At 47.0% G+C, this 72089-nt stretch overlaps 1 protein-coding gene across 1 annotated transcript; it reads left to right on the top strand.

Annotated features, from left to right (window-relative positions):
- The first annotated feature begins 17357 nt into the window (after positions 1 to 17357).
- Positions 17358 to 60947, top strand: LOC135887693 (butyrophilin subfamily 1 member A1-like). The gene is made up of 14 exons (XM_065415419.1): positions 17358 to 17426; positions 17933 to 18043; positions 27216 to 27563; positions 44212 to 44380; positions 46827 to 46834; positions 47753 to 47857; positions 48737 to 48853; positions 50446 to 50466; positions 50982 to 51002; positions 56191 to 56211; positions 56603 to 56623; positions 56729 to 56755; positions 59874 to 59941; positions 60486 to 60947. Exons 2-14 carry the CDS (start codon positions 17938 to 17940, stop codon positions 60945 to 60947), a joined length of 1494 nt encoding a protein of 497 aa, XP_065271491.1. The 5' UTR covers positions 17358 to 17426; positions 17933 to 17937.
- The last annotated feature ends 11142 nt before the right edge of the window (positions 60948 to 72089 follow it).

Here is a 72089-nt window from a genome sequence, read left to right as displayed (position 1 = left end):
ATTCTAGGTTCCATAACCCTGACCCATGGTCTCCCTCCGCTGACAGGCTCTTAAGAAGCCCTGCCCAGAGACATGGATGCCGTGCTGAAGAGCTTGCTGATAGCGACCCCCAGCACAGACAATCTCCAGCACATCTTGGAGGTGAGCATAATGGTCAGGGGGAGCAGGAATTTTACCTTAGCCCTGGGGAGGCCTGGAAATGAGAGACTGGATGATCCACGTTTCCATTGTGTCCTGCTACCTGAGAGCCATCCGTGGTCAGGGAAGTGAGTGCAGGGCAGTGTTGGGGCCCTTCCACCTTCTGGGATAGAGGGAAGGTGCTGGTGCTCAACAACAGGGCTCTGCCTGGTTCTGTTGAGCACTAACTCCAAGGCCCCAGGCAGGCTTGTGGATTGAGAGCATCAGACCCCTGTGAGGTCCAGGAGAAGGCCCTCTGAGAAGAGCACTGGCTCCTTCCTAGGAAGCTGCTGAGATTCTCAAGGAGGGATTCATCCCTTCTCTCCCATGGACACAGAGGATTGTAAGGAGCAGGGCGTTGTCCTTTATCCAACAGAGACCTGTCCTAGCTCTCACCCACAAACCTGGGAGAGAGCTGGGCACTTGACCGGATCCTACCCCTGCACTTTCCCTGGTACGCTTTCTTCTCCCCTCCTGCCTTGGCTATTAGGCTATGGCTCTATGAACATGAAACAAACAGGAACTTCTTCTCTATCTCTAAGCCAAACTGGTTTATCAAGTCTGACCCCTCAACATATTTCAGGGGGCGTATTTGCAGTACATGTATAGAACTCATTATGCGCCACTCAGACCTGGTCACGTGGATTCGGCGGCGTTTCTGCGGGCGATCTGACGGTCCCGTGCCTTCGACATACCTGCCGCCGAATTGCCACCGAAGACTGTCTGCGCTTGCTGCGCTGGTGCCTGGAGCCGCCCCTGCAGGGCAGGCAGCCCTATGAAGTAGTGCAGCAACTGGCATAAGTTCCAGATGTATTTTTCTTTCCTTTTGTTCTTAATAAAATTTACCTTTTTTTAAGACCAGGATTGGATGTTTGTGTCCCTAAGAGGTTGTGCGTATGTTGTTTAATTAGCTGGTGGCAACAGCTGATTTCCTTTTTTCCCCCCTCAGATCTTCCCTGGGGAGGGGGGGGCGGTGAAAGGGCCTGAGGGTACCCCACCGGAAGGAATTCCCAAGTGTGCCTTTCTGGACTCTCAGAAGGGGGTTTTGTTGCATTTGGGTGGTGGCAGCATCTACCCATCCAAGTTCAGAGAGAAGCTGTAACCTTGGGAGTTTAATACAAGTTTGGCGTGACCAGTATTAATTTTTAGAATCCTCACGGGCCCCCACCTTCTGCACTTGAAGTGCCAGAGTGGGGAATCAGCCTTGACATGGTGGCAGAGCGGTGGGATCATTTTGAACCAGAAGCACAGACCTCAGGATTTTAAAAGGACACATTTTTTCTTTTGGCAGCCTGCAAAGCCAGGGAGGTTTCTTTTCTTTTCTTTTCTTTTCTTTTCTTTTCTTTTCTTTTCTTTTCTTTTCTGCCTGAGGGAGAACAGGCACGAAAAGGGTTCAGCCTGCAAAGCCAGGGAGTCCAACATGCATTTTTTTTTCTAGCTTCGTGGCAACAAAATAGCCAGGCTAGAGTAGGGCAGCCCTGTGCATGAGGTTGAGGTTGGGCACCAAAACTCTAGAGCAACCAGTCTTCCCAAAGCGGCACGCCATGGAGAAGACAGACCCAGACCAAGCCCAGACATCCAGCTCCATGATGGAAATTCAGGGAGGGGATGGGGGAATGGAGAATTCCCAACCGAGATCCTGGTGCCAGGATGGAGGGATGCAATGAGGGGGGAGGGGCAATGGCAGAAACCCATCCCAAGGTGGCTCCTTGGGAGGAAGAGGAGCCAAAAGGGTCAGCAGAGAGGCCAGGGCTGGGAATACATGAACGGACCCCTCAGATCGCCTCCTGTTGCAGCAAGCAGGGGTCACTGCACAGATCTGCCCTGATGTCACCTCACCTACTGCCATGGATCCATACAATTGGTGCTACACTCTGGCTTTGGAACAGTCTCTCAGGAAGCCCTTTGATGTGCCAGACCCCCTAGAGGTCTCACTCTTCCTGCAGGGTAAGACACATGGCTTCACTGCCTCCTGTGACTGGACCTCTGGGCCTTCAGCACTCCTGCTTCACACCAGGAGCAGTGTTCAGCGAATCCAGCTGAGATAGACTCCTGATGGAGACTTGTGTACACTTCAGGGATTAAGGCACCTCACCAAGCATTTGCAGTGACATTCAGAGCATTGACTAATTAACCAGGGTGACGGCCTGTCCCAAATTGGGCGGGACAGTCCCGAAATGCAGAGTTCAAGTCCCGGTCCCGGGCTGAATGACTCCAGGACAGCATCTCCCTCTGGGTCATTTGTTGCTAGTTGTCAATGCCCGGGCAATTGGGTTTGCCATCTTCAGTTCAGCAGGGGTGCAGGGTGCGGCAGGGGGCTTAGGGCAGGGGGTTGGGCTGCAAGAGGGGTGCAGGGTGCGGCAGGGGGCTCAGGGCAGGGGGTTGGGATGCAGGAGGGGTGCGGCAGGGGGCTCAGGGCAGGGGGGCGGGTTGCAGGGTGTGGCAGGGGGTCGGGTGAAGGAGGGGTGTGGGGTGCAGGAGGGGTGCGGGGTGCAGCAGGGGCTCAGGGCAGGGGGTCGGTGTACAGGAGGGGTGCACGGTGTGGTGGGGGTTCAGGGCAGGGGGTTGGGATGCAAAAGGGATTCAGGGGGCGGGCTCTAGCCCAGTGCGTACCGGGGGCAGGGCAGGCTCCCTGCCGCACCGCGCTGCTCCGGAAGCAGCCGGAACCTGGGGGAGGCGGGGCACAAGGGTCTGTGTGTTGCTGTTGCTTCAGGCACCGTCCCCAGCAGCCCCATTGGCCAGGAACGGGGAACTGCGGCCAATGGGAGCTGCAGGGGTCACTGCCTGAAGCAAGAGCAACACACAGACCCCTGTGCCCCCCCTTCCCCAGTTCTGGCCACTTCCCGGGGTGGCGCGGGGGCAGGGCAGGCAGGCAGGGAGCCTGCCCTTCCCCCGGTGCGCGTCAGGCCGGAGACGCTCTAGGTAAACGTTGGGGGAGGGTGGGGGGGCCACGAGGACCTTGCGGGCCACAGAAAATACCCGGCCCACGGGCCACGTGTTTGAGACCCCTGGATTACAGCATGACGGTGCAAAATTCATTGGTCCCAATGAAGGAAAATCACTGCATAAACAGGGTGTCTTGACATGAAACTTTGGGTTTGTCCTGCCAAGACTTCCCTGGGGCATCATGTCATGACCAACAGAACCTGGCTCCTACCTACCCGTGACCAACCTAGCTGGCCACTAGATTGATCCAGACTCTGGACTGGTAACTATAACATCACCTGGCGGGGGGGGGTGCATGTGTATGTGTGTGTGTGTGTGTGGTGACTAAATACATATGCTAATTGTTGTATCTTTAATAAATGCGTCGTATTGCCTTTTCCCCTGAAACAGATCCCATGTGCTTCTTATAAGCATAACAGGGTGGGGTGCCTTACCCTTAGCAACCCTAATCATAACTCCAAGTGGCCTACCTACAGGAACCCTAATGCTAGGTCAGGGAGCCATACCCATAGGAATACTAAAACTGGGGCAGGGAGCCCTAGCCATAGGAACCCTAACCCTAGGTCAGAGAGTCCGAAACACAAGAACCCTAACACTAGGGAGGGGAGCCCTAGCCAGAGAAACCCTAACCCTAGCCTGGAGAGCCCAAAACGTAGGAACCCTAACACTATAGTGGGGACCCCTACTCACAGGAACCCTAATCCTAGTGTGGGAAGCCATACCCATAGGAACCCTAACCCAAACTCCAAGTGGCCTATCCATAGGAACCCTAACCCTAGGTCAGGATTCTTTTCTGTAGGGATCCCAGTCCTTGGGTTAGGGTTCCTATGGGTACGGTTCCCTAGTTTAGGGTTAGGGTATCTATGGATAGGTCACTTGGAGTTAGGATTACGGTTCCTATAAGTAGGCTACTTGGAGTTAGGGTTAGAGTTCCTATGGGTTGAGCTCCCCTCCGTATGATTAGGGTTGGTATGGGTTGTGCTCCCCGCCTAGAATTAGGGTTCCTGTTGAAAGGGCTCTCCACCCCAGGGTTAGGGTTTATATGGGTAGGACTCCCCACCCTATAGTTAGGTTTCTTGTGGGTAGGGCTCCCTGCCCTAGGGTTAGGGTACCTATGGGTAGGCCACTTGGAGTTAGGGTTCGGGTTCATATGTGTAAGCCACCCCAGAGTTAGGGTAGCGCTGGTGGCATTTTACAATGCTGAGAATGAGGGTCCTATTTTTAATTTCATGGCCTCCTTCGCCACAAAGAAGATCTTTCTTTTCTTTGCAGTGTGGGGTCCCAGAGACAAGCTCAGGCTGGCTCCCCCAGATCCAGAGTAACCTGCGGCCAGCACTCCGTTCACCAGCATGTATTTAGCCCCATCCAGCCCTTGTACCATTCCCCTCCCATCTGAAGAAACAGGGCCAGCAGGTTAGTGCATCGGGGCCACGCAGGACTGAGGAGGGAGAGCATTTTGGGGGGTTGGGGAGCTGCCGGCAGCTCCAGTGCCTCTGATGAACCTGGCATTGCTTGTAGTTAGGAACAGAGGTCCCTACCCTGCTGATGCCAAGCACAGCATCCCAGAGGTTCAGCCATGCCGGTCGCCCTGAGCATATCGCCCTGGTGCTCCCTGCTCTGCACTGGATCCCCCAGAACGCAGTCTGTGCTGACGCTCCCAGGCCCCATGGGACGGGGTCTGGCTCGCTGAGATACACCTCTCCCTCACCCACCTTGGGGTGCCTGCCGCCAGAGCTGTGAAATCACCAACCAGCAATGGGCACTGCTGATCAGTGACCACAGCAGCCAGGCCCAGCCTGGGGAGCTCACCATGGTGAGAGACACGAGACCTCGGATCTTATGGAGCTCAGAATTAAAGCCAGACGCTGCTTCTCTCGGCAATAGACGCACCCGTATTCATATGCTCACACATTCACACACACGCTCACACTGACCTGCCCCCAAACACACACATTAAGGACTGGTCAACATCTAACCGAGTGATTGAGTCCTGCATGCCAGATGAGCGGGGAGTGATATTACTGTGATAAGAACATAAGAACGGCCATACGGGGTCAGACCAATGGTTCATCTAGCCCAGTGTCCTGTCTTCCAACAGTGACTGGTGCCAGATACCTCAGAGGGAATAAACAGAACAGGACAATTATCAAGTGATCCATCCCCTGTCATCCAGTCCCAGTGTGTTGTGCTACCTTAACAGTCTATCAATGTAGGATTTTAATGAATGGTCTGTTTTGGGCGGTTTGTTTGTTTGATTGATTGTTTGTTTTAGTGCCTCAATTCAGTGGGGAGAATTAAATAATTGTCGCAAAACTTGTATGTATCTTTAAAATGAGCTAGTAAGAGACCTAAAGGAGAAGGGAAACTGATCCTTGGTTTAAATGCATGAATCTTAGATTGCAGAGAATAAACATGTTTTTGAAAATTCACTCTGATGATGTCAGGCACTTTTCTAAATATATTATCTAATTCCAGGCTCTATCATGAGTCCGCAAAGGTGTACAAGATGGAGCAATTCTATTGGAAAAAGGCAAATATAGTGCCCATCTTTAAAAAAGGGAAGAAGGAGAATGTGGGAAACTACAGACTGATCAGCCTCACCTCAATCCCTGGAAAAATCATGGAACAGGTCCTCAAGAAATCCATTTTGAAGCACTTGGAGGAGAGGAAGGTGATCAGGAACAGTCAACATGGATTCACCAAGGGAAAGTCATGCCTGACCAACCTGATTGCCTTCTATGCTGAGATAACTGGCTCTGTGGATATGGGGAAAGTGGTGAACGTGATATATCTTGACTTTAGCAAAGCTTTTGATACGATTTCCCACAGTATTCTTGCCAGCAAATTAAAAAAATGTGGATTGGATGAATGGACTATAAGGTGGAAAGAAAGCTGGCTAGATTGTTGGGCTCAACAGGTAGTGATCAATGGCTCGATGTCTAGTTGGCAGCTGGTATCAAGCAGCGTGCCACAGGGGTCAGTCCTGGGGCTGGTCTTGTTCAACATCTTCATTAATGATCTGGATGATCGGATTGATTGCACCCTCAGCAAGTTCGCAGATGACACTAAGCAGGGAGGGAGAGGTGGATATGCCGGAGTGACCTAGACAAATTGGAGGATTGGGCCAAAAGAAATCTGATGAGGTTCAACAAGGACAAGTGCAGAGTCCTGCACTTAGGACGGAAGAATCCCATGCACCGCTACAGGCTGGGGACCAACTGGCTAAGCAGCAGTTCTGCAGAAAAGGACCTGGGAATTACAGTGGACGAGAAGCTGGATATGAGTCAGCAGTGTGCCCTTGTTGCCAAGAAGGTTGGATATTAGGAAACACTCTTTCACTAAGAGGGTGGTGAAGCACTGGAATGGGCTACCTAGGGAGGTGGTGGAATCTCCATCCTTAGAGGTTTTTAAGGCCCGGCTTGACAAAGCCTTGGCTGGCATGATTTAGTTGGGGTTGGTCCTGCTTTGAGCAGGGGGTTGGACTAGATGACCTCCTGAGGTCTCTTCCAATCCTAATCTTCTATGATTCTATAACTATTGCTTTCCCCAGACTTGTGGCCACTTAGCATAGGATTTTGGTTTGCCACAGAAGAAGCATTCAGAGGTGGAGTAAAAGCTCCTGGCAAAGTCATGTTGCACGAGTTGTACCCTGGTATGAAGGCCATTTAACTAGACCTGCCTGTTGAGGTCTTACTAGACAATGTCAACATTCAACTCCAACAAGAAGCTAGTCCTTACTTTTGCAAAAGAATCTTTCGTCTGTTATACAGTTTGTCCTTCCATTCTCCCTCTCCAATTCAAACCATGCCCTGCTAGTTAAAACCCCAGAAAACAGTGTCTCCCATATTTCTGGGTAGGAAGTCTTCATTTCAGGCCCACTGAGAGAATATTGTGGCCTCTCATGATGCTACTAAAGTACTCTTTGAAAGGAGTCATGCCAGTTTTCTGGGAGAGCATGAGTAGTGATAACATCTTGGTGCAGCTGCTCTGTAGGAGATGCAAACAAGCAAACAAACAAAAAAGAATCAAAACAAAAACAAACAAAACCCTGACCTTTCTCATAAAAATAGGGGGTTTCCCGAGTGCCCCAGCTAAAATGTCCCCACCTTTCACTTTTAGGTGAATGAGTGTGTTGGCTGTTGTCTTCCACCCCAGAAGTGGCTGCATTTCAGAGGTACTTTCCTCTTCTTCTAGAAAGGATGGTGTTATACTTTGAATATTGTATGGTAAAGAGCACTTGGATGGGTGTGGCACTCTGTACCCCAAAGCAACACCCTGGAACCCCCATATTCACCAATGTCAGGTAATTATGATAGGTTTCATACAAAGCATGCCATATAAGGTATCATATAAAAAGTCATGATCTGCTGATACCCATTGTTCTGTCCAAATCTGTATATCATTAGTGTGTATAAGTTATAAGATGATAAGATTTTTCTGTATGGTTGTTACCAAAATACGTTACAAGCTGAAGAGTCTCTGCGGCCAGGTGGGTGTTGACCGCCCATTAATCAACTGTGTGATGCAACTACATAACGGAAACTACTCGATCACTGTGATTTGGGGACTGCTTGATCACTGGGACTCAGCAAAGCCCATCAGGACATGCCTGGGCTAGTGTCTGTGAGGCCCGTGGGCCAAGGGTATAAAACAAGGGCAATAGCATAATGTCTTGGCCTTTCTCCCTCCCCCACTTACGCTGGAAGCAATGAAAATGCTGGAACGGCAGAAGACTTGAACTGAAGGAGATTGATCCGCAGTGAAGCTTGTGTATTAAGAACTGTAACATCCAGTTGGGTGAGAAAACTACTTGATCTAAATATTGCCTAGTGTTATAAGGTTTAAGATTTAGATTGTGCACTTACCTTTTATTTTCTTTGGTAACCATCTCTAACTTTTTATGCCTACCACTTATAATTACTTAAAATCTATCTTTCTGTAGTTCTGTTTTCTATTTTACCTAAAACAGTGTATTTTGCTTGAAATGCTTAGGAGTTCTCAGCTGAGTTACACAGGCATATGCATGTCCTCTCCACATTGAGGAAGGAGCGGACTGGGTAGTAAACCTACATTGGTCAGGCTTCTGACCAGGTCTAGACGGTACAGCTCTGGAGTGCAAGGCTGGGGAGAGGAGGGGAGTTGGCTGGTGCCTTTCTGTGATTCATAAGTGTCTCTCTGAGGATTCATGCAATCTAACTGGGTGTGGAACTCCATATACTGGTGGCTGAGTGGGGCAAGGAGGGGTTTGCTGCTTGTCACTAGCAAAGCGTTGTGAGAGACAGATCAGGCTGGAGAGTATCCCAGCTCCAGGCTGTACCCTGGGGATCATGTCACAGTGGGATCCTTTATCAGTGATATTTGGAAGAGAGGCAACAGACAACAACAGTCATTCTGCTGATGCTGCAGTGATTTTGGGGTAATGGGATAGTTTGTCAGCCATGCACCTATTCCTCTGGCTGCCAGGCCAGTAGGCCAGCCATAAAATGCACAGGGTAGGGAGGAAATTATCAGGGGTAGCCGTGTTAGTCTGTATCCACAAAAACAAGGAGTCCGGTGGAACCTTAAAGACTAACAGATTTATTTGGGCATAAGCTTTCGTGGGTAAAAAACCCACTTCTTCAGATGCATGGAGTGAAAATTACAGGGTAGGGAGGAATCTCTTTATCTCTTGATTTATAAAATGGGCTTCCCAAGCAGCTTTCTGGAGCTGGGCAATGTCTGCTTGTATGTCTGGGAAGCACCTAGCACATTGTGGCCTGTAAATAAATAATACTCTGGGTGTATGTGTGAAGATTAAAACATACGCTGCTCACTGTCTGCTGCTTTCTGCAAAATGCTGCTAATTGCTGCCTTCCTCTCGCTCATTGAATAGATGAGCCTTATGCACTTCCTGAAGGTCAGCGGAACAATTCTCCCTAATCTAAGGCACCCTAGCTCTGTGCGCATTTGTAACCAAAGTCCACTTCTGAGGCAAAACGTTCATTGACTCTGTGGGCTCAGTTTAGAACCGATTCCTAATGACTTAGCAGGGAAGACGTCCTGTGGTAGCTGGTAATGAGACTTAAAACTGCTTCTCTGTTTCTGCAGATCTCTGTACTTCAGCTCCCTGATGTTTATATGCAGGGAAAGATCTTCCTGCAACCAGACTCCTTGTGTGCTGATGCCGTCGAGGTGGGCTCCCCATCCCACATCCGACACATCGGAGACCAAGGTCACTGAGGGACACAGGCCTGGGAACGGGATCCCCTCCAACACCGATCGGGGTTCCGTCTTCCACATCAAGGATGCCAGTATGTGTGATGGGTCTGTGACCACCTGGTCCAAGTCGTGCCTGCCTGGCACATAGACCGAAGCCAGCCATACCTGCAGCGGTCTGAGACGCAGACGCGCATGCTGGACACGTAATACATGAACCCCAGACCGTTCACGCAGGCCAGCAGGTGGCTGAGTGGGGCCGGCGGCCAGGACTCTGGCTGGCAGGAGCCGGCAGACAGAAGGTGGCACGTGAGCCGATTTTTTTTTTAATGGCAGACTGTGGGTCCCAGCTGCCGCTGAGCCTGCTGCTGGTCTGGGGTTCCGGCCACCAGCGCCTGCCAGCCAGGGTCCCGGTCGCCGGCCTGCTGCCGGCCCCGCTCAGCCCACTGCCAGCTGAGAGAATGGAACCCCAGGCCAGCAGTGGGCTCAGCGGCAGCTGGGACCCACAGTCTGCTATTAAAAAAAAAATCGGCTCACGTGCCACCTTTGGCACGCATGCTGTAGGTTGAGGACCCCTGTTCTAGTGTATACTGTGTGTACTGTACTTTATGGAAATTTTCACTATACGCGATTTTACTCTTTCGCGCTCACTTTAGAACCTCACCCCTGCGTAAGATGTGACTCCGCTGTAGTGTAAAAAATTTTTTTTAGGCACTGCTTTTTAGCGCCCCCAAATCTTGGCACACTAGGTGGTCGCCTAGTTCGCCTAGTGGTTCCACCGGCCCTGCTGAGCGTGAGCCCTAGTTCCAGTTCTTCTTGCCGAGAGCAATGAGAAGGAGACTTTGTGCTGTTTCTTTTCACCTGTGTTTGCTGAAATGCCGATTTTCTGTGTGTTCTTTTCCCCCCCACTTGTCCTCCATGGACTCTGGTTACAACTCATATGTGTGATGAAGTGGGGAGTTTGCATAAAGTTTTGTATGAATGCTCCATGTGCCCCTCACCAGGGACTCTAAGCAGCTTCTCATTGCTGCCCATTAAAGCCCCTTCCCCTTTAGGTCTCTATGTTCTGGGGCAGCTGCTCTCCTCAGGGACACTGCGCCGGCTTAGGGCAGGTGCATGGCAAGGTGGAGATTGTAACTTCTTCATCACAAATGTAAATAAAATTAATCTGTGACAACCAGCGGCATTGGGCTTGTTTCTTAAAGTGCACAATAACACATGGACACGCACCACCACACGCAGTGAAATGAAGTGCCCCTTGTGACCAGGTTGGGCAGTACATGGTGAATATCTCTCCCATTGGGACAGTGACCCTTGCTGGCCAAGTGGGATAGTGCCCTTTGTGTATCTCCATGTGGTGTCCAGGTGTGGCAGTGTCCTATGTGCATCCCCACCACCCCCACTGCAGGACATGGATCAGCGGGCATGTCACACGCCCCGTGAGTGCCCAGCCCGGGCCGGGGAATCTAATGATCCAACCACCGGACCAAATTCAGTGATGAATCCTGGTCATGTGCCACCTGAGGCAGGTTGCGCATATGCTAAGAACCACAACCACTGTGACAGTGACCCCTGGTGGCCAGGCAAGCAAGTGCCCTGGAGGTGCCTCCCTGTTGGAGCAGTGACCCCTGGTGGCCAGATGGGGCAATGCCCTGTATATATTACCCCCACCCACACCCCACCATTTCTGCAGCGACCCCTGGTGGCCACTGAGGGCAATTACCTGTGTGATCCACCCCCACAATTGTGGCAGTGACCCCTGGTGTCCAGGTGAGGCAGCGTCCTGTGTATATCTCACCCACTGGAGCAGTGCCGTCTGTGTATCCCACCCTCAACTCAGTGGCTCCTGTTGGCCAGGTGGGGTAGTGCCCTAGGTGTATTCCCCAACCCAGCCCAAGGTGGCAGTGATCCTAGGTGGTCAGGTCGGGCAGTACCCTGGGTAATGTGGCAGTGACCCTTGTTCCCAGTGTGTATTACCGCTCCGCAATGGGGACTTGTCCACTGATGCCAAAATGGGGCAGTACCCTGTGTATATGCCCCCAAATGAGGCAGTGACCATTGCTGGCCAGCTGGGACAGGGCACTGTATGTTTCTCCTCCATGTGGGCAGTGACCCCTGGTGGCTAAGTGAGGCAGTGCTCTCCGGTTATTACCCCCCCCCACACAGATAGTGACCTCTGCTGGCCAGCTGGGGCACTGCTCTCTGTGTATCTCCATCAATTGGAGGACTGTCCCCCCAAATGGCACGGTGTGGCAGTGCCCTATATGTATCTGCCCCACACTATTGTGGCAGTGCCACCTAGTGGCCAGGAGAGGCAGAGCCTGCATGTATTCCCACCCTATCATTGCAGTACTGACCCCCTTGGAGCCAGCCAAAACAGTCCATGCTATGTGGCCTCTGGTGGCCACTAAGGGCACTGGCCTGTGTGAACGCCACCACCACCACCGTGGCAGTGCCCTGCATGGATTCGCATCCCACCACTGCATTAGTGACCCCGGTAGATAACATAGTGCATGCTGTGTGACCTCTGGCGCCAGGTAGGGCAGTGGCCTGTGTGAATTACCTCCCCCGACAACTATTGCGGCAGTGCCCCCTGGTGGCCAGGCAAGGCAGTGCCCTGAACATATTCCCCACCACCGCTGCAGTGCTCTCAGGCGGTCAGTTGTGGTAGTCGCCTGTGTGTACCCCACCTGTTGGGCTGTGACATCTGGTGGCCAAATAACACAGTGCACTCTGTGTGACCCCTGGTGGTCATTTAGGGCAGTGGCCTGTGTAAACCCCCACCACTGTGGCAGTGCCCCCTGGTGGCACCACCTCTGGGTTAGGCACTAGGGTTGGTAATACGGGTGCGGATGGGTCCACGCTGTACCCAGAAGCACTGGAATGGCTGGTGTTCTGGGTAGAGGACTCCACCTGGTATTTAGCTGTGACACTCTGAGCACCTTTACCAGCCCTTTAGAAGAGCCCTCCCTGGCTCAAATGCTTGTCTCTCTCCCCAAAAGAATTTATTCCAATAATAGATATTACCTCCCCGCCCTGTCCCTCGGCATTCTGGGAACATGGGAGTGGCCACCTTCACTGCCTTGGTTGCTGCAGCTCTCCAGCCCCCCTCCACCCGCCAATCCTCCCATCTTCCCCTGACCCCAACCTCCCAGGGCACCCCACCCAGGGCCGGCTCTAGGCACCAGCAAAGCAAGCAGTTGCTTGGGGCGGCAAATTTGCAGGGGCGCAAGAATCCAGCATGGGAGCTGAGAACCAACAGGGGGCCCTGGGAGCTGTAGTTCCTTAGTTAGCTCCCTGCCTATAGAGCCAGCCCTGGAGCAGGGAAAGAACTACATTTCCCAGCATTCCCTCAGCTGCAATTAACAGGAAAGGGATGGGGAAGGAGTGTGGAACTGAAACCTCACGCTGCAGCTTGCTGTGAATGGTAGGGGCAGAGCCAGCTCTAGGTTTTTTGCTGCCCCCCGCACCCCCGTGTTGCCCCAGCCCTGGACTCTCCCCCGCCCACACCCCCTGCTGCCCCAGCTCTGGCCCCCATCTGCACCCCCCTGCTGCCCCAGCCCTGGGCTCTCCCCCCACCCGCATCTCCTGCCACCCCAGCCCTGGGCTCTCCCCCGCTGCACCCACACCTCCTGCCGCCCCAGCTCTGGTCCCCACCTGCACCTCCTGCTGCCCCAGCCCTGGGCTCCACCCCCCCCCCCCCCGCACCTCCTGCCACCCCAGCCCTGGGCTCTCCCCCAAAGAAAGAATTGGGTGGACTAAATGGACAGTGCACCTCTCTATCTGAAGCCTAGCAAGGGAGGTACGTGGATCCCACTAGAATTTAAATGGAAAAGTAAGGGAGGGGAGGCTCTACTAGGACCTGGGCAGCTTTAGATACAGTACCAGGCACGTAGGAGGATTTACACTTCTGAGCCATGGAAGCAGAAATTGACTTTTCTTTTCCAGATATAGCTAATATTCAGAAAGGGAATCTAGCACCTGCCTTCCAGATTTGAACACCCTCAAAATTCAGGAGGGCTCAAGCGCAATTTGGGCAGCTGTTACTTCATTTCTCCCAAATCAAATATACTGATCCACCGTAACTTGCTGTAGAAAAAGTAGAATAAATTGAGCAAGAAATGCTTCCCAGTGGTTATTAGGACTGAAATTGCTATTTTCAACAGCCATTGCTTTTTTTTTTTTTAGTTTTAGTTTTATTTCTTTGAAAGGAAGACAGTAATATTGCATTGGCAAATTCCCCATAGAAACAAAGAATGGAACAAAAGAATAATAAAGGCACCTCAACTTTTCCTCATTTTTGTAGGACAGTCTTATAATATGCATCCAGATATCCTCCAATCACACAAGCTGAAAATTGTTCCACTTTACTGCAGTTCTGTAACCATATGGGAACCAATCCTGTCTGTGTTCTGTGAACATCCAAAATTCCTGCTGAATGACCCGCCCTGGGAGCGAGTTACCAGTGACCCAGGGCTGGGGCAGCAGGAGGGTGCAGGGGGGGGGGGAGAGAGAGAGAGAGCTCAGGGCTGGTGGGGTGGGCGGGTTTGGCAGCCAAAATTTTTTTTTCTTGGGGCAGCAAAAAACCTAGAGCCGGCCCTGACCCCACCTGCAAACCCTACAGAGCTTGGGGTTGGGGGGCTCTAGGCACGGGAGGGGAAATCCCAGGGCCATAGCTCAATAACCCTGTGAGGCTACCCCTGCAAGAAGCAGCGGGGTGGGGAGTGAGGCAATGCATCATGGGAGATGTAGTGTCCCCCCTGCCTCCATCTCCCATCAGCCACTGCGGGCCCCATGGCACCATGGGAGATGTAGTGTCTCCCCTGCCTCCATCTCCCATCTGCCACTGCGGACCCCATGGCACCATGGGAGATGTAGTTTCTCCCCTGACTTCATCTCCCATTAGCTGCTGCCAAGCCCGGCCCCGCCTTCCCATTTCTAGAGTGAGGGGCCGGTGGTGCGAGGCCGAAAGCGAAAGCTACTGTGACGCTGGGGAGGGGCCGCCCTTGCTGGGAAGGCCCCCCCGGAGATGTTCTCTCCCTGCCCCGTGCGCCGCTCTGCACCATCCCCAGTGCGCACGGGGGTGCAGGGTCCAGCTTGCTGCACTGCAGCAGGGACCCCCCCACGCCCCAATACCTGCCAGGTGCCCCCCGTCTCAATGCCGCCAGGCCTCCCCCTCTCCACTAGCTCCCAATCCCCCAGGTATGGAAAAGGAGCAACCTCCGCCCACTGTTCCCGTTGGGAATCTGTTAGAGGGGTTACTGGGTGCTGTCACTTCCGGTCACTGTTCCCAGTTGGACTCTAATATTGCGCGCACCGGGGCAACATAACTTCCTGTAACTGTTCCAGGTTAGACTCTAATAGAGGGAGCACCGGGGCAACATATCCTCTAGTTCTTCCTCTCCCCCGCTCCCCCTGCGAGCTCCGTTTGCGACTCTTGGGGGATCGGCGGCGCCCTAGACCCCGCAGCTGCGGCCCGGCAGTGACAGGGAGCCACCCCGTGGGCCCATCTGGCTGTACTGCCTGCGCTGCCCGTTCCCCAGGGGCTGGGCCAGGCCCTGGCCTGGGAACACCCAGCGCCTGTGTGGGGCCCTGCTCGAGTGCACCAGGGCTTGCACCAGCCCGGCCAGACCCTCTAGGGCAGGGGTTCTCAAACTGGGGGTCGGGAGGTTATTATATGGGGGGTTGGAAGCTGTCAGCCTCCACCCCAAACCCTGCTTTGCCTCCAGCATTTATAATAGTGTTAAATGTATACAAACGTTTTTAATTTATAATGGGGGGTCGCACTCAGAGGCTTGTGATGTGAAAGGGGTCACCGGTACAAAAGTTTGAGAACCACTGCTCTATGGGCCCAGTCATGTACAGGCCACGCTGCTGCCCTCTGAGCCCAGAGCCCTTGGGAATCACTCTCCACAAAGTCTGCAGCACAAACAAGTGTCCGGGCGCTGTTCATTAGCAGTTGAGGCTCCTAAGGGCACCAAAACAAGCAGCCATCAAAGCTGTGCGGGGAATTGGGGTCAAGTGTTGGCACCATCAGCATGACCGGTTGAGCCCCTCTGCAGGGCTTTTCCTTCACAGGTTCAAAGGCAGGAGTGTGTTGTCATCCCTGGATTACAAACTGGGAAACCAAGAACTCTTTCTAACAGCCCTTGACTAGCATGTGCTGTGTGTGATGGAGGCTTTACAGAGCAGGAAGCTACTTCACTGCCTCACCCTGTTTGCTTTTCTTTTTCATTAGCCTTCTCCCTAGGGCAAAGCATAGAGGTACTCGATAAAGACAGAAAATGGCTTGTTTCATAGTAAATCTGCAAATATGTGACCAAAAATCCTCCTTATTTAGAATAATATGGAAACTGACCCTTGAAATTAAAATGAAGACACTGGGTTAGATTGTTAATTATTCCTGCCCCCAGTAATAAAACTTTCAGGGAAGCTCCACATTAATCAATTGTTTATAAAGGACACATTTGGGGGTTAGGCATGGGAGAGGCATCTGGAAACCTAGAGGGAGGCAGCAGAGCACATGCATTGAGGCAAAGACTTAGGCACGTAGGGAATTTGTGCTGCAGAAACTTAGGCACTAAGCAGCCAAGTGAGCTAAGGCACCTACAGGGTTGGGCAGCAGCCAAGCAGCAGTTTCGTGGGTCTCAGCAGTGCCTAAAAATGGGACTCAGGCACCCAAGTACCTTTATGAATACCACCCCACGTCCCTATCCTAGGAGGCCAACAAGTACCGTTCTCCCCCTTCTAACAGAGGCGGTAACTGAGGACCAGAGACACTGCTCAAGCTCACTTCTAGCAGAGTTAGGAAGAGAAGGTCAGTCTCTCCTGGGGCAGACTCACGTCACTCCCACTTAGGCTAGGTCTACACTGCAGCGGGGGTCCGACCTAAGATACGCAACTTCAGCTACGTGAATACCGTAGCTGAAGTTGCGTATTTTAGGTCGGCTTACCTAGCGGTGAGGACGCGGGAAAGTCGACCGCTGCCGCGCTGCCGCCGACTCCGCTGCCGCCTCCTGCCGAGGTGGATTTCCGGAGTCGACGGCAGAGCGATCAGGGATCGATTTTACCGCGTCTTCACTAGACGCGGTAAGTCGATCCCCGATAAACCGATTGCTACCCGACGGATCGGCGGGTAGTGAAGACAAAGTCTTAGCCACTGCCTTTTGGAATGACTGTGCCAAATCTATGTGCTTAGCTATGCTGTCTGTGCAATGGAGCTACCCCTGCCCAGCAACGTGAACGAGGCAAGAGGCTGCAGGAAGAGCCGAGCATTGGGCAAGTCTCGTGAAAGCAGAATGTTCAGAGGGCCAGGGATCACATATGTGGGGCAGCCCCATAACCTCTGCTGTAGAGGGGCCAGGGAGCAGAGGGGCCAGGGAGCCATAAGCAAATGGGTGGTTGTGTTTGTTCTTTATGCTTTAAAGCAGCAAAAAAGATTTTTAACTTTGGTGAACTCTCCTTTCCAGGGTGTTATAATTCAGCAACCACTTGTCCAATTCACATCAAATTTGGTAGAAATAGTTTACTTCAGCCCCAGATTTAAGGTTCCAATTTTGAGGCTGATAGGATCTTCCTGTAGTTTATAGATGTAGGGTCAAAAATCAGGGTTATAAAGGAAACTATTAGAGTCTTAAACTATGGAGTGACTATCATCACTCCATCATACTGGGATGAAGCAGCCTCTTCCACAGTGGGAATGACTCTGCTCCAACCGGGATATGTGTGAGGCTAAGCCGTCTGGGTCTGAGAGGATAAGCACATTGCTGTATGCAGATTTCCATAAGGACTCTTTAATTTCATATCACCATCTAAACGATAATGGTGGCTTTCTGCTTTACAATTTCACTTGCATCTTCAGCCTTGCTACATGCAGGAGAAAAGAGTAAATTCTGCTGCTGTTTAAAAAACATCACCATAAAAGTGCACAAGGACAGATGATACTGAACTGATTCTCTTTTCCTAAATTATTTTTGCTTTATACTATAACTTGAATTCTTTCATTGTAAGGCACCTCCCGGACTAAGGGTCCATTTCACTGACTGTGAGAAGCTGGAAATGTCCCAGTGATCCTGTAACTGCTGGGAAGTTTCTCCTGGGCTCATGAGGTACGTGGCAGGAAGTTCTCATCCTTTAATTTGTTTTTAAAATGCTCCTTTTTCCACTTGAGAAGCTTCACTAATGACTTTAGATGCTCTGTATTTATCCACGTGACCCAGACCCAGAAATTGCAATGCCTTTTCTCACACTGCATTATAAAAACAGATACAAAATACATTTGTTCTTCTTGGCTACTTTCTCTTTGTAATTTTACAACCAAAAAGTTAGTGATTTTTGTGATATTTTTCAATGAATTTTGCAAATGCTAGTATTAAGGCCTTTGTCCAGAATATTGGACTGTAATTTGAGATGGTGAACAGTGAAGCCGAGTTTTGCTATGTCTTGTAACATGTCTTTTGACAAAAACAGTAGCAAACACGCACATTTTGATGCAATTATTAATTAGCACATGTCCTAGGGTTCATATTGTGCTCAATGAATTTGTATCCCAAATTACAGCACGTTGCTCACTTGGAATTTGTTTTTTCTTTTCCTTTCTGGTGTGTGAATCAAGTTACAATGAAGATGAGGATTTCCTTCCACTCGCATTGTGCCATGGGCAACCCCTCTCTGTCCAGTTACCTCCTTTTCTTTTTTACGGTCCATGTTTCTACATTGGAATCAGGTAGGAAGCCTCTTGTCACAGAGTGTCTTCTACTTTCTCTCAACAGTTTTAATACCATTGATCTTTTGTTATTTTGAAACAATTCATAATAAGAGCATTTTATGTAAATTTGAGAAAGAAAATCTTTTTTTGGGGGGGGCAGGGGAAGATATTGATTTTTCTCCCTTTTTACTCCCCTTGGTCTCAGTGTAACCTGTACTCAGTGGACTTTTACATCATATTTCACCTTAAACTTTCCTCCTGTCTCATCTTAAACTTTTGCGACTCTACCTATCACTATTGAATATTTTCATTAATGACTTGGATAATGAACTGGAGAGTATGCTGATAAAATTTGCAGATGACACCAAGCTGGGAGAGGTTGCTACAACTCTGGAAGACAGGATAAGAATTCCAAATGACCTGGACAAATTGGAGAATTGGTCCGAAATCAACAGGATGGATTTCAATAAAGACAGGTTCAAAGCACTTCACTAAGGAAGGAAAAATCAAACGCACAGCTACAAAATGGCGAATAAATGACTAGATGGTAACACTGCTCAAAAGGATCCGGGGCCTACAGTGGATCACCGATTGAATATGAATAAGGCTATGAGTCAGTCATGGAGGTCATGGATTCCATGATTTTATGGGACCTCCATGACTTCCTGAAAATTATGATTCAGCTCCGGGCGGCCGAGCTAAGGCTTCAGCCCTGGGAGGTGGAGCTCAGGCTCCAGCCCCATATAGCGGGGCTTGGGCTTCCATGATTTATTGTTTATTGCCCACATCCTGCCCGTGACTTTTATTAAAAATACCCATACCAAAATCTTAGCCTTAAATATGAGTCAACAATGTGATGGAGATGCGAGGGCGAAGAGGTAAGCACAGATATAGGTAGGGGTAGGGAATTGGACATAAGAAGGAGGGGGCGGATGGACAGTACGGGGTCTGTACCAAATTGCATAACTAATGGGAGAAAGGATAGACAGCATACGGTAAGATGTTTATACACAAATGCGAGAAGCCTAGGTAACAAAATGGAGGAATTGGAGCTCCTGGTCCAAGAAATGAAACCTGATATCGTAGGAATAACCGAAACGTGGTGGACCTGTAGTCATGACTAGAGTACAGGTATGGAAGGGTATGTGCTGTTTAGGAATGACCGGAAAAAAGGTAAAGGTGGGGGTGTGGCATTGTATGTCAATAATGAGCTAAAATATAAAGAAATAATAAGTGATGGAATGGATAAGACGGAGTCTGTATGGGCAATAATTACACTGCGTAAAAGAACTACTAGAGCCTCCCCTGAGATACTGCTTGGGGTGTGCTATAGACCGCCAGGATCTAGCCTGGATGCGGACAGAGAACTATTTAATGTTTTTAAGGAAGTAAAAACTAATAAGAGCTGTGTAATCATGGGGGACTTTAACTTCCCAGACATAGATTGGGGAACAAATGCTAGTAACAATAATAGGGCTCAGATGTTCCTAGACATGCTAGCAGATGAATTCCTTCATCAAGTAGTAGCTGAACCGACGAGGGGGGATGCCATTTTAGATTTGGTGCTGGTGAGTAGTGAGGACCTCGTTGAGGAAATGGTTGTAGGGGACAACCTTGGCTCGAGTGACCATGAGCTAATTCGGTTTAAACTAAATGGAAGGATTAACACAAATAAAACTCTGACTAAGGTTTACGATTTCAAAAAGGCCAACTTTAATAAATTAAGGCAACTACTTAGGGAAGTGGATTGGGCAAACATACTTAGAGAGCTAAAGGCAGATGAGGCCTGGGATTATTTCAAGCTGAAGTTGCACGAGCTGTCCGAGGCCTGTATCCCGAGAAAGGGGAAACGGTTAGTAGGCAGGAGAATTAGACCTAGCTGGATGAGCGGGCGTCTCAAAAGGGCGATTAAGAAAAAACAGAAAGCGTACAAAGAATGGAAGAGGGGAGAGATCAGCAAGGAAACCTACCTTATTGAGGTCAGAGCATGTAGGGATGCAGTGAGAAAGGCCAAAAGCCGTGTAGAGTTGGACCTCGCGAGGGGAATTAAATCCAATAGTAAGAGGTTTTATAGCCATATAAATAGGAAGAAAACAAAGAAAGAGGAAGTGGGACCGCTGAAGAATGTAGATGGAGTGGAGATTAAGGATAATCTAGGCATGGTACAATATCTAAATGAATATTTTGCGTCGGTCTTTAATAAGGCTACTGAAGGGCTTAGGAATAGAGGGAGCAGGACAGAGGGGAATAAAGGAGGGGCGATTGACATTACAGTATCAGAGGTGGAAGCCAAACTTGACCAGCTAAATGGGACTAAATCGGGCGGACCGGATGATCTTCATCCTAGAATATTGAAGGAGCTGGCGCGAGAAATTGCAAGGCCCTTAGCGATAATTTTTAATGAATCTGTAAACTCGGGGGTGGTACCGTTGGACTGGAAAATAGCTAATGTGGTTCCTATTTTCAAGAAGGGGAAAAAAGGTGACCCAGGTAACTACAGGCCTGTTAGTTTAACTTCTGTAGTATGCAAGGTCTTGGAAAAATTTTTGAAGGAGAAAGTAGTTAAGGACCTTGAGGTGAATGGCAATTGGGACAAATTACAACATGGGTTTACGAAAGGCAGATCGTGCCAAACCAACCTGATCTCCTTCTTTGAGAAAGTAACAGATCTTCTAGATAAAGGAAATGCGGTGGATCTAATTTACCTCAATTTTAGTAAAGCGTTTGATACTGTGCCGCACGAGGAATTATTGGTTAAATTAGAAAAGATGGGGATCGATATGAAAATCCAGAGGTGGATAAAGAACTGGTTAAAGGGGAGACTGCAGCGGGTAGTACTGAAAGGTGAACTGTCGGGTTGGAGGGAGGTCACCAGTGGGGTTCCTCAAGGTTCGGTTTTGGGTCCTATTTTATTTAATCTATTCATTACTGACCTCGGAACCGAATGTAGGAGTGGGCTGATAAAGTTTGCGGATGACACAAAGTTGGGAGGTATTGCCAATTCGGAGAAGGATCGGGATATTCTGCAGGGAGACTTGGATGACCTTGTAAATTGGAGTAACAATAATAGGATGAGATTTAATAGTGAGAAGTGTAAGGTGATGCATTTAGGGATGACTAACAAGAATTTTAGTTATAAGTTAGGGACGCATAGGTTGGAAGTGACGGAGGAGGAGAAGGACCTCGGAGTCCTGGTTGATCGCAGGATGACTATGAGTCGGCAATGTGACGTGGCTGTGAAAAAAGCTAATGCGATCTTGGGATGCGTTAGGCGAGGTATTTCTAGTAGGGACAGGGAGGTGCTGCTTCCGTTATACAAGGCGCTGGTGAGACCTCATTTGGAGTACTGTGTGCAGTTCTGGTCTCCTATGTTTAAAAAGGATGAACTCAAACTGGAACGGGTACAGAGAAGGGCCACTAGGATGATCCGAGGAATGGAAAACCTTTCCTATGAAAGGAGACTCAAGGAGCTCAGTTTGTTTAGCCTAACCAAAAGAAGGCTGAGGGGGGATATGATTGCTCTCTTTAAATATATCAAAGGGCTGGTCTACACTAACCCCCCCACTTCGGACTAAGGTACGCAAATTCAGCTACGTTAATAACGTAGCTGAATTCGAAGTACCTTAGTCCGAAGTTACCGCGGTCCAGACGCGGCAGGAAGGCTCCCCTGTCGATGCTGCGTACTCCGCTCGCCGAGCTGGAGTACCAGCGTCGAAGGCGAGCACTTCCGGGATCGATCCGGGGCACTTCCGGGATCGATCCGGGATCGATTTATCGCGTCTTAACCAGACGCGATAAATCGAACTCAGAAAATCGATTGCTTACATCCGGACCCGGATGTAAGTGAAGACGTACCCAAAGGGATTAATACCAAGGAGGGAGAGGAATTATTTCAGCTCAGTAGTAATGTGGACATGAGAACAAATGGATATAAACTGGCCGTGGGGAAGTTTAGGCTTGAAATTAGACGAAGGTTTCTAACCGTCAGAGGGGTGAAATTTTGGAACAGCCTTCCGAGGGAAACGGTGGGGGCGAAAGACCTTTCTGGCTTCAAGATTAGGCTTGATAAGTTTATGGAGGGAATGGTTTGATGGGATAACGTGATTTTAGTCAATTAGGCATTAACGTGCCATCGTGGGTAAAATGAGGGTCCGGCTGTAGAATCTTGCCTGTATGCTCGGGGTTCTACTGATCGCCATATTTGGGGTCGGGAAGGAATTTTCCTCCAGGGTAGATTGGCAGAGGCCCTGGAGGTTTTTCGCCTTCCTCCGCAGCATAGGGCAGGGGTCGCAGGCTGGAGGATTCTGTTGTGGGTGGGTCAGCTTTTGTGGCCTGCATCATGCGGGAGGTTAGACTAGATGACCATATTGGTCCCTTCTGACCTTAAAGTCTATGAGTCTATGAGTCTATGCAAAAAAGGTTAACTAAGATTTTAAGTGATTATAAGTAGCAGGCATAGAAATCAAAGTTGGTTACCTAAGTAATAAATATAGAAATGCAGTCTAAATTTTAACTTTAACAGACTAAGTAAGATTTGAATCAAGTTGTCTCTCACCCTAACTCATCCTACAGGTAGCTTACAGTTCCTTAATACACGGACTGGACACCCTTCCAGCCTGGGACCATTCTCTTCCAGACGATCTTCCAGGTGTTGAGATGGAGGTGGCGGGGAGAGAGGCCAAGAGATGATGTCACTGTCTCTCTTTTATGCTTTCTTCAGGATGCTAGAAAGATCCTTGCTGTAACGTGAGTTAGGTTGCCCCATTGCATATGTGCCTTCTCCAAGAAGTCTCTGAGATAGAAGGCTGGGTGTTGATGAGCCATTAACACCTGTCTGGCCAGCGATGGCGGCTTCTTTGTCCCTACTGAAAGTCCAGCTGTGGGCATCTCTCAACCTCATAACATATTTCAGTAACATGTATAGCAATACTTCATAACTTCACATACAATGATAGTACATAAAATCCACAGCATATTAAGGTCCAACAGATCCACACTTTTAAAATGATACTTCACAAGGCATACTTTTTACAAAACAAACCATAATCACATGATAATAGTGAATATGAGGGGTCCAGGGTGCTAATTTGAGGTAAAGAGTGTCACACTGATCCATCCCATCTTCCATTCCTTGTTGGTTTTTTGCTTTCTCTTAATAGTTTGAGATGCTTGCTCATCCAACTTGGTCTGTAACCCTTCCCTACAAATGTTTCCCCTTGCTTGAGATTCAGGCTTCAGATAGTTTCTGCAACTTTGACTTAAAGTAATTCCAAGCCTCCTCCACAGTCAGATCCTTGAGTTCCTCAGTCTAGTCCAGTTCCCTAATTCCCTTACTTTTTTTAATTTGCTCTTTTGAAATTAAGAACCCTAATTGCAGATCTATTTTTTATCTTTCCCTTTAGTTTAAACTGAATTAGCTAATGATCACTTGAACCAAGGTTGTCTCCTACAACTAGCTGTTCTAAGAGGTCCTCACTACTCATGAACGCCAAATCTAAAATAGCATCAGCTCTTTTGGTTTGGTGGCTATTTGGTGAAGAAATCTGTCAGCTATCACATCCAGGAAAATCTGGGCCCTACTATTATTAGTAGCATTTGTCCTCCAATCTATATCTGGGAAGTTAAAGTCTGCCATAATCATAAAAAGGTCTCTATCCATATCCAAATCAGATGTGTGGGAGGAGGGGGTCTCTAGCATACCCCAAGCACTATCCAGGGGAGCCTCTGGTAGCTTTCTTCTCCAAAGTGATTTTGACCCAAACAGACTCTGTTTTATCCATTCCATCACTTCTGATTTCTTTACAGTTTAACTCCTTATTAATATACGATTCTACTCCACCACCTTTGCCTTTATTTCTGTCTTTCCTGAACGGCACGCACCCTTCAGTTCCTGTACTCCACTCATGACTACTATTCCATCATGTTTCTGTTAACCCTATAATATCTGGTTTCACTTCCTGCACTGGTAGTTCTAGTTCCTCTATTTTGTTACCCAGGCTCCTTGGATTGGTGTACAAACATCTTAACTGTTGCTGCTTGGCTTCACTCAGATTCCTCACCCGATTGAGTACAGTTATTCTACTTACAGTATTGCCTACTTGACTTTAGCTTCATTGGTATTGGCACTATCTTTCCTCTTACTGTCCATTCTCCTACATACTGCTCTTCCTTTCCCCATTGGAGTATTCTCTCTTGACTTTCCTGCCGGTCAATATTAGAATAAGGCATGAGGATTACATGAGCATCTCCCAGCAGTCTCCGCCCGAGTTCCTAGTTTAAAGCTCTTTTAATCAGTTGTGCCGTCCTCCACCCCAGCAGTCTATTTCCCTCCCTATTCAGGTGGAGTCCATCCCATGAGAACAGTCCTCTGTCCGTGAATGCATCCCAGTCATGAAATATCCCAAAACCCTCCTTGTAGCACCACTGCCTCAGCCATCTGTTGATCATCATAATCTTGTCTTGCCTTCACTCTCCTCCTCTAGGGCCAGGCAGAATCCCACTGAAGATCACCTGAGCCTCCATTTCTTTAAGTGTCTTCCCCAGCTTGGCATAGTCTCCTTTGGTGCATTTCAGTGAGAATCTAGCAGTATCATTTGTTCCCCATGTGAAGGACAATCAGTTAATTCTTTACTGCTTCCATTAGAATTCTTTTCAGCCTCCGGTCCACATTCTGTATCTTAACTCCTGGCAGACAGCACACTTGTCTGTTCTCCGGATCAGCTCTGGTGACAGGCCTGTCTGTTCTTCTTAGTAGGGAGTCCCCAATCATGTAGACCTTCCTTTTCTTGGTTTTGTTGTGATTTTCTGGCCTTCCTCCCAGGGCCAGCTCCAGGGTTTTTGCCACCCCAAGCGGCGGAAAAAGAAAAAAAAAGCCGCGATCGCGATTGGCGGCACTTCGGCGGCAGCCCCACTGCGCCGCTTCATTCTTCTGCGGCAATTCGGCGGCAGGTCCTTTCGTCCGAGAGGGACTGAGGGACCTGCCGCCGAATTGCCGCTGAAGAGCCGGACGTGCCACCCCCTTCCATGAGCCGCCCCAAGCACCAGCTTGCTGTGCTGGTGCCTGGAGCCGGTCCTGCTTCCTCCTGTTCCTTCTGATTGCAAGTCCTCTTGTCTTTTGTTGACACTTGCAATCTTTTGTGAGTCATCCTGTATCCTTCCCCTCTACTTATAGGACTAGCCGTTCTTCTCTTCTTCCTTGACCTCCCACCTTCTGTGACTGCCTGCTGTGCCCCTTCTTCATTTTCCAACTCAGCAAACCTATTTCTGAGCTCTATTTCTCCTTCATTAGCCAGTCTTTCCCTCTGCCTGGTTCTCATAGTCACATGCTTCCTCATCCAGCAGTCTCCCCTCAGAGTTCATCAGTGCAGCTTGCATCTGCCAGTCTTGACTTTTCCCTTCAGCCTTCTCTTGTCTTCCCTCCATCATCTGCTTGAATCCACATCAAAACTAAACAACCATAGTTTCCACTTGCATCTCCAAGTCTCTGATCTTCTCTTCCATCTAGTCTAACAGGCGGCACTTCATACAAACCAAGCTCTTTTTGTGTACCCGCTTCCGGATAATTTACATCCTGCAGCTTCCACATCTGTTTGTCTTCATTGTCTCAGCCATTCCTTGTCTCACTACCACTGCTGCCTCTGTATCTGTCACAGCCTTCCCACCTAAGCTCCTGTCAAGGAGAAAATAACAAATCCCCAAACAAAATCTCCCCCCCACCAATGAACACCAAAGCAAAAACAGACCACTACACACTCCCTTCCCTAACCTCCCACTCAAACGCCCCTGTTTTCAGCTCTGTTTGCTGGTTCCTGTGCCACTGGATGGCTGCTTGGCTGCCTTTATAGACCCCCACTCAGAGAAGCCCCACTGCCTAATCAGGGAAGCCCTGCCCCCTAATCTGAACTCTGCTTCTCTCACAAAAAACTATGCCCTACCAGCCTCTGCAAACTGAAGAAAAAAGAAGAAGAAAAAAGAAAAAAACCCACACAAAACTACAAAAACTCACTCACTGCCCCCTATGGAATAGGTGCTTGCCTCCTTCCTTCTCCTCCCACTGAACTCCCACTCAAACTCCCCTGTTTTCACCTCTTATTTATTTATTTACTTATTTTTGCTGGCTTCTGTACCAGCCATTGGATTGTGTTATAGCTTTCTCTGCTAAATTGAGCTCATTATCAAGTCATTCCTTAATCTTCTCATAGCTCTTCTCTGAACCCGCTCCAATTTATCAACATCCTTCTTGAATTGTGAGAACCAGGACTGGACACAGAATTCCAGCAGGGGCGTCACCAGTGTGAAATACAAGGAAGTTCTGTGACCTGTGTTACACAGGAGATCAGACTAGATGATCACTTCTGGCCTTGGAATCTATGAATCTATGATGCAAAAGTTTGAATTGCACATTACACAAATAAGTCAAATATATGAAACAGAGTGATTTGAACTGAATGTGACTGACACATGCTGTAAATTCATTTTGTGTGATGTGCTACCAAGCAGAGAATGTCATAAGTGGAAGGGGTAAAGAAGGATTTTGTACTATATTTTATTGTTTTTCAAATATCTATATTTGAAAGGATGCATAGCAAGTTACAAATATAAAACAAAGTACTTCTTTTTTCAGTTTAGCTTATGTCACTGGGGAAGGGGTTTAAGGCAAACTGAAAAAGGTCACTATTATACCAGAATAAGGGGGTCCACATAGGAGTTATACCAGTATAATTACACCTGCATAACCAGTAAAACTTTCCCATGTAGACCAGGTCTTAAGCTCCACAGCATGTCACAGACACAGCCTCTCCTTTCAGGTGTTCTGTATCATCCTTCTCTCTAGAGGCCACCTGCCTCGGTTCCAGTCTAGCAAACAGTCTTCCACAGGTTAATTGTTCTGGTTTCAGCCATTAACCAGCTCACAACATTTAGAGACAGAGATCACCCATTTTTTAATTCTCTCTGGATTGGTATTGACTAGGAAAAGTGGCTGAGTTTAGCTCAAGGGTTAGCTAACATGTGCTAGCTAAGCCTGTCCTAACTTGACCTGTTTTCCAGTGCAGATACAGTGAGACACCATTAGCTCAGTTTTAGCTAGTCAAGTTGCAGCCTAGGCAGTTGTGAGAGATCACCATTCATTACCTATGAAAGCAATCCAGCTCCCCTCTGGTCTAATTTTGTGTCTTGGTTCCTTTAACAGTGAATTTCAAGGTGATTGGACCTGATCATCCCATCATGGTTTCTGCAGGTGAAGATGCCCTGTTACCCTGTCACCTCTTCCGTAACACAAGTGCTCAGAAGATGAAGGTGCGCTGGTACCGATCCAAGTTCTCTGAACCTGTCCATCTGTATCAGAATGAAAAAGATCAGGCTGAGCAGCAAATACCAAATTATCAGGGCAGAAAAGAGCTGCTGAAGGATGGTATTGTGGATGGAAGCGTTGTCCTGCGTATACGCAACATCACCCCCTCTGACCATGGGCAGTTTATCTGTTTCTTCCGATCAAGCAGATTTTATGCAGAAGCCACTCTGGAACTGAAGGTGACAGGTCAGTAACTTGGGCTGCTAATTTGAATTCCCAGCAGAATAATAATTTATTTTGATGTGGAACTTGATGTGTCTCATTTTCATGCGAGTATCCAGAATTCCCTTCTATCTGCCAGTTATTTCCCATCAGTTGTTTAGGAGCCTATGCCCTGGGCATAAGCTAACAGATTTCAATGTGTGTCTCTCCACACTCTGGGTGTTCTTTTCACATCTTTGTTGTGCAAGAACTGTGAGAAAATCTATAAGTACCTACATGGGAACAAATATTCGATAATGGCTCTTCAGTCTAGCAGAGAAAGGTGTAACACAAGCTAATGGCAGGAAGTCGAAGCTAGAGAAATTCAGACTGGAAATAAGGCATAATTTTTTAATAGTGAGAGTAATTAACTATTGCAGTGGTTCTCAAATTGTGGTCCGCGAGCTCCATTCAGGTGGTCCGCAGATAGTTCCCTCTAAGGCCGCACATGAGAGAATGAAGGGCCACCCACCCAGGCGTGGCTCCACTAATTAGGTGCCTGGACCCTGGAGAAGACACACATGTAAGGTGAGGTTGTGGCCTTGGGGGGAAAAAGGGGTAAGTGGGAGGGGGTAGTGGGGTGAGAAGAGGAGGTGGGGGGAATTTGGGACGTACAGGGCTGCAGCAGCCAGAGAAAGGCGACTTTCCCCAGCTCCAGGGCTGCGGCTGCTGGGGAGGGAAGGCCCTCCTTCCCAGCCTCAGCTCTCTGGCTGCTGGGGCGGGGGAGAGACCCCCCTCCTTCCCAGTCCCAGCTCTGTGGCTGCTGTGGTGAGGGAGAGACCCCACTCCTTCCCAGCCTCAGCTCTGTGTCAGCTGTGGTGGGGGAGAGAGGCACATCCATCGCATTAGAAAGGTAAGAATACTGATATTAAAATATGAGTTGTGTGCTTTTATTTGTAGAACAAAAAAAATGTTAATTATTATTAAGGTGTTTTTTTATCCAACGCGCTTTACAATAGTTAGTTAATGGTACAACAACTTTTGGAAAGATCGTTAAGTGGTCCGCTGAGACCCTCAGCAATTTTCAAGTGGTCCCCAAACAAAAAAGTTTGACAACCACTGAACTATTGGAACAACTTACCAAGGGTTGTGGTGGTGTCTCCTTCACTGGCAATTTTAAAATCAAGATTGGCTGTTTTTCTAAAAGATCTGCTGTCAGAATCATAATGGTCCCTTCTGGCCTTGGAATCTATGAATCTGTGAATGAACCTATGAAAGACTTTTAAAGACTATTAGACCTTTAATTTTGGAGAAAACAGCAAGAGGAGATAAAAAGGTGAAGAAAAATGCTTGAAAATCAGCTCTTGTTTCTTGCCACACAACTTCTAAGGGTGTGTGCAGGAGAAAGAGAAACATCCTTTTCTGATGACTTGAAGTGTCCATCCTAGAAAGGGCTGGAAACTACAGAGAGAGCAGCATCTACATCAGCAGGACCAGATCTTTTATTTCTTCTTTTGATTATCTTTCTTTGTCTTTGACCTACACTGACTGAGATCCAAATCCACTTTGGGACTCGTGTGAAGTGAGGGGTTTCCCCTGGAAAAATACTCAGGGCTCAGAGAGGGGGTAGCTCCAGGTTATGACAACAAAGGCAATGCAGATTCTTTGATTAGAGAATGAATTGTCAGTTGCCTCCCTGCCATGCTTTGTGGGGACATTCTATGAATACTTGAGAGTCCCCAACCCAACTCCCCCCAGTGTGCAAACAAGGCCTAGCAGAGCCCCGTGTGATATTGCTAGATACAGTATTGATTTCTGGGAGCTGTAGTCTTTGAGGTTAGAGAACTAGCAGGAAGGGTAAGCGCATCTGTATGTGCTGAGGCCAGGGGCTGCTGCAGCAGCTGCTTCTGGAGCTGTTTGATGTTAGATTTCACTTTTTTGGTCTCGGCCTCCACTGCTCAACAAAGTGGTGACTAGGATGGCTCTCCTGCCCCTGAATCCACCTGCACCCTTTCTTCAAAGCCTAGGAGAGCTTCCAATTGCTTTTAATGCTTGGATAAGAGTATCTGAGTACGATGTCCTTGCAGTTAATGACAGAGAACTCTCTGAAGTAAGAAAATGTGCTTTGCTTATTTAAGTGCCTTGGAGCAGAAGGGCAGCTATATGTTACACTCTTCCCTTCTGAATAATAAATATGATACAGCACTCTCTGCATTAATTTTTGTGTGTGTCTAAAGTGAATGTGGTAGCTGCATGCTATAAATTCCACCAGCGTGGAAACCAGGGGAACTGACAGATCAGTATATTGCTGCTTTAAGGGAACTGATTGTCACATGTGATTTTTGGCAACTTGGCAGATGAAATTATTTGAGATCGGCTCATGGAGAAAACAGCTGTGCCTCGTATTAGAGAACATCTACTGCTTGAACCAGAATTGAAATGGCAGAAAGCTGTAACCATTGCTAATCACATCGAGTCAGCAATGGTGGAGGTGAATATAATGAGCTCAGGAACAGCAGGTGCGATGCAAGCCGTGCAACCACTACATCTGGACTACAACAAGGCAGCTGAAAAATTACAAGGGCAATGTAAATGAGAAGTAACATGCCCAGTGATTTCAAAACACACAAGGAAAAGAATGTCACCACTGTGAATGTAACACCCCACTATAGACTACACAGGGATCGGCAACTTTTGGCACGTGGCCTGCCAGGGAAAGCCGCTAGCAGGCTGGGCCAGTTTGTTTACCTGCCGTGTCCGCAGCTTTGGCCGATCGCAGCTCCCACTGGCCGCGGTTCACCGTCCAAGGCCAATGGGGGCTGCGGGAAGGGTGGCCAGCATATCCCTCGGGCTGCACCGCTTCCTGCAGCCCCCATTGGCCTGGGACAGTGAACCGCAGCCAGTGGGAGCCACGATCAACCGAACCTGTGGACGCGGCAGGTAAACAAACCAGCCCAGCCAGGCCCGCCAGGGGCTTATCCTGGCAGGCTGTGTGCCAAAGGTTGCCGATCCCTGGACTATACTGGAAAGCTTGCAGAGGGAGCTCAGTGGCCTGCAAAAAGAGCGGACATTTCCCTAAGGTATGCTAAAGCAACCCATCCTAATCAACAAGTACGTGCGGTTACCATGCCAGAGGTTACTGCATTGGGTGTGGATGGAAGCAGCTCCACAGACACTGTGGATAAAATAATGTGTGCTGTTCATGTCTCTGCTGCAGCAGGAGTGAAGCCCCAGGTGGTGGAATGAATGTTGAACACTGGCTCAGCAGTTTCTATACTACCTGAATTGATTTGCTTGCAATACTTTGGACATGTATCAGTTACTGAACTGAGCTTACACCTAGTGTGCTACTTGATGAACCACATCCCTGTACTTGGTTGACTACCTGCAACCCTGACATTTGATACATAATGTGTACCGGCAGAATTCTGTCCTATGCCTAGGGGTACTGCTATCCTAAACAGCAATTTGTTTCCCTCACTAAACATGTAGGCAGGCAATGGGCACATTGCTTTTACCCCACCTGGCACCACTACAGCACAAACTCTGGTCTCTGCTCTTAACGAGGATGGTACAGAGGAGCCCCAGTGGCTGTGCATTTGGATTTGCTCACGAATTTAAATTTTGACCTCAAGTGACAGCTGTATGACAGAATTTCCCTCTCTACCATTCTCCGTCAGGGATACTGTAGCACAAGAGGTTAAAAAATTAGTACAAAATGGTGTTATTGAAGAGATTGCATCATCTGAATGAGTCTCACCAATAGTAGTGATAAAGAGAAAGACTGGAGATATTTGTCTTAGCATAGATTTAAGGGAGCCTAATAAAGCCATTGTGATTGACAGCTATCCACTCACACATAGAAGAAGCATTGGTGGATCTTTGTGACACAAAGACATTTTCTACTCTCGATCTACAGAATGCATATCACCAAGTTATACTACAGGAGGACAGAGAGATCTCACAGCATTATTACGCTTGAGGATCTATTCCACTTGAAAAATGCACCATACGGACTTGTATTGGCACCCAGCATTTTCCAAAGAATAATGTCAGTGATTCTGAAGAATCAGCCTGGAGTCCAGTATTATTTGGATGAAATTATTGTGTTTGGGAAGACTTGCGAGGAACATGAAAAACATTTCCATGCAGTACTAAATAGGGTGACCAGACAGCAAGTGTGAAAAATCAGGACAGGGGGTGGGGGTTAATAGGAGCCTATATAAGAAAAAGACCCAAAAATCGGGATGGTCCCTATAAAATCGGGACATCTGGTCACCCTAGTACTAAACCACATCAAAACTGCAGGGCTGAAACTGAATTGCGCCAAATGCCAATTCTGACAAACAGAGTTGTTATTTCTGGGGCACATAATTTTGGAGACTGGATTGAAACCTGACCTGGACCACATCATGGTGGTTAAAAACCACCACCTCCAAGAGACACATAAACCTTACATGCTTTCTTAGTTTTTATGTCATGGTATGCCAAGTTGATTCTGAACAACACTTCAGTCACCGTTACAAACATACTCCAGGGAATCTCGAGCTTGGCCTGGATGACTGTTGCACAAGTTGTTTTGAAACAGTGAAAGATTTGACTGAAAATAGTCCAGCACTTGCATTGTTTGACCCTGCCTCAGACTACAGACTGGGAGCAACACTTACTCAAATCCAGGATGACAACATGGAGGACACTGTTGCATTTGCTTGAAGAACACTTACAGAAGCTGAGAGGAAGTATTCATCTGTTGAAAAGAAAGCACTTGCTTGCTATGGACTATGGAAAAATGGAGAACTTAGCTCTGGGGCCAGACTTTCAAGTCGCATACAGATCATAGCTCTTTGACGACACTGTTAACTTCGAAAGGACTTGGATGAGTGGGAGGCCAGATTGCTAGATGGTCAGCAAGACTACTGTCTTTCATGTATGTCACAGAATAAAGGCTGGGAATTCAAAATGTGATGCTTGTCCTGCCTGCCCTTGCCGACAGATGGTGACAATGTAGTTGCACTTATAGCAGGCACCTCCACATCCGTTACACAAGAATAATTCAAAGCTGCTTACTTAGCATGCCCCATTCAACAAAGATTGCAGGAACAGCTGATAACAAAATGGCTACACAACCCCAAATGCTTGATCCAGCTTTGCCCCTTTACTGTAGCGTACTCAAAACAATTCTGTACTAGACAGATGGGTATTATGAGGTACTGACTGGTTGATTGTACCCGACACACTGCAGACAAAATTCATACATCTGGCACATGATACACATCAAGGGACTGACAGAATGAAAGAGTGTCTATGTGACCTGTATTGGGGCCAAGAATGCATGCTCAGGTTGAAGCAGCTGTAAAAACGTGCATTACTAGCCAGTTACATGACAAAATGGTGGTGATCATGTGCCACCATTACAGCCTGTTCTTCTTCCAGATACCACATGGGAAAAGCTTGCCATTGATATTATATGTCCATTATTATATTTATATGTCATCTCTGCTACACTCATCAAGTTCGTGTCGCTTGTCTTTAGCAGGGAAGGGAACCTGAAAAATGTGTGTTGGACAATGGAACACAATTTTCCTCACTGGAATTTGAAACCTTTCTGGCAGAAGGGAACATAAGTGGCTCTGTGGATATGGGGAAAGTCGTGGACGTGATATAACTTGACTTTAGCAAAGCAGTCTCACACATTCTTGCCAGCAAGTTAAAGAAGTATGGATTGGATGAATAGACTATAAGGTGGATAGAAAGCTGGCTAGATCGTCGGGCTCAATGGGTAGTGATCAACGGCTTGATGTCTAGTTGGCACCCGGCAACAAGCGGAGTGCCCCAGGGGTCGGTCCAGTTTTGGGCACCCCCACTACAAAAAGGATGTGGACAAATTGGAGAGAGTCCAGCGGAGGGCAACAAAAATGATTAGGGGGATAGGGCGCATGACTTACGAGGAGCGGCTGAGGGAACTGGGGTTATTTAGTCTGCAGAAGAGACGAGTGAAGGAGGATTTGATAGCAGCCTTCAACTACCTGAAGAGGGGTTCCAAAGAGGATGGAGCTTGGCTGTTCTCAGTGGTGGCATGTGACAGAACAAGGAGCAATCATCTCATGTTGCAGTGGGGAGGTCTAGGTTGGATATTAGGAAAAACTATTTCACTAGGAGGGTGGTGAAGCACTGGAATGCGTTACCTAGGGAGGTGGTAGAATCTCCATCCATAGAGGTTTGTTAGGCCGAGCTTGACAAAGCCCTGGCTGGGATGATTTAGTTGGGGATTGGTCGTGCTTTGAGCAGGGGGTTGGACTAGATGACCTTCTGAAGTCTCTTCCAACCCTAATCTTCTACGATTCTATGACACTTTAACATTACATGTAGAAAATAATCATGTATTACAATCAAATTGATTGAGAAATTGAACAATTCCATAGAAGTTTGAAAGACAGTCTGGAGACAGCTATGCTGGAAAGAAAAGTGTGGACAACCTTCACTACGACTACTTTTAAATCTACAGGGCTACACGCCATGCCACAACACAAAAGTCACCTGCTGAATTATTGCACGGTAGAGAGATGCATACTAAATTAAACATTGCTGGATTACACGGGCCTATATCTGATATATCATTGCTGCCGGATATCAGACAAACAGTTCAATGAAAACCACAAAAATATAAGATGCAGATAAATGCTGTGGGGTCAGGGAACTGAAATTCAAATGTGGCTTGTTTATAGAAGTATGAAAACCTGGAATGTTAGGAAAAGGAGAACCCAGGTTCACTTCCCCACTGAAAATTGTTTCTAAAAAGGACTATGACACTGTACCTCAGAGTAGCACTCTGGAACTCCCATATTCATCACTGTCATAGAATTATGATATGTTTTGTACAAAGTTTGTCTTGAGAGGTATCATTTTAAAAGTCTTGATCTGTTGAACATTAATATCCTGTTGGATTGTATGTGCTATCATGGTATAGGAAGTTATGAAGTTTTGCTATGTATGTGTTACTGAAATATGTTGTGAGGTTGGGAACACCCACAACCAACCTTTCAGGTGCAACAATGGAGGAGGCAGACAGGGGTTAATGGCTCATCAACACCCATCAAGGAAAGGATCTCAGAAACTGTATACAATGGAAACTTCTCAGAGAGAACACGTAGACAATGGAGACTGCTTGACCAATGGAGACTACCTGATCCCCACACCACAGCAAAGGATTTTTCCAACAAGCTGGAAGAAACTATAAAAGAGGGGAAGTGACATCATCACTTGGCCTCACTCCCCTCCACAACTCAACACCTGGAAACATGTTTGGAGGACAAAGACTTTGTATGTGGGAGGGCGGTTTCAGGCTGGAAAAGAGTCCCAGCCTGTGTATTGAGGAACTATACTATCCTGTTTAGTTTATAGAACTCAGATTGTGAATTTACTTTTATTTCTTAGGTAACCAACTTTGATCTCTACATTCGCTACCTTTAATCACTTAAAATCTATCTTTCTGTACTTTATATTTTACCTAAAACAGTGTGGTTTGGTTGAAGTGCTTGGGAAATCTCAGCTCAGTTTACATCGAAGCAGGGGCAGTCTGGGTAATGAACTTATTCTGGTTAGGCTTCTGACCAGGGCAAGATGGTACAGCTCTGGGGTGCAAGGCTGGGGAGCTGGGGGAAATTGGCTGGGGAGCTGGGGGGGAATTGGCTGGAGCCTCCCTATTGTTGGTTCATGAATGACTGGGAGAAGCATTCATGTAACTCAGCTGGGTGTGTTGTGTCTATGGATGGCTGTGTAAGGGTAGTGCCTGCCAGGGGTATGTGGCTTGACACAGCATCACAGTGTGAGGGGCACCCCATGTTGGAGGGACAGAGGGCTCAGTGGTCCCACAGTCCATGTTGCACCCCAGGGACCCCGTCACAAGGACCTCACGCTTACAAGCTGTCAGATGGTCAGTCTGGAGCACTATTCATCTTGCCCCTGCTTACTATGACATAGTGCAATGTTTCAGACTATCTAACTAGCCCTTTGCTGCTGACAATACAGGATAACTGACAGGATATTGGGCCTGACGAATATGCTGTCAGAGTCTGACAGCCAACTGTATTGGCTAGAGACTGTGTTCTGTAATTATTAAAGGAACAGTCTTCTATTATAACTAGAATACTAATTACAGTTACATAACTACTTCTTAGTTATTGTTTATTTGCTAATTACATAATTTATGTTTATTATAGTAGCAGGTTATTGGATTATTATTACTGCCGTAAGATTGAGTTTGTTCTAAGACGAGGGAAATGTGGTGTTGCTAGATCCAGCATTGATTGCTGAGAGCTGTAGTCTTTGTTTAGAAGCCAACAGGAAACAGGAAGTGTAAATGTGGGTGTTGCTTCATTGTTGTCGTAATAAACCTTGTTGGATTTCACCCTTTTGGTCTCAGCTTCCACTGCTCACCAAAGAATGAGATAATATTCAGTTAGGTAATAAATACACCATGATCTCCCCAGGCAGAGCTGCCAAGCAGCTCCTGGTGTCTTTTCACAACGAGGCTGCCAGAATGTGACTTAGGGCTTTCCTACACTAGGGGGGCTACAGTGGCACTCTAGCTATGCCGCTGCAACCCCATAGTGCAGATGCAGACTAAAGCGATGGCAGGGTTTTCCCATTGCTGTAGGTAATCCACCTTCCCAAGCAACAGGAGCTAGCTCAATAGAAGCACTCTATTGTAATTCTTCACACCCCTGAGTGACATAGCTGTGTCAATCTACATTTTAAGTGTAGACCAGGCCTTAGAGCCTCTGGCCTTCTCTGCATGGGAAAGTTGTATCAGTTTAAATTAAATTGGTTTTTAATCCAGTTTATTTAGATGAGTGCGAACTCCTATGTGAGTACTTGTGGCACCTTAGAGACTAACAAATTTATTAGAGCATAAGCTTTCGTGGGCTACAACCCACTTCTTCGGATGCACTCTATATGCATAGAGTTGCTGTCCCCCAGGGGTCTGTACTGGGACCAGTACTATTTAACATATTCATAAATTCAGTACTGGTCACCCTAGTACTAAACCACATCAAAACTGCAGGGCTGAAACTGAATTGCGCCAAATGCCAATTCTGACAAACAGAGTTGTTATTTCTGGGGCACATAATTTTGGAGACTGGATTGAAACCTGACCTGGACCACATCATGGTGGTTAAAAACCACCACCTCCAAGAGACACATAAACCTTACATGCTTTCTTAGTTTTTATGTCATGGTATGCCAAGTTGATTCTGAACAACACTTCAGTCACCGTTACAAACATACTCCAGGGAATCTCGAGCTTGGCCTGGATGACTGTTGCACAAGTTGTTTTGAAACAGTGAAAGATTTGATTGAAAATAGTCCAGCACTTGCATTGTTTGACCCTGCCTCAGACTACAGACTGGGAGCAACACTTACTCAAATCCAGGATGACAACATGGAGGACACTGTTGCATTTGCTTGAAGAACACTTACAGAAGCTGAGAGGAAGTATTCATCTGTTGAAAAGTAAGCACTTGCTTGCTATGGACTATGGAAAAATGGAGAACTTAGCTCTGGGGCCAGACTTTCAAGTCGCATACAGATCATAGCTTTTGACGACACTGTTAACTTCGAAAGGACTTGGATGAGTGGGAGGCCAGATTGCTAGATGGTCAGCAAGACTACTGTCTTTCATGTATGTCACAGAATAAAGGCTGGGAATTCAAAATGTGATGCTTGTCCTGCCTGCCCTTGCCGACAGATGGTGACAATGTAGTTGCACTTATAGCAGGCACCCCCACATCCGTTACACAAGAATAATTCAAAGCTGCTTACTTAGCATGCCCCATTCAACAAAGATTGCAGGAACAGCTGATAACAAAATGGCTACACAACCCCAAATGCTTGATCCAGCTTTGCCCCTTTACTGTAGCGTACTCAAAACAATTCTGTACTAGACAGATAGGTATTATGAGGTACTGACTGGTTGATTGTACCCGACACACTGCAGACAAAATTCATAAGCTGGCTAGATCGTCGGGCTCAATGGGTAGTGATCAACGGCTTGATGTCTAGTTGGCACCCGGCAACAAGCAGAGTGCCCCAGGGGTCGGTCCAGTTTTGGGCACCCCCACTACAGAAAGGATGTGGACAAATTGGAGAGAGTCCAGCGGAGGGCAACAAAAATGATTAGGGGAATAGGGTGCATGATTTACGAGGAGCGGCTGAGGGAACTGGGGTTATTTAGTCTGCAGAAGAGACGAGTGAAGGAGGATTTGATAGCAGCCTTCAACTACCTGAAGGGGGGTTCCAGAGAGGATGGAGCTCGGCTGTTCTCAGTGGTGGCATGTGACAGAACAAGGAGTAATCATCTCATGTTGTAGTGTGGGAGGTCTAGGTTGGATATTAGGAAAAATTATTTCACTAGGAGGGTGGTGAAGCACTGGAATGGGTTACCTAGGGAGGTGGTAGAATCTCCATCCATAGAGGTTTGTTAGGCCGAGCTTGACAAAGCCCTGGCTGGGATGATTTAGTTGGGGATTGGTCCTGCTTTGAGCAGGGGGTTGGACTAGATGACCTTCTGAAGTCTCTTCCAACCCTAATCTTCTACGATTCTATGACACCTTAACATTACATGTAGAAAATAATCATGTATTACACTCAAATTGATTGAGAAATTGAACAATTCCATAGAAGTTTGAAAGACAGTCTGGAGACAGCTATGCTGGAAAGAAAAGTGTGGACAACCTTCACTACGATTACTTATAAATCTACAGGGCTACACGCCATGCCACAACACAAAAGTCACCTGCTGAATTATTGCACAGTAGAGAGATGCATACTAAATTAAACATTGCTGGATTACACGGGCCTATATCTGATATATCATTGCTGCCGGATATCAGACAAACAGTTCAATGAAAACCACAAAAATATAAGATGCAGATAAATGCTGTGGGGTCAGGGAACTGAAATTCAAATGTGGCTTGTTTATAGAAGTATGAAAACCTGGAATGTTAGGAAAAGGAGAACCCAGGTTCACTTCCCCACTGAAAATTGTTTCTAAAAAGTACTGTGACACTCTGTACCTCAGAGTAGCACCCTGGAACTCCCATATTCATCACTGTCATAGAATTATGATATGTTTTGTACAAAGTTTGCCTTGAGAGGTATCATTTTAAAAGTCTTGATCTGTTGAACATTAATATCCTGTTGGATTGTATGTGCTATCATGGTATAGGAAGTTATGAAGTTTTGCTATGTATGTGTTACTGAAATATGTTGTGAGGTTGGGAACACCCACAACCAACCTTTCAGGTGCAACAATGGAGGAGGCAGACAGTGGTTAATGGCTCATCAACACCCATCAAGGAAAGGATCTCAGAAACTGTATACAATGGAAACTTCTCAGAGAGAACACGTAGACAATGGAGACTGCTTGACCAATGGAGACTACGTGATCCCCACACCACAGCAAAGGATTTTTCCAACAAGCTGGAAGAAACTATAAAAGAGGGGAAGTGACAGCATCACTTGGCCTCACTCCCCCCACAACTCAACACCTGGAAACATGTTTGGAGGACAAAGACTTTGTATGTGGGAGGGCGGTTTCAGGCTGGAAAAGAGTCCCCGCCTGTGTATTGAGGAACTATACTATCCTGTTTAGTTTATAGAACTCAGATTGTGAATTTACTTTTATTTCTTAGGTAACCAACTTTGATCTCTACATTCGCTACCTATAATCACTTAAAATCTATCTTTCTGTACTTTATATTTTACCTAAAACAGTGTGGTTTGGTTGAAGTGCTTGGGAAATCTCAGCTCAGTTTACATCGAAGCAGGGGCAGTCTGGGTAATGAACTTATACTGGTTAGGCTTCTGACCAGGGCAAGATGGTACAGCTCTGGGGTGCAAGGCTGGGGAGCTGGGGGGAATTGTCTGGGGAGCTGGGGGGAATTGGCTGGAGCTTCCCTATTGTTGGTTCATGAATGACTGGGAGAAGCATTCATGTAACTCAGCTGGGTGTGTTGCTGTCTATGGATGGCTGTGTAAGGGTAGTGCCTACCAGGGGTATGTGGCTTGACACAGCATCACAGTGTGAGGGGCACCCCATGTTGGAGGGACAGAGGGCTCAGTGGTCCCACAGTCCATGTTGCACCCCAGGGACCCCGTCACAAGGACCTCACGCTTACAAGCTTTCAGATGGTCAGTCTGGAGCACTATTCATCTTGCCCCTGCTTACTAAGACATAGTGCAATGTTTCAGACTATCTAACTAGCCCTTTGCTGCTGACAATACAGGATAACTGACAGGATATTGGGCCTGACGAATATGCTGTCAGAGTCTGACAGCCAACTGTATTGGCTAGAGACTGTGTTCTGTAATTATTAAAGGAACAGTCTTCTATTATAACTAGAATACTAATTACAGTTACATAACTACTTCTTAGTTATTGTTTATTTGCTAATTACATAATTTATGTTTATTATAGTAGCAGGTTATTGGATTATTATTACTGCCGTAAGATTGAGTTTGTTCTAAGACGAGGGAAATGTGGTGTTGCTAGATCCAGCATTGATTGCTGAGAGCTGTAGTCTTTGTTTAGAAGCCAACAGGAAACAGGAAGTGTAAATATGGGTGTTGCTTCATTGTTGTCGTAATAAACCTTGTTGGATTTCACCCTTTTGGTCTCAGCTTCCACTGCTCACCAAAGAATGAGATAATATTCAGTTAGGTAATAAATACACCATGATCTCCCCAGGCAGAGCTGCCAAGCAGCTCCTGGTGTCTTTTCACAACGAGGCTGCCAGAATGTGACTTAGGGCTTTCCTACACTAGGGGGGCTACAGTGGCACTCTAGCTATGCCGCTGCAACCCCATAGTGCAGATGCAGACTAAAGCGATGGCAGGGTTTTCCCATTGCTGTAGGTAATCCACCTTCCCAAGCAACAGGAGCTAGCTCAATAGAAGCACTCTATTGTAATTCTTCACACCCCTGAGTGACATAGCTGTGTCAATCTACATTTTAAGTGTAGACCAGGCCTTAGAGCCTCTGGCCTTCTCTGCATGGGAAAGTTGTATCAGTTTAAATTAAATTGGTTTTTAATCCAGTTTATTTAGATGAGTGCGAACTCCTATGTGGACGCTCCTACATCCGTTTAAAGCAGGGGTCTCAAACTCAATTTACCTTAGGGCCAGTGCCAGTCCTCAAATCATCCCAGCGGGCCACTAGTTTCACTGAAGATGGTGTTCAGAAAAGAAAACGTTTATATTGTATTTTTTTATTTTGAGTTTCTTAGAAATAATAAAACTGTTATACAACTTTATACAATTCTTCGCCTGCCAGAGAGTTTTTAGTGTTTGCCAGACACCTGGCAATGCTTCAGTTCTGTCAGTTTGTTGATGTTTGGCCTCAGTGACTGTGCAGTTGAAACCTTCAGGATTGCAGCAAGGTGTGCATCAGATAGTTGTGTTCGGTATTTTGACTTGTTTATATTCATTGTGGAAAACCGTGATGCTGCCTCGATGGCTGACTCTGCCCAGCAACTAGTGATGCTGCCTCCATGGCTGATTCTGCCCGGCAACTAATGATGCTGCCTCCATGGCTGACTCTGCCCAGCCATTAGCGATGGTATCTCTGTCCCTCTCCCCCAGCCAATAAAAGCTGCAGGGGCCACGCCTGCAGCAAACATTGCTGGCAGCGTGTCTGCATGCGTTTCTCCTCCGCAGGCCGCAGTGGGGAGGTTCTTGGGCCACAGATGGCCCGCAGGCCGGGACCTTGAGACCCCTGGTTTAAAGGCAGCTATCACTGGTTTAGTTAAACCTGTTCCAAACTGAGTTAAAATAAACAATAAAACAAAAGGCCTCTCTTACACAAAAATCAGTTTACCTAGATGGTTTTCAACTTACACCTTGTGTTAAATCACTGCAGCTTCACAAGGCCTTTGTTTAGTCACTAAAACCTGCAGCAGCCCATGGTGCCACAGCCCAGGTCTACCCTAGGAGTTTGTTCCTAGTAGCTATGCCAGAGTACACTGTAATCAGATGTTGATAGATATTTGGCTGTGTGTGTGTTCTTTCAGCGTGCTTTCCAGCTCCGCGCAGATAGCAGAGACAGCAGGCTTTGATTGAACCACCCAATAAATTCACAGACTCGGTTTTCAGCAAAGGTACTTGGTCAGGTTTATTGCTGACGAGGCATGGTACTAATGCCCTGGCTCAATGGTTACAGGTACACTAACACATGTATGCCTGTGACAATGGACCAGCTCAGTGAATGGCCCCGACTTTCCATTTTCCCCTCGGCCAGACAAAGACACCCCCTCTGAGATACATCTTTATACACAGATACAAACAAGTTACGCATTACTCCTGATGTACCAGGGTGCCACCCTCTGACGTATTAGGGTGCCACCCATTGATGTATCCAGGAGCCACCCATTACCTTGTACATGTTGGTTCAATCAAAAAATCTCTATCCATCATGCTGTCATCTTGACTTTTTCCTTAAGATGGGTCAGCGTGTTCCTGTTCTCTTTGGGGAACGTGTTTGCTATCGAGGTGTTCTGGTGCCACCTTTCTGGAATGTGTTTGCATATATTTGTGCCTAACACTACTTAGGAATGTGTGTTTCTGCAATATCAGCCCTATTCTTGCCAGATTCTGTCTGCTTGCAAGCAGGCAAAACCCGACTTTGCTTCTTTGCTTTATATCAACAAAACTACTTTAGTTCAGGCTAGGGTGACCAGACTGTGAAAAATCGGGATGGGGGTGGGGTGTAATAGGAGCCTATATAAGAAAAAGACCCCAAAATCGGGACTGTCCCTATAAAATCGGGATATCTGGTCACCCTAGTTCAGGCCTCAGGCCTCACACCAGGCCTCTGATACAAGGGCTTATGTTTCAGGCCCTCTTCCTATTACATAAACTATACCAGCAAAACAGTGCTGGTGGTTTATACCGGCAAAGTGACTTTGTACCACCTTATTTCACCCACCCTGAGCAAATCAAGTTTTACGGGGAATGGTCACAGCTTTGCCAGTATAACCGTATTTACACTAGGGGTATCTTGCTTTCTAGCATTGTCAGGCAACTGAGAGTATCTTCCTTATGAGTGTGCTACAGACTTCAGGAAACAGAGCAGGACCAGGGATATAAAGTTTAAACCTGAACTCTCGTTATAACATGACAAGATGGCTCCTACAAACTTTCAGCATACAGCCTCTGCTTCAGAGTAGCAGCCGTGTTAGTCTGTATCCGCAAAAATAACAGGAGTACTTGTGGCACCTTAGAGACTAACAAATTTATTAGAGCATAAGCTTTCGTGGGCTACAAAGTGGGTTGTAGCCCACGAAAGCTTATGCTCTAATAAATTTGTTAGCCTCTGCTTGTATCTACTTCATGTGAGAGACCCCTGATAATGGGAGGCCTTCTGGTGATTAAACAACTAATTTTAAAGAGACTATAAATACAATATACTGCTGCATCACCCTTGCTTCATTCTTTAAACTTGTTCCAATAAATAACTGAACTTCTCAAACAAACAGGCCTGAGGCATGAGTAGAGAATTACAGCACTGATTGCTGTTAAATCTTCACCTGCGTGGGTCTGAGACTGTTAACGCTTAACCTGCTGGCACTTATTTTTACCACTGGCGCAATCTGTCATTTATGTATGGGGGGAGGGATAGCTCAGTGGTTTGAGCACTGGTCTGCTAAACCCAGGGTTAGGAGCTCAATCCTTGAGGGGGCCACTTAGGGATCTGGGGCAAAATCAGTACTTGGTCCTGCTAGCGAAGGCAGGGGGCTGGACTCAATGACCTTTTAAGGTCCCTTCCAGTTCTAGGAGATAGGATATCTCCATTAATTTATTTTATTTTAATTTATTTATGTCATCTCTGTAGACAATTGTCATACGAGTCCTGGTCACAAATGTGAGTGTGAGAGAGAGAGCGCGTGGGGCGGGGCGGGGGGGGGGGGGGAGGCAATAGGCCACATGTCCTCCCCTTCCTTACTAAGGCTCTGGAGTAACTGCTCACCTGCTACTGCAACTTGGCACTTAAGGTTTCTAATCCTCAGCCCCTCATACATTCCATAGAGTCATAGATGTTAAGGCCAGAAGGCACTTTTATGATCATCTAATCTGACCCTCTGTATGACACAGGCCAGAGAATTTCTCCCAGTGATTCCTGCATCCAGCCCAGTAACTTATGGGTGAGCTAGAGCAATTCTTTATTAATTTATTTATTTTTAAGGAAGAGACTTACAATTCTGATTGAAGGACTACAGGAGATGGAGACTCCACCATGTCCCTTGTTCCAGTGATTTAAGTACACACATTGTGAAAAATTTGCACCATATTTTGTCTGGCTTCAACTGCCTGCCACTGGAATTGTTATTTCCTGGAGCTCACAGCCAGTTTAGTTGGGCTGCTCGCTCTGTTCAATGATACGCCTTATCATTTTATCCTGGAGCTGAAATATGCTGTTCACGTTGAGATAGGCTTCCAGCTTTAGGGCTCAGGAATAATGAAACGCTTCTCACAGCCAGAGCCCGACAGTGACGCAGCGAAAGGCTCTTGCCCTTCTACAGGAGGGACAACGATCCACTTTTTCCTTCTCCTAAAGGCTTAAACGCTCACCTTCCAGGCTGAAGAGATCCATAATGCTTGTGTAGGGTTCATACAGGTTCACTCCATTTTCCTCCAGGTCTGGGCTCTACTCCTCGCATCTCTATCGACAGCTACCAGAGTGGAGGGATCCACATGGTGTGTGAATCTGCTGGATGGTACCCAGAGCCCCAGGTGCAGTGGAGAGACCACAGTGGGCAGCACTTACCATCCCTGACAGAAAAAATAACTCAACATGATAATGGCCTGTATGAAGCACAAATTTCCATTATTGTAACAGAAACTTAGAATCAGAGAATCATAGAATATCAGGGTTGGAAGGGACCTCAGGAGGTCATCTAGTCCAACCCCCTGCTCAAAGCAGGACCAATCCCCAACTAAATCATCCCAGCCAGGGCTTTGTCAAGCCGGGCCTTAAAAACCTCCAAAGAAGGAGACTCCACCACCTCCCTAGGTAACGCATTCCAGTGCTTCACCACCCTCCTAGTGAAATAGTGTTTCCTAATATCCAACCTAGACCTCCCCCACTGCAACTTGAGACCATTGCTCCTTGTTCTGTCATCTGCCACCACTGAGAACAGCCAAGCTCCATCCTCTTTGGAACCCCCCCTCAGGTAGTTGAAAGCAGCTATCAAATCCCCCCTCATTCTTCTCTTCTGGAGACTAAACAATCCCAGTTCCCTCAGCCTCTCCTCATAAGTCATGTGCTCCAGACCCCTCATCATTTTTGTTGCCCTCTGCTGGACTCTTACCAATTTTTCTACATCCTTCTTGTAGTGTGGGGCCCAAAACTGGACACAATATTCCAGATGAGGCCTCACCAATGTCGAATAAAGGGGAATGATCATGTTCCTCGATCTGCTGGCAATGCCCCTACTTATACAGCCCAAAATGCCGTTAGCCTTCTTGGCAACAAGAGCACACTGTTGACTCATATCCAGCTTCTCGTCCACTGTGACCCCTAGGTCCTTTTCTGCAGAACTGCTACCCAGCCATTCAGTCCCTAGTCTGTAGCAGTGCATGGGATTCTTCCGTCCTAAGTGCAGGACTCTGCACTTGTCCTTGTTGAACCTCAACAGGTTTTTTTTGGCCCAATCCTCTAATTTGTCTAGGTCCCTCTGTATCCGATCCCTACCCGCTAGTGTATCTTCCACGCCTCCCAGTTTAGTGTCATCTGCAAACTTGCTGAGAGTGCAGTCCACACAATCCTCCAGATCATTAATAAAGACATTAAACAAAACCGGCCCCAGGACTGACCCTTGGGGCACTCCGCTTGAAACCGGCTGCCAACTAGACATGGAGCCATTGATCACTACCCGTTGAGCCCGACGATCTAGCCAGCTTTCTATCCACCTTACAGTCCATTCATCCAGCCCATACTTCTTTAACTTGGCGGCAAGAATACTGTGGGAGACCGTATCAAAAGCTTTGCTAAAGTCAAGGAATCCACTGCTTTCCCCTCATCCACAGAGCCAGTTATCTCATCATAGAAGGCAATTAGGTTAGTCAGGCATGACTTGCCCTTGGTGAATCCATGCTGACTGTTCCTGATCACTTTCCTCTCCTCTAAGTGTTTCATAATTGATTCCTTGAGGACCTGCTCCATGATTTTTCCAGGGACTGAGGTGAGGCTGACTGGCCTGTAGTTCCCTGGATCCTCCTTCTTCCCTTTTTTAAAGATGGGCACTACATTAGCCTTTTTCCAGTCATCCGGGACCTCCCCCGATCGCCATGAGTTTTCAAAAATAATGGCTAATGGCTCTGCAATCTCATCCGCCAACTCCTTTAGCACCCTCGGATGCAGCGCATCCGGCCCCATGGACTTGTGCACGTCCAGTTTTTCTAAATAGTCCCGAACCACTTCTTTCTCCACAGAGGGCTGGTCACCTTCTCCCCATACTGTGCTGCTCAGTGCAGTAGTCTGGGAGCTGACCTTGTTCGTGAAGACAGAGGCAAAAAAATCATTGAGTACATTAGCTTTTTCCACATCCTCGGTCACTAGGTTGCCTCCCTCATTCAGTAAGGGGCCCACACTTTCCTTGACTTTCTTCTTGTTGCTAACATACCTGAAGAAACCCATCTTGTTACTCTTAACATCTCTTGCTAGCTGCAACTCCAAGTGTGATTTGGCCTTCCTGATTTCACTCCTGCATGCCTGAGCAATATTTTTATACTCCTCCCTGATCATTTGTCCAATCTTCCACTTCTTGTAAGCTTCTTTTTTGCGTTTAAGATCAGCAAGGATTTCACTGTTTAGCCAAGCTGGTCGCCTGCCATATTTACTATTCTTTCTACACATCGGGATGGTTTGTTCCTGCAACCGCAATAAGGATTCTTTAAAATACAGCCAGTTCTCCTGGACCCCTTTGCCCTTCATGTTATTCTCCCAGGGGATCCTGCCCATCTGTTCCCTGAGGGAGTCAGTCTGCTTTTCTGAAGTCCAGGGTCCGTATTCTACTGCTCTCCTTTCTTCCTTGTGTCAGGATCCTGAACTCGACCATCTCATGGTCACTGCCTCCCAGGTTCCCATCCACTTTTGCTTCCCCTACTAATTCTTCCCTGTTTGTGAGCAGCAGGTCAAGAAAAGCTCTGCCCCTAGTTGGTTCCTCCAGCACTTGCACCAGGAAATTGTCCCCTACACTTTCCAAAAACTTCCTGGATTGTCTGTGCACCGCTGTATTGCTCTCCCAGCAGATATCAGGGTGATTAAAGTCTCCCATGAGAACCAGGGCCTGTGATCTAGCAACTTCTGCTAGTTGCCAGAAGAAAGCCTCGTCCACCTCATCCCCCTGGTCTGGTGGTCTATAGCAGACTCCGCCCACGACATCACCCTTGTTGCTCACACTTCTCAACTTTATCCAGAGACTCTCGGGTTTTTCTGCAGTTTCATACCGGAGCTCTGAGCAGTCATACTCCTCTCTTACATACAACGCAACTCCCCCACCTTTTCTGCCCTGCCTGTCCTTCCTGAACAGTTTATATCCATCCATGACAGTACTCCAGTCATGTGAGTTATCCCACCAAGTCTCTGTTATTCCAATCGCATCATAGTTCCCTGACTGTGCCAGGACTTCCAGTTCTCCCTGCTTGTTTCCCAGGCTTCTTGCATTTGTGTATAGGCACTTAAGATAACTCATCGATCGTCCCTCTTGCTCAGTATGAGACCAGAGTCCTCCCCTCTTGCTCTCTCCTGCTTGTGCTTCCTCCCAGGATCCCATTTCCCCACTTACCTCAGAGCTTTGGTCTCCTTCCCCCGGTGAACCTAGTTTAAAGCCCTCCTCACTAGGTTAGCCAGCCTGCTGGCGAAGATGCTCTTCCCTCTCTTCGTTAGGTGGAGCCCGTCTCTGCCTAGCACTCCTCCTCCTTGGAACACCATCCCATGGTCGAAGAATCCAAAGCCTTCTCTCCGACACCACCTGCGTAGCCATTCGTTGACTTCCACGATTCGACGGTCTCTACCCAGGCTTTTTCCTTGCACAGGGAGGATGGACAAGAACACCACTTGCGCCTCAAACTCCTTTATCCTTCTTCCCAGAGCCACGTAGTCTGCAGTGATCCGCTCAAGGTCATTCTTGGCAGTATCATTGGTGCCCACGTGGAGAGAAACGGCCTGTTTGAAGCACAAATTTCCATTATTTTAACAGAAACTTCCAGTCAGGATCTGTTCTGCTCTGTCAGGAACTCCCACCTCAACCCAGGGAAAGAGTCTGTGGTCTACATCGCAGGTTGGTGTTCATCAAAGCCACACAGTTCAGCCATTCACCAAAAATGGGGTATGTTTAGGGCTAATTTAAATATTGGATTTACAACGTGCATGTGCATAGAGCTGCTCAGAGGCTATTCGTTGAACACCGTGTGTGGTGAATTTAGGGGAGGTTAGACTTCACGAACCGGCCTTCCAAGCTGCAGATGGAGTATAATGAAACATGGCTAATTTTCGGGGGAGGGGTGTTTAAGTGTGTCTTATTATTGTTAACACCGTTAACATGCCTGGAGTTGAATTGGAATACGCAATGGAGAGGGACTCTTGCAAAGTTTCTGTAGTATAGAAAAGGCCCCTTTGTGCAGCCAGAATGGGCTCTCAAACTCGAGCTGGGAGGGAAATGGTTCCCTGTCCAATGAAGATTTTCAAATCTTCAAAAAAATTCCTTTTCCCCATGGGGACATAACTGACACTTTTCAAAAGTTTTAATTAAAAACAAGAGAGAGAAGAGAGAGACCCCCACCTCGCAATAGTCTGCTGGTCAGGTTCTCACCTGGGATTGGGGGTCAAATCCCTGCTCCAAATCAGGGAGAGCAGGAATTTGACCCTGGATATCCTCTGTGAGTGTCCTAGCCACTGGGCTAGTGGATATTCAGGGGTTTCACTCCTTCTCTGGTTTTGACCAGAAATCCCATCCTGGATCCAAGAATCCTTTCCTGTAAAAAATATTTGGTTATGATGATGTCATTTTCTGACAAAAAAACCAAAACAATTTAGTTGAAAAATTCCTGACCACCTCTACTTCCAACCAGTGGCACAATGCCATGATCACCACAAAAGTCCTACTAGTGACACATCTGTTCTATCAAGGTTTCCAAGTTAATGAGGCTTTGTCTTACAGATCCATTCTTCCTGAGGGGCTACCCCTTTAAGGTGGCTATGTACATATTCCTGGTTGTTGTGGGTTTGCTCACTTTCACAGCAAGCTACTTCTTCCAGAAGCAACACAAGGCAAAAGGTAAAGTTATAAGGGGACACTACAGTGTACTCAGAGATTTCCTTTAAACTATAAATTAGTTGAGAGTGGAGGTGGTTTCTCCATAGTTAAAGATGCAGCTACATTTTTATTTGAAGCCATATTTTGCTTCCTCTCTAAATTTCTCAAGAAAAGTCAGATTACCCTAAACTGGGAGTTCAGGACAGGCCCTGGGGTGGAATTTGTGAGGGAAATCTGAAGTCTTCCATTACTTTTTTGCCCATATCTTGGGAAATAAATGAAGGGTCTAGGAGCCACATGAAACATATCACTGGATTTCCATAGCTAATGTCTAAAGGATGAAACCAAATGCCAAAACCAATGCCCATGATTTACAATATGAAATGATGAGCCCTTCCCTTTGGAAATACGGAGTGCTAACAGAACACCTGCGCAGCGCAGCAAGAGAGATGCTCAGCCATCAAAATGCCCTTAGCCTAAGAGCGCTGCACTGGGCTTGGAAATGAGAGTTCTGGGCTCAAATATGCCACTGATTGGTTTTGTGCACTTCACAACCCTTAGCAGAGAGCACAGCCAGGTATTGTACAGCAGCAGGGTTAAAGCAGCCCAACTTTTACGTGGAGACAAGCCCTTGGTGACTTGCCCTAACTCACACAGACAGTCTGTGGTAGAGCCAGGAATTGAGCCATGGTGCGCGTCCCAGGCTAGGGTTCTAACCCCTGCCTCTCAGGGCTCTGTCTACGAAGCTGGCCACCCCCTTCCTTAGCTCATCAAGATCTAAGGCAGAGAACCAATGATTAGCTAGAGACCACTTTAAAAATAACACCGGCAATTATTATTTCCCTTCCTGCAGCCTGGCATTATTGACTGTCACCACCCAAACCCTGCTCTGAAGATGGAGCTATTCATTTCCTCATGGGCTTTCCAGTGATGCTCATCACTGCAGTGTCTGAGTCTCACAAATTGCCTGCTAGCTCTGGTAGTGTCAGTCCCATTTCCTCTCCTGTAGCCCGTTTTTTCAAAGAATCTTTTATCCTGCACAGGGGTGAAGCAATGGTGCCCAATCCTATGGGGCTGCAGACGGTCCCTTCCTGACCTGCCAGACAACATGCCAGTCTCTGTCTGTCACGATCTCCTTTCCAGCAATTCTGTATTGTTCTGTACTACCAAGTTCAGTGTGGATAGCCATTCTCAGGGCCTGGCTCCCAGTCAGGCACAGGAGGCTGTTCTCCACAGGAGTATTGAAATGGGCTGTGACCGAAGCCTGGGTAGCTGAGGAGATTTGGTTGTTTTCATGCTGTTGGGCCTAGCTCAGTACCAGTCCAATCCAGCCAAGCTGATCTTTATTCCCCAAGTCAGTTGAGGAGGCTGCACAAATATGTTCCAGGGTTTAGGTTCCAATTGAACAGGAGAACTTTAACCACAGGCGGGAGAATCGCTACGACAGGCAAGTGCAGGCCCCTGTGATACACAATACAAGGGGGTCAATGGGAACGGTTCTAGTGGAAGTCTGTTGATATAGTTCATTGCCAGCCAACCAGTGCTCTGTAGAACGTGCAGCATTTGTACTGGACTCTCCCCCTTTCTAACAAGTCTTTCCTCTTCTCTCATAGCGGCGCATGTTGCAGAGAGAGGTAAGGCTCTTCTATGGGAACTGCAGTGAGGGGTGGGAAGGAGCATCTCGAGCTTTGGAACAAGTTGCTGGTGCCTCCCAGGCAGCTGTTAGGGGATCTGATGAACGAATGCTCATCTTGGTGGTTATTACATGCAAAGCAGAGCGCTGCCCATCCCCCTTCTACCCGGCAAGTCTCTGCAATGCACCCCAGAGAGCGCCAAGGATGGCAGGAGTTTGCCGCACATGGACAGACATAGGGTGTAGGCAAGTGTACGTTATAGTGACCCTTCACTCTGTCACTCACTGGGATGTCAATGAGGTGAAGGTGTTTTTCACTTCCTCCTAAGTTTATAACATAACCTTTATGTAGATGGTGGCTGGGGCAGTGGCTGGGAAAAGGTCAGTCTCAGAAGCAGAACTGTGAATTTCCAGCCTTTCTGACATCCTAAGCTTGTGTTGTGGTAAATTTTGTCACTAGAACATTATTTTATGGTTTGTTTTAACCACAGCCTCAAGTTCTGTTCTTGTTTTTAGGGAAACTTGTTGCTGACCTTGGTAAGTGTCATAACCCTCTCCCTGTTATAAACCTTGTTCCTTGTTCCATCAGGGGATGGAACTTCCCTGATCCATGAACCCTCCTGACCTGACACTACACATCCCCCAGCTCCCTCTGTCTCCCTCACCCACATCTCCCTCTGCCCTTCAATTTTCAGATGGTCACCACCAGCTGCCTGCCTCTGCCTCTACACTCTTGCTCATGAATCGCATCCTGGCCCATGACTCTTATTTGCCTCTCCACATTGCCATGACCCCCACAATCATTTCCCAGCGCCTCACCAACATTGACCCTTGCCAACTCCATGCACATCCACATCCCCTACACTTACACAAAACAAGGACATTCCAACACAAAACCATTGGTTTCCAGTTAAGCTTGAGCATTTCTATATAAATTCAAAGGCTGAGATCATAACATTCTGGCACTAACACAGAATGAGATCACGGTCATGTTGAAGGATCACATTTAGTATCAGAGACAAGTATGTTGTAGAACCAATGCCAAGATTTCAGTTCTCTAGTCACAAACTTTACTCCTATATTGACTTCTTGCTAGAGTTCAATTTGTTTGGGTGACTTAAGTATGGCTTTCAGTAGTTTTCTTTTTTAATATTTTTATAAGTGGAACCATGAGTTTTAATTTCCACAATTTTAAAAGTTTGAGAGTTTAAAAATACTTTCTTTTTAGGCTTTTTTTGGGGGGAAAGGCTGGTGGCACACCTTCTCAGCCTGGAGTTCAGGCTTACAAAGAGTTTGGGGAAGTTTTGTGTTTGTTGTAATGTTCTTTGAAATGTGCCCTACAGAATGGTATGCAAGATACAAGGAAGGGCATATTTGCATTTTTTGACAAATTGGAGTAAAACAAGCTCATAAGCTGATGGTCTCATAATAATTTTCAAAGAACACATCAAAATTCATCTACTTACAAAAACATAAAATAAAGCAACAAATACCTCTACATTAAGATATTCTAGCTTCTGACTGATTGTATTCTGACCTCCATAGAGAGGTCTGTCTGTGTCACACTGTCAGTCAATCTCTTTAATAATCACAGCGCAGTTACATTAATTATCCCCAGGTACCTGGCAGCATGAGATCGCATCTTTTGCCCTTTTCTTTCTTTAAATCAGAAATGGAGAGCGAGAGAGGTAAATGTTTCGGGCCAGTGGCAATGTGTTAGCAATTGTATGTAAATGTCTCCAAAGGAGGGGGGGAGATGAGAGTTTGTCTCTTTCTCTCTGGATGATGTGGTTAATGGGATGAGAGATCATTGGAGATCCCTTCTACTGATGCAACAACCTCATGATCCTGCCTAGAAGCTATAGCAGCAGACCTCACTGCCCGGCTGCAGCTGCTGCAAGCCCAGCTCTGTCAGCAGCAGGAGCAGTTCATGGGCTGGCAGCCAGAGGTGCAATTGGCCAAGCAAGAAAGGACTCACCAGTGGAGAGAAGGTCTCCTTCGGCAGTTCACAGATCTGTCCTGAATGGAAATTTGAAGACCACTGAGGGGGGTCTCTTGGGTGTTTGAGGCCCAACCTGGCCAAACTGGCTTGGAAGATGAGGTGGAGGATTTTCTAAACACACCCAGGAAGGCTGCCAACCTCATTGGGAGGAGAGGGGCTGGGCTAGCTTAGTGATGCCCTTCTCCACGGTTGAGGCCAAGTCATACTCCTCTCTGACTCTGTCAGCAAAGGCACCATGAATGGTCTGGGCCAAACCCTTTCCTCCTGGAGTCTGTCGACAGACAGTAGCCCAGTGATTCCTGGACATAGCTATTTCCTGAGTTAAACCTTGAGTTTAGGACAATGAAAGAGATTATGGACACACAGTCCTGCCACAATTAGGGCTGGTCAAAAAATTTGCAAAAACATTTGCAAATGAAAGATTCCATTTCATTTAAATGTTTTGATGAAATGTTCAATAGGAAAGGGATGAAACTTGACATTTAAACAACATCAAAATGTTTTATTTTGACATCATTGTTTTGATTAGTTTTGTTTTGATTTTTATATTATATTAAAATATTATTTTTAAATTACATTGTATTTATATAATATGTATAGTATTATGTCTATGCTCCATATTTAATGTTTTAATATAATATACAGGTATAAATGAAATACCTGAACACAATAAAGTTGAAATCAAACATTTTAACACTATGAAACAAAATGTGTCTATATTGTTGAACCAAAATATTTTGATGCTCCTAATAAGAACATAAGAACAGCCTATACTGGGTCAGACCAATGATCCATCTAGCCCAGTATCCTGTCTTTCAACTGTAGCTAGTTCCAGATGCTTCAGAGGGAGTGAAGAGAACAAGGCAATTTATTGAGTGATACAGCCCCTGTCGTCCAGTCCCAGCTTCTAGCAGTCAGAGATTAAGGGACACCCAGCGCATGGGGTTGTGTGCCTGACCATCTTGGCTAATAGACATTGATGGTCCTGTCCTCCGTGAACTTATCTAAACCAAAATGGAACCAGATTGTTGAGCAGTTTTAAACTAAGGGCTGGGGGAAAGCCGACTGGTGCGGAGGAGCATGTCGATTGGACAGCGACATCCCTTAGGAGAGGATCTTCTAATGGAGATTCTCTATGTCCTAGTAAGGAGGAGAGGATGGAGGATGATAAAATACAGGTATGCATCCGAAGAAGTGGGCTGTAGCCCACGAAAGCTTATGCTCTAATAAATTTGTTAGTCTCTAAGGTGCCACAAGTACTCCTGTTCTTTTTGAAAATACAGGTAGGATCTGATGAGAAACAGTCAAATGAAAAAAGTCCCATTCAATTACATCATGTAATGGGAGACAGCTAAAAAGTGACAAGTTTTTAAAGTTCTTATATACCAATGCTAGAAGTCTAAATAATAAGATGGGTGAACTAGAGTGCCTCATATTAAATGAATATATTGATATAATAGGCATCACAGAAACTTGGTGAAATGAGGATAATCAATGGGACACAGTAATACCAGGGTACAAAATATATCGGAAGGACAGAACAGGTCATGCTGGTGGGGGAGTGGCACTATATGTGAAAGAAAGGATACTTCAAGTCTGCAGTACCGTCTACAATATGCTTTTGCCTCCTGTTCTTGTGCTACAGATAACCCACTGTTTACCCCTTTTTGCAGATAATTTATGAATATGTTAAATAGTACTGGTCCCAGTACAGACCCCTGGGGGACAGCACTATTTACCTCTCTCCATTCTGAAAACTGACCATGTATTCCTACCCTTTGTTTCCTATCTTTTAACTAGTTACCGATCCATGAGAAGACCTTCCCTCTTATCCCATGACTACTTACTTTGCTTAAGAGCCTTTGGTGAGGGACCTTGTCAAAGGCTTTCTGAAAATCTAAATACACTTATCCACTGGATCCCCCTTGTCCACATGCTTGTTGACCCCATCAAAGATTTCTAGTAGATTGGTGAGGCATGATTTCCCTTTATAAAAACCATGTTGACTCTTCCCCAACAAATTATGTTCATCTATGTGTCTGACAATTTTGTTCTTTACTATAGTTTCAAACAGTTTGCCCTGTACTGAAGTCAGACTTACCAGCCTGTAATTGCTGGGGTCACCTCTTGACCCCTTTTCAAAAATTGGCGTCACATTAGCTATCCTCCAGTTATTTGGACACCAGTTCATCAGCCTGAACCCACCCCTGGATACTCTGGCCAACCTCCAGAGGAAAGTCCTGGAGTTCTTCTGGCTGGGGAAGCACTAGGTCACTGCAGGTATCCTGAGCCTCCCTCTGGAAGAGGGAGGACAGGGCATGGCATGCGTTCTCAACCAGGTCCACACTTTCCATCTTGAGGTCCTGTAGAGTCTCTTTTATACTGAACATGGTCTGACATGGAGCACACCTTCCTCAGCCACCTCCAAGAACTCTGATATGACTGGCAGCTGTTTTATCTCCATCCAAGAGGTCTCCCTCAAGATCTCTCAAGGCTGATGGTCTTTCACAAGGACCTCCTCAGGACCTGGAAGTTGATCTCTGCAGCCAGGTCCATTGCAGTCACCGAGTGCATAGGTCTCCTTGCTGAACCCCAGTTCATGGACATATTGCTGATGCGGTTTTCAGACTCCCCTGTTTTTTTTTTATTGTGGTGAGATGGAGGCCTTGGCACATGAATACCTACAGTGCATCAGGTTGCAGTCCCTTTTCTGCCTCCTCCAGAACCTCTTGTTGAGGTTCTGGTTGCACTTTTCCCTGCACCTTTTTATTTATGCATTTCCTATCCATGGCCCCATGAAGTTGTAGGACCTCCTTCTCAACCTCCTGTTGGCCATATATCAATCAGGGAGGAGGGGTTGGATGGAGGAGTTCCCTGCGACCAAGACTGTGGGGCTCAATTTTGTGCTCTTGTCCATTCACATCTGCAGGCAGAGTTCCTCTGCATGGTATCAACTAGCTCCCTGGACTGTTTTGTGGACCAATGTGCACTTTCCAATGTTCTCTGCTCTGTGTCTTCCCTCTGGAACCCTAATTGTAAATCTATGACCCGCACTTCCATTTCTGTTTTTTCGGTTATTGTTCCCCGGAATGAATTGATCCATGTGCTTTTTTCTGGTCCTGGAAGCCCTTTTGGTTTACATGGGGACTGAATAGGCCTGTGTATGGAATGAGACAGAGGTCCTGTGAAAAAACTACTATGTGATCATATAATTAAAGACTGTATGCATATGCAAAAGGGACCTGAATTAAAGTTGTACAAGGAAACTTAATTCTGGCATTTTCTAATTTTGAGTGCTTGACCTGGCAACCTAAATAACATTTCAATATAGTTTGTTAATATAATTTCATAGGTTTTTAGTTTTTAAAAAATCTGTAATTAAGATGTCTTCACCCCACATCATTAAATTTTGCATCCCAACCCTTTAATGCTGTAGTATCTCCTGCTACCATTTGAGCTAAAGGACTATCTACATTAGAGGACAGCAGGTGTAAGCTGCTATTCCTCCCATGGAATAGCTATTCGACGAGTTCTACACATCTTCCTGTAATATATATCTATATAGATATAGAGATATACTTCTATAGTTTGTTTTGAAAATATTAACCTTAACTTAAAGTTAACTAAGTTTTCAGTTTCAGTAGCTAGGTAAATGTGTATTCACTGAACAAGAGCTCTTTTGTAAATTTGTTATATATTAATTTGTTTTTATTTGTCTTTTAGAAAACCTCCAGGTTAAGCTTGGTAAGTTCCTTTCATCTTTAGTATAAACTTCAAGAAAAGTTGTCATACTCAGACTGTCTGTGTTCAGTAGAGTTCTCATCTCTATTCCTCCAGTGAAACAGCTATTGGAAGAGTTCTATCTATCTATCTATCTATCTATCTATCTATCTATCTATCTATCTATCTATCTATCTATCTATCTATCTATCTATCTATCTATCTATCACTATACTCGACTATACAGTTTGTTTTGATAATATTAACCTTAACTTAAAGTTAACTAAGTTTTCAGTTTCAGTATCTAAGTGAAGGAATTCTTTATGAGCAAAACCATTATCAAAATATGGACTTACTTGAACAAGAGCTCTTTTGTAATTTATTAGATATTAATTTCTTTTTATTTGCTTTTTAGGAACGCTCGAGGCTGAGCTTAGTAAGTTCCTTTTATCTTTAGTATAAACTCTGTAAGAAGTGTTGTCATACTCAGACTATCTGTGTTCAGGGGAGTTCTCATCTCTATGCTTGTGCTTGTTTTCAGGATGGAGAAAAACTCAAGTATATGGAGGTAAATAAAGCTGATGTTTTACCAATGTCAAAATCTGACCTGACCCCAATAGTTCTCTGCTTCCCCCTCTTTTAAAATGAATGAGTCTCACATGAAGAGTAAAGGATTAGAAATACGTAGTAATTTCAGTGGGGATGGGAAGAGACAGATGGTTCCCTAGGTGTTTTATGGACTAGGGATGTGCCCCTTTGGTAAAGTGGTGAGTAGCGAGAGGATATTTTTCCCTAGGCATTATGGGCCCAATTCTCCACTGAATTTGGCCATGTATTTTCAGGTTAGTCCTTGTTTTATGCCTAATATTGACCCTGTATTGACATTATCTAATCATTAAGTTGCTGAATATTCTCTTCCTAGTAGCAAGATTTCTATAACTATAGTTAAGGCCCTACCAAATTCATGGCCATGAAAAACACGTCACAGACCATGAAATCTAGTCTTCCCCTGTGAAATCTGGTCTTTTGTGTGCTTTTACCCTATACTAAACAGGAGGTGTTTCTCAAATTGGGGGTCCTGACCAAAAAGGGAGTTGCAGGGGGTCGCAAGGTTATTTTAGGGGGATCGCGGTATTGCCACCCTTACTTCTGCACTTCTGCCGTCAGAGTTGGGAGGCTGGAGAGTGGCAGCTGCTAACTGAGGGCCCAGCTCTGCAGACAGCAGCACAGAAGTAAGGGTGGCAATACCATACCATGCCATCCTTACCTCTGCGCTGCTGCTGGCGGCGACTCTGCCTTCAGAGCTGGGCTCCCGGTCAGCAGCCACTGCTCTCCAGCTGCCCAGCTCTGAAGACAACACTGCCACCAGCAGAATTAAGGGTGCCAATACTGCACCCCCCCAATAACCTTGAGACCCGCTCACAACTCCTTTTTGGGTCAGGACCCCTACAATTACAACACTGTGAAATTTCAGATTTAAATAGCTGAGATCATGAAATTTATTATTTTTAAAATCCTCTGACCGTGAAATTGACCAAAATGAACCGTGAATTTGGTACGGCCCTAACTATAGTGTTTTAAATGCCAGTTTCCGTTCAGGGAAATATGAAGAAATTAAAACTGCTTTTTCCCCTCCTCCATATGGATGGGGAGCTGAATTCTGGTGGATATTGACAAGTTTCAGGCAATGCCATCATCTCTTTTTATCAGATTATCATATTTTCAAAATTACATGGTAAGGTGAGGAGTAGCAGGACCTGGGGAATGGTGATGATGGGATTTGGAGCCCTTCAGTTGTAGACTTCTTGTCTAAACCCCAGCATCTGAGGGCTGATTTAGGGGTCTCTGTGCCATGAGCTGCTGGGCTGGTGAGAGTTCAGGGTCTAATAGACAGGTGTACACATAGATCAAAATGATCACAGGTTTTGGGTGTACTCGGATACTAGACTTCGTCACTACCCTAATATCTGTTCTTCTCCTGCTTTGGGACCTGAATCACATGTGCTGACCTTTATACATGTGCAGAGTCCTGTTAACTTCACTGGGACTCCATGTAGATAGTCCACACTGACAGGCCTTTGCATAAAAAACAGATTGTTTTCATGAGAGGAGCTGTACAGAGAGCTGCAAACACAATCCTGCAATGCGCAGAACCTTATGGAGGGGAGATGCACATCTGCCGGGATGTGCATACATTCACATCAGATGTGCTGACAACAGCTGCACAGTGCAGTTAAAGTTGCACTGTGCTGGGAAGGATGTGCCAGCATCTGCACCCACTACCTGTTCATAAGGATCTGCAACACCCAAAAGGAGGCATGTAAGGGGACACACATACACACTGGATGCTTCTATTGCAGTGGTACTAAGCCCTTACACACAGTATGCAAATAGGTACTCAGCGCCCATTACCTTGGAGAATGGATATCTGCTAGGAGACATAGATAAGGCAGTGCTGTGTTGTTCCCTCCACAACCTCATTGGATTCTAAATTATATTAAATGAGCCCCCAATGCATCATTTTTTGCCCCCAAGTAGAACTGAGCCCTGAGGTACTAAGTGTTTTGACTAAATCGCTTAAGCATTTTGAAAACCCCTGGGATCTTAACTTCATTCTCTGGGCCTAGTAGATTTTGGAGTTTGCCTACATGGTAACTGGAACCAAAATAACTCAGTCAGTTCTATATCACACCGTTAGTTATTCTGATGCAAATCTGTGTGTGTATGCCCATGAAGAAGGCACAACCATAGCTGCAATGTTTTGTGAAGCTTCATGTGTGAAATTTATACAAATTATTTCTTGTGCTAATTTGCATATTTACAAATAATGTGCACCTGGTCAATACAAGAAATGGCAGCAGAAGGCAGCTCTGGAATGGTGCCAGAACACTCCAGAGTGACATTCAAGCACTTTTTTTGAATGGGGTTTCAGTGCCAGAGAAGCCCCATTCTTCCCCTCAAGCCAGGCAGGGATGCCTTTACCTCTGCACAGGCCAAAGGGTCCTGGCAGGAGTGTAGTAATACCCCCACACCTCTTTTGCTGCCCGTGAGCAAATGCCTGGACCAGTGTCAGCAGAGTACCAAAGGAGAAGATACAGCAAGGGAGGAGGGAGGCAGAGGCAGCTAAGTCACAGGACCTCTTCATCAGCCTTGTCCTGGCGCTGGCCAAGACAGCATCCATCACATCAGGAGGTGGAACCTGGACAGGGACAGTGCTCTGTGACTGCAAGGCCTATTTACACTCCCTTGTCTGATCACGCCTCTGGCCACTGGCCACTGACTCCTGAGATGCCTGTGAGGTGCGGGGGGGGGGTGCTGGCAGGGGTTCTCTGCTCGGTGTCCCCCTCCGGATCCTTCATTTTTTGCCTCACTCCTGCTCCTGGTTTCTCCTTTGTTGTCCCAGGTACTCAACTGTGGCCTGGACTTAGTGGTTCCTCTCGGTTAGTTGAGTGGATGGGCCTTAGTCCTGGGTGGGCCTAGACCCGCCCATCCCAGACCTGCAAACAGCACAGCAGCAGCTCCAGGTACCTGGGCGGAGGGAGCAGCAATTAATCCTTACCCAGCCCTAGCAGTGTCCGCTCCTGGCAGCAAGACAGAAAATTAGGGGCTGTCCTGGCCAGAGCAGGGCTGCTAAGTCCTCCCCCAGAGCTGAGCTCTGCCTCTGATGCTTTGATTCTCTCTCTCAGAAGTGAAAGTGACTCTGTATCCATGCACAGCTCATCCTGGGCTCAAGCTGTCTGAGGACCAGAAGACTGTTGTTGGCCGCTCAAGGGACTCGAGGGGACATCAAAGGTCCGTGGCCCGGTGTGCTTAGCACCAATAAAGACACCGAGGAGAGAAAGCAAGCCAAGTTTATTTCAGAGCTCTGAAATGGCACTAGGAGACCAGCATGTCTCAAATCCAGTGCAACAAATACAAATAACTTTTACCTTTTATACCCTAAACTGTTTCTGTGTAAGCCTTTGTCTGGCTATTCCCCCACCCCTCCCTTCCAGACAACTGTTACAATAAGCTTGTGAGAAAACTTTCCCAGTCTCTGCGACCTTGAATTAGACGCCTGCAAACTAACTACCCCTGCTCCTTATCTCTATTATTTCTGCTAGTGTGAGTGAAACTGCAGCCATCTGCTAGAAACGCTGACCAATACATTTCTGCTTCAGCCTACTTCAGGGCATGTAAAGCAGTAAACACAGAAGTAGGTGAGAGTTCACAAGATGGAGTTTGGGGGTTCAGATAGGCCCAGAGCAAGAGAGTTTCATCGACACTTTGGTCTTCCGCTCTCCCGAGTTACCTGGTAGCTATGCCTAGTGGACCCCAACACTGTGACATGGGAATCCAAACATCAGGATCTGCCTGACAATCCCAAGAGATTTAACGAAGTTTTCTGTGTGCTGGGTTCTGAGGGATTCACTTCAGGGAAAATTTACTGGGAAGTGGAGAGGATGGGGAGAATCTGGGCCATAGGGGTCGCCAGAGAGTCTGTGAGGAGGAAGGGACAAATCAAATTTACCCCCGAGGAGGGGATCTGGGGGATAGAACAGTCCAGGGGTCACTACTCAGATCTCACCACCCCTCAGGACCCCCTGCCACTGCGTCAGACACCCAAGAAGGTATGGATCTATGTACACTATAAAAAGGGGCAAGTGGCATTTTTCAACCCAGATAATGGTGATCTGATCGCCAATCTCACAGCTTCTTTCAATGGGGAGAAAATATTCCCCTTTTTCTGGGTCTGTTCCCACCTCACACTAACCACCTGAGACCTTTGGAGATCAGATGGATGGGTGGGTGGGTAGGGGGGTGTAACTTGTTCCATTGGAGCCACAGCTCTGTCTCCAGCATTCGCTGTGGCACTGGGGCTCTCCACTGGCCCCACAGCCACAGAAAGCAGGGAACAGCCCATGTCTTTGCTGCTTCTCTCTATCTCTGTGGGGCCTGCAGAGGCCCCAGGCCCAGGGAGTGAGCAATAATCATGCTGGCTGTGTGGGGCAGGGATGGTGCTAAGTAGTGGGAACTGGAGAGAGGAAATTGGGGAGAAGGTGGGGAATTATTCTTAACTCTGACCCATGCTACAAACCATATGCTACAAACATACCAACAAGCTCTTTCAGTACAGATGCAGAACCACAACATTCTCAGCTCTGTCATTGGCAGAGCCTCCCCGTCAGAGTACCCACGTGCTTAGGGTGGGGTCTGGTGATTCCTCACCTTCTCCCTCCCCTTTACTGCTGGGATCCAGTGATTGCTTATCATACTGCAGGGACTTGATCCCAGTCCTAAAAGATGCTCTGTCTCGAAAAGATGCAAAGAGGGAACCAGATGACATTACCGCCTCCATGACCATGTCCCGAGTTAATGCATGCTGTAGTCAAACCAGCAAAGTTGCCATTTGCACTGCAACCACTGAAGGGCAGTGTTTCTGCATGGTGACTTTACACTGTTATGCTGGAAGGTGTTAGTGACTGCCATCAATCACAGATGAGGGTAATGTCCATGGGTGTGCTAAATACACTTATTTTTTAATGGAAGGCGTAATTAACCCCCTTTGTGGAGTAAGATAGCGGGAAACCATAGGAGACTAGTAACTGCTGATAGGAAGGGGTTTAAACATAAATTTAAAGTTTATGGTGGTTTCAAGGATTCAAGGCAGGTACTCATGAGACAAAGGAGTTTTGGTTTCTAGCGCTACTTTTCATAGAATCATAGTGGAAGGGACCTCGAGAGGTCATCTAGTCCAGTGCCCTGCACTCAAGGCAGGGCTAAGTATTATCTAGACTATACCTGACAGGTGTTTGTCCAACCTGCTCTTAAAAATCCCCAGTGATGGAGATTCCACAACCTCCCTAGGCAATTTATTCCAGTGCTTAACCACTCTGACAGTTAGGAAGTTTTTCCTAATGTTCAACCTAAACCGCCCTTGCTGCAATTTAAGCCCATTGCTTCTTGTCCTATCCTCAGGGGTTAAGAAGAACAATTTTTCTCCCTCCTCCTTGTCACAACCTTTTATGTACTTGAAAACTGTTATCCATGTTCCGTCTCAGTCTTCTCTTCTCCAGACTAAACAAACCCAATTTTTTCAATCTTCCCTCACAGGTCATGTTTTCTAGACCTTTGATCATTTTTGTTGCTCTTAGAATCATAGAATATCAAAGTTGGAAGGGACCTCAGGAGGTCATCTAGTCCAACCCCCTGCTCAAAGCAGGACCAATTCCCAACTAAATCATCCCAGCCAGGGCTTTGTCAAGCCGGGCCTTAAAAACCTCCAAGGAAGGAGACTTCACCACCTCCCTAGGTAACGCATTCCAGTGCTTCACCACCCTCCTAGTGAAATAGTGTTTCCTAATATCCAACCTAGACCTCCCCCACTGCAACTTGAGACCATTGCTCCTTGTTCTGTCATCTGCCACCATTGAGAACAGCCGAGTTCCATCCTCTTTGGAACCCCCCTTCAGGTAGTTGAAGGCTGCTATCAAATCCCCCCTCATTCTTCTCTTCTGGAGACTAAACAATCCCAGTTCCCTCAGCCTCTCCTCGTAAGTCATGCGCTCCAGACCCCTAATCATTTTTGTTGCCCTCCGCTGGACTCTTTCCAATTTTTCCACATCCTTCTTGTAGTGTGGGGCCCAAAACTGGACACAGTACTCCAGATGAGGCCTCACCAATGTCGAATAAAGGGGAACGATCATGTCCCTCGATCTGCTGGCAATGCCCCTACTTATACAGCCCAAAATGCCGTTAGCCTTCTTGGCAACAAGAGCACACTGTTGACTCATATCCAGCTTCTCGTCCACTGTGACCCCTAGGTCCTTTTCTGCAGAACTGCTACCTAGCCATTCGGTCCCTAGTCTGTAGCTGTGCATGGGATTCTTCCGTCCTAAGTGCAGGACTCTGCACTTGTCCTTGTTGAACCTCATCAGGTTTCTTTTGGCCCAATCCTCTAATTTGTCTAGGTCCCTCTGTATCCGATCCCTACCCTCTAGTGTGTCTACCACGCCTCCTAGTTTAGTGTCATCGGCAAACTTGCTGAGAGTGCAGTCCACACCATCCTCTAGATCATTAATAAAGATATTAAACAAAACCGGCCCCAGGACCGACCCTTGGGGCACTCCGCTTGAAACTGGCTGCCAACTAGACATGGAGCCATTGATCACTACCCGTTGAGCCCGACGATCTAGTCAGCTTTCTATCCACCTTACAGTCCATTCATCCAGCCCATACTTCTTTAACTTGGCAGCAAGAATACTGTGGACTTTCTCCAATTTGTCCACATCTTTCCTGAAATGTGGCACCCAGAACTGGACACAATACTCCAGTTGAGGTCTAATCAGCACGGAGTAGAGCAGAAGAATTACTTCTCGTGTCTTGCTTACTGCTAAGACAGCCCAGAATGATGTTTGCTTTTTTGGGCACAGCGTTACACTGTTGACTCATATTTAGCTTGTGATCCACTATGACCTCTAGATCCCTTTCTGCAGTACTCCTTCCTAGGCAGTCATTTCCCATTTTGTATATGTGCAACTGATGGTTCCTTCCTAAGTGGAGCACTTTGCATTTGTCCTTATTGAATTTCATCCTATTTACTTCAGACCATTTCTCTTTTTGATGTCATGTTTTACAATACTATGTAATATCAGATGGAGACTGTTTTAAAAGAGAGCTACACATGAAGAAAACTGATTGTATGTTTTGTACATGCATTCAAAATCTTAAAGAAAGTTGTCCTAATATATGGCTAGCATTTAGGCCGATTTGTACGTTGCTGGCTCTGACACTTGAGATTCTTTAAAAAAGAGCACTCACAGAAATTCTTATGCATTCTGTCATTTGCTTCTTTGGTGTGCTCACTGCTACCTTAGAATAAAGTGCCAGAATCAGTCTTGTGAATAATATATCCCCAACACAACGCCAACACAACTGCAATACAGCTTTATAATTACAACCAACCCAAGTGAGGTTTTGATAGAAAAATAATAGTCCTATCCCTCGTTCACGTTCCCAAGCACTAAGATAACAAATTATTTATATTAGTGCACTAGATGCATATTAATTTCATAGGCAGTGTCAAGGAATTTTCCTGATTCTCGTGGCAAAGATGGAAGCAGATCGTTAAACAGCACGGAATACAAGCATTGCCATTGGGATGAAAGCTCTGAATAATAGTAGCAGCTTAGCCCTCCAACGAGTTTATATTTCCCAGAAAAATTCCTGCAGCTGCTCAGAGATATGGTCGTTCTGCACTCTGTGGTTTAGAGAAATTCAATGGAAGATGGCTGCCAAGAGACATACACTGTCTCGCAGCGTGCAAGCAGGCAGCGAAGTACACTGCTATGCAGAATTTGTCTGGGGAGAGCGCCCAGCAAATTGGGCAATAGAAAGGGGACTTAGAAGCAGAGTAGCAAGGTCTTGCTCAGACAGTGCGCAAAAATGTGTCATTGATTTGCTATCTAGCTGGCTTTGAACCCCTGCTAAAGTGAATGAGAATTGTATGCCCTTGAGCTGCTATATCCCCATCAAACCAATGAGACAGCTAATCCACCTTTACTTCTGTATTACTTATTTAAAAAGACCATCCATGGGCTAAAAATGTAAGAGACTGTTTTCCTGTAAAAGCAGCTATATAAATGGGGATACCAGGCCAAGACCCTTAATTCAGTGATCCATTACTCTGGTCTATTTCTGAGATTTGGGCTTAATTCTCCACTGTGTCCAAGTGGAAAGCTCCCCCAAGGACCTTAAGCCAGCTGAGAACTGGGTATATCAGAGCCTAGCTTTGCCTCCTCCCCTTCCCTCACATGCTCTGTCTTCTCCTTGCCTCCGAGAAGGCTTTGCTTTCCCTTATGCCATTGTAAGGTGGTTTTGGTTCATGGTTATATTCTGTTAGGAATGTTGCTGCAATTCAAAATGGAGATTCAAGGTGGTGCGTATGTTAGGGAGGATTTGAACTCCCTCTTGGTGCCCTTCTTCATGGCATTTTCCCGCCAAAACTCTTTTTCCAGGCAGAACTTGAGGGACTGAGAACTGGCTGGAACCGGTTGGGGGCAGGGCCTGTCAGTGTGTGCCTGTCAGAGTGGGCCTGTCAGAGGGTGCCTCAGAAAGGCGCACCTCAGAGAGCGTATAAGGAACTGTTAGTGGTGACGCAGGGGCTGTGCAGCATCGAGGTAGCCACATCCAGGTTCTTTGCACGGCATCAGATCAAGACTTCGGCTACTAACATCTGTCAAGGACTCTGATACTTAGGCCTGGTCTACACTACGCCTTTAATTTGGATTTAGCGGCTTTAATTCGAATTAACGCTGGAACCGTCCACACAACGAAGCCATTTAATTCGAATTAAAGAGCCCTTTAATTCGATTTCTGTACTCCACCCCGACGAGCGGAGTAGCGCCAAAATTGAATTTGTCAATTCGAATTAGCGTTAGTGTGGCCGCAATTCGATGGTATTGGCCTCCGGGAGCTATCCCACAGTGCACCATTGTGACCTCTCTGGACAGCAATCTGAACTCGCATGCACCGGCCAGGTAGACAGGAAAAGGAAAAGCCCCAGGAGAATTTGAATTTCATTTCCTGTTTGCACAGCGTGGAGAGCACAGGTGACCACAGATACCACAGATACCTCAGCTCATCAGCACAGGTAACCATGCAGGCTGATAATTGAAAAAGAGCACCAGCATGGACCGCACGGGAGGTACTGGATCTGATCGCTATATGGGGAGAGGATTCAGTGCTAGCAGAACTTCATTCTAAAAGACGAAATGCCAAAACTTTTGAAAAAATCTCCAAGGGCATGATGGAGAGAGGCCACAATAGGGACTCAGATCAGTGCCGCGTGAAAGTCAAGGAGCTCAGACAAGCCTATCAAAAAGCAAAGGAGGCAAACGGTCGCTCCGGGTCAGAGCCGCGGACATGCCGCTTCTACGCCGAGCTAAATGCAATTCTAGGGGGAGCCGCCACCACTACCCCACCTGTGACCGTGGATTCCGGGTCGGGGATAGTCTCATCAGCTACACCTGAGGATTCTGCGGATGGGGAAGAGGAGGAGGACGAGGAGGACGAGCTTGCAGAGAGCACCCAGCACTCCGTTCTCCCCAACAGCCAGGATCTTTTTCTCAGCCTGACTGAAGTACCCTCCCAAGCCTCCCAAGCCAGTACCCAAGACCCTGACCCCATGGAAGGGACCTCAGGTGAGTTTACCTTTTAAAATATAAAACATGGTTTAAAAGCACGCGTTTTTTAATGATTAATTTGCCCTGAGGACTTGGGATGCATTTGCGGCCAGTATAGCTACTGGAAAAGTCTGTTAACGTATCTGGGGATGGAGCGGAAATCCTCCAGGGACATCTCCATGAAGCTCTCCTGGAGGTACTCCAAAAGCCTTGCCACAAGGTTTCTGGGCAGTGCAGCCTTATTCCGTCCTCCATGGTAGGACACTTGACCACGCCATGCTTGCAGCAAGTAATCTGGTATCATTGCCTGACAAAGCCTGGCAGCGTATGGTCCCGGTGTTTGCTGGCATTCAAGCAACATCCGTTCTTTATCTTGCTGTGTAATCCTCAGGAGAGTGATATCGCTCATGGTAACCTGGTTGAAATACGGGAACTTAATTAAGGGGACAGCGGTGGCCGTTCCTACTGGGCTGTTTGCCTGTGGCTGAAAAGAAATCCTTCCCTGCAGTTAGCCAAGCACGGGGGGGGGGGGGGGAGGGAATTGGCCCTGAGCTTTTCGCGTTTGGCTAGCAGGGATCTTCCCTGTTACCAGCCACACGGTCGGGGGAGGGGTACATTGATCATCCCAGGGAATTCATGGCGGGGGGGGGGGGTGGTTAGTTTGGTTTCTGCAGGGATCTTCCCTGATACCTGCCACGCGGTGGGGGGAGGGGTACATTGATCATCCCAGAGAATTGGATGGTGGGGGGGTTAGTTTGTTTTCTGCTGCTTAAGGTTAACAGGAAAACCGCAGCAGTCAACAGGCTTTGCTTGGTATGTGGGAAAGGAGGGCGCAGAAGCCGAAAGACAATGGCTTACCATGGCTGCCTGCAAGCTGAATTCTGTTGCCCGGACCTGCGTCTGTGATCTCTAACACCAAAGCCACAGGCACTCAATATTAAGATGGAAAATGCGACCTTGTACTGAAATCACATGTGCTATGTAATGTGAATAGTGTTCCCTCCCTCTTTTTATAATCTATGAATAAAGAATAAATGATTTTTAAACGATAGTGACTTTATTTTGGTTTGAAAGCAAGCTGGGGGAAGGGGGAGGGTGGGTTCCTTACAGAGAATGAGTCAATAAAGGGGGCGTGTTTTCATGAAGGAGAAACAAACTGAAATTTCACACAGTAGCTTGGCCAGTCATGAAACTGGTTTTCAAAGCTTCTCTGATGCACACTGCTTCCTGGTGTGCTCTTCTAATCGCCCTGGTGTCTGGCTGCGCATAATCAGCAGCCAGGCGATTTGCCTCAGCCTCCCACCCTGCCATAAAGGTCTCCCCCTTACTTTCACAGAGATTGTGGAGCACACAGCAAGCAGAAATAACAATGGGGAGATTTCTTTGGCTGAGGTCAGAGCGAGTCAGTAGCGATCTCCAGCGACCTTTTAAACGACCAAATGCACATTCTACCACCATTCTGCACTTGCTCAGCCTGTAGTTGAACAGCTCCTGACTCCTGTCCAGGCTGCCTATGTATGGCTTCATGAGCCATGGCATTAAGGGGTAGGCTGGGTCCCCAAGGATAACTATTGGCATTTCAACATCCCCAACGGTCATTTTCTGGTCCGGGAAGTAAGTCCCTTGCTGCAGCCCTTTAAACAGAGTAGTGTTCCTGAAGACGCGAGCATCATGAACCCTTCCCGGCCAGCCCACGTTGATGTTGGTGAAACGTCCCTTGTGATCCACAAGTGCTTGCAGTACCCCTTGCGGTTTATGTACTGGGTACCCTGGTGCTCCGGTGCCAAGATAGGGATGTGGGTTCCATCTATCGCCCATATCGTACCATACTAGGAACTATGATTATACTGTAACTCCTCATTTAAGATTGTAGTTATGTTCATGAAAAATGTGACTTTAAGTGAAACAATGTTAAGCTAATCCAATTTCCCCATAAGAATTAATGTAAATGGGGTGGTTAGTTTCCAGGGAATTTTTTTTTGCCAGACAAAAGGCATTATATACATTTTAAACAATTTTAAACATGCAATTTAATACTACGCTGGGGGGGAGTAGTGTGCACGTGCTGTGTGTTTACAAACAGACTGTACATACAGTACAGTACTATAGTTGGGAGGTGCCCCTGCCTTACCCCACACAGGCTGAAGGTGCTGTAGGCTAGGAGAAGCAGGTTGCGCAGCAGTGGCAGCTTCCCCTACTCTGCAAGCACCAGGGGCGGGGGGGAGGGTGGTTGAACGCTCACCCCGCCCACTCACCCCTTCCCACAAGCCCCCATCCTTGACCTGCCTCTTCTCCCCACCACCTCCTCCCCCTTTACTGTCCATGCTGCATCCTCGCTTCTCCCCGCTCCCTCCCCTCCCTTCTAAACACTGTAAGCCAGCTGATTGCAGCAGGCAGGAGGGAGGGGGAGCCTGCACGCCGAGTCCTTGCTCCTCCCCCCTCCCTCCTGCCCCCAAAACGCTGCAAGCCAGCTGATTGTCGCGGGCAGGAGGAGGGGGAAGGCGCTGATCCGCGGGGTCTGCCGGCGAGTGGGATGCGCTTTGGGGGGGGGCGTAGGGAGGCTGCCAGCTGTGGAGAAAGCAGGCAGCCAAACAAGGTAAGAGTGGAGCAATGCACAACTTTAAATGAGCATATTCCCTAATTGATCAGCAACATAACAACAAAACAACGTTAACCAGTACGACTTAAAGTAAGGAGTTACTGTATCATGTTTTTCAATACAACCTATTTCCTAGTCTAGACAGGGTGGGTCAATGTCATATCGCCACATTCCATTCTTCCTTCAGGTGGGCTTTAAACAGGGGAAATTGAACTATTGTATAGTGAGCAGGGCTGTGGGTGTTTTCCATCAATGTGTCTTTTGGTTTTCATTATTCACCCTCTCTCATAGCCTTGAGATAGAAACAGTTGATGACCCTAGGCTCCTCAGAGAGCCACAAAGCCCTCTCCTGTTTTTGCTGGGAGTGTGAGTTGTAATGCTGGAAGAGCTGTACAGCATGGTTAGCTGATGGCCTCCTTTCACACTATGCCCTTAGCAGCACACTCCGAGGTGATCCCTCATTAGATTGGTTTGCTGTAGATCTACAGCATATGTGCCCTATTCCCAGAGTAGCATTTTGGTGGTCTTGCTATGTAACAAGAGAACTCACATTGGAAATACAGAAAATAGCATTGATGGCAATGTTTTCACTGCATAGAGCTTGCCAAGAAAGGATAAGGACAAAGTGTTGTTAGCTGCTCTCTCCCACCAGCTGCAAAGTACACAACAGGTGTGCAGCGATCCTGAGTGTCACTTTACTGCACCCATCCCTGCAGTGGCTGAATGTTACATGGATACTTCAATATTATTTCTTTACAATACGTGGATACCTCACAGGGGCTTATAAATTACAAGCTCTGAAAATACTGTATACAAAGTGGGATATTAGAAGGTGTGCTGTATGGTATACAGTGGTGGATTAGAATATATGGCATATTTGTGCACAGTGGGATATTGGAAGGTATGCTATACTGTATTGTATACAATGAGGTATTGAAAGGTATGGCATATTGTTGCACTTTGAATGCTATGGGTATAACTAATCTGTTGTAATTCCATTGATTCCACTGATTCCAGTGAAATTACACCAGGGGTAAAATTGGCCTAGTAAATTTAATTCTTTGTCTGTACTGCTGCAAAAATATCTTATGGCTTACACTGTTCCAGAAATCCTCAGCAAACAGTTATTGTTTGTTCCCTGCACTTTAGTGTAACAAAAACTAAAATGAAAAGAGAAATGTAAGGCTTAAGCCATAAAGCAAGCAGGTCAAATGTATCATTGAAGTGACTGAGCAACGCGATCCAGGTCGTATTGGAACTGAGCACATGCTGTCCTAACCTTTCCAAAGCACATTTTGAATGTGTCTCTTGAGAAGGTAAAATACAAAGGTATATTTTAAAAATATATACCGGGTGTCATATAATTACACCGAATGGTACCTGGCCGATAGTCAGCAATTGCGCAATCTATCATTGATGAGTGTTATGAAAAATATAATGCAAAAAACCCTAATAAATAATCCTCATAATAAATAACATGGCACTTTAGCCATATAGCAGTTTATTCATAGGAGTGCAACAGGCAGCAGAAGAAGCGTTGGTAACAGACAGATCACTGAATCACTCCGTTTAGCAAATTAGCGAGTAAGTGAACCAATAGAATAATCATAATAAACAAGCATGAGTAGTGCCTGACAAAATGTACTTTATTCATTTATTTGGCGTCATTTTAATTATAGTAACTCCTCACTTTAAGTCGTCCCGGTTAACGTTGTTTCGTTGTTACGTTGCTGATCAATTAGGGAACGTGCTCATTTAAAATTGTGCAATGCTCCACTCCATTCTAGGAAGCAAGCCGGCTAGACAGTAAAACATCAGAGGTGGGGGTGTAAAGATGTGCAATGCTCCACTCTTATGTTGTTTGGCTGCCTGCTTTCTCCACAGCTGGCAGGCTACCTATGCCCCCCCCCCCACTCCCCACAGTGCCTCCTGCTCGCCGGCAGGCCCCGCGGATCAGTGCCTTCCCCCTCCTCCCCACCTTCCTGCCTGGGGCAATCAGCTGGCTTGCGGTGTTTAGGGGGCAGGAGGGAGGAGGGAGGAGGGAGGACTGGGCGCGCAGCCTCCCCCTCCCTCCCCTGCCTCCCGAACGCTGCAAGCCAGCTGATTACCGCGGGAAGGAGGCGGGGGGGGAAGGGAGGGGAAGCCTGCGTGCCCAGTCCTCACTCCTCCCACCTCCCTCCTGCCCCCTAAACACCCCAAGCCAGCTGATCGCCCCAGGCAGGAGGGTGGGGAGGAGGGGGAAGGCACTGATCCACGGCGGGAGGCACTTTGGGTATGGGGGGGCATAGGGAGGCTGCCACCTGTGGAGAAAGCTGTGCTTTGGAGGTGGAACAGCTGTCAAGGGCACTGAGGGGGAGGTAGCAGGAGCTCACCCTTCAAGGAGGGAGGTTGGCACTGGAGGTTACTAGAAAGGACAACAAGTTTCCATTCTGGGGTTCAGGAGGTGAATCCATCCCTCAGTGGTGGGCAGGTGCTGGGTGGAAATACTGCTGGTTCCATGTGCCCTTAATTTCCCCTGATTCCTGGGGCGTTTGTGTCTCTGACAGGTTCTCGTTCCCTTGCAGCAGGAGGACGTCACGGCCAAAGTGATGCACCAGCTCCGCATCATCCGGCACTTGCGCCAGGTTCCTGAGGCACTGCAGGGGCTGTGATTCTCCATCTCTTGATGTCATTGAATGAAGACTAGATGCCTTTCTGGAATGTGTTTTCAAAAAAGTAACTGTTGTGCTATACAGGAAGCCCATGATATGCAGGGGGTTAGATTAGATGCTCTAAAGGTCTCTTCTGGCCATATAGTCTACTAATTTTGTTAAAACTGAGTGTAGCATTGGGAGCAGCCTCTGATGTTTTACTGTCTAGCCGGCTTGCTTCCTAGAATGAACACGCATTGAGTGGGGTGATCCACAGGGAGTAGCTCAAACCTTCAACGTGTCTGGTCAGCGGCAGGACAATAGCACTTCAGGGGAGGGGTGTGTGTGGCAGTGACATCACAAAGGCCTTTTGCAGGACCTAAGCCTATTGGTCAAAGGTGGTGGGGAGGTGGTGACCTCCTCGAGGTCTCTCTTTGAGAGAGTATTAGGGTTCACGTAGGTGAGTGCGAGGAGGAACCTCTTTCGAGTTTTCTCCTTTCCTTTTACTGA

This window comes from Emys orbicularis, chromosome 13, assembly GCF_028017835.1.
Source record: "Emys orbicularis isolate rEmyOrb1 chromosome 13, rEmyOrb1.hap1, whole genome shotgun sequence".
Taxonomy (NCBI): Eukaryota; Metazoa; Chordata; order Testudines; family Emydidae; genus Emys; species Emys orbicularis.
Note: the sequence above shows the minus strand (reverse complement) of the source record. Positions and strands in the feature narration are given on the sequence as shown.

Excerpts from the sequence above, each read along its gene's own strand:
- LOC135887693 (XM_065415419.1), top strand. The coding sequence starts at position 17,938 with ATGAAGATGAGGATTTCCTTCCACTCGCATTGTGCCATGGGCAACCCC. Across the intron at positions 47,858-48,736 it reads GTCTGTGGTCTACATCGCAG|ATCCATTCTTCCTGAGGGGC; the intron begins GTTGGTGTTCAT and ends TTTGTCTTACAG. Across the intron at positions 51,003-56,190 it reads GAAACTTGTTGCTGACCTTG|AAAACCTCCAGGTTAAGCTT; the intron begins GTAAGTGTCATA and ends TTTGTCTTTTAG.